Below are 72,089 nucleotides of genomic sequence, written 5' to 3'. Positions count from 1 at the left end.
GTAATTTACCAACATTCCCTGGATTCTGCAGAGGTCCCAGCAGATTGGAAAACTGCAAATGTAACACCCCTATTTAAAAAAGGAGGCAGACAAAAAGCAGGAAACTATAGACCAGTTAGCCTAACATCTGTGGTTGGGAAAATGCTGGAGTCCATTATTAAAGAAGCAGGACATTTGGAACAGCATAATTCGGTCAGGCAGAGTCAGCATGGATTTATGAAGGGGAAGACATGTTTGAAAAATTTGCTGGAATTCTTTGAAGATATAACAAACAGGGTGGATAAAGGGGAACCAGTGGATGTGGTATATTTGGACTTCCAGAAGGTATTTGACAAGGTGCCACATAAAAGGTTACTGCACAAGATAAAAGTTCACGGGGTTGGGAGTAATAATTAGCATGGATACAGGATTGGCTAACTAACAGAAAACAGAGAGTCGGGATAAATGATTCATTCTCGGGTTGGCAATCAGTAACTAGTAGGGTATCGCAGGGCTCAGTGCTGGGACCCCAACTATTTACAATCTATATTAACGACTTGGAAGAAGGGACCGAGTGTAACGAAGCCAAGTTTGCTGACGATACAAAGATGAGAGGAAAAGCAATGTGTGAGGAGGACACAGAAACTCTGCAAAAGGACATAGACAGGCTCAGTGAGTAGGCAAAAATTTGGCAGATGGAGTATAATCTTGGAAAGTATGAGGTTATGCACTTTGGCAGAAAAAAAATCAAAGAGCAAGTTATTATTTAAACAGAGAAAAATTGCAAAGTGCTGCAGTACAGCGGGACCTGGGGGTACTTGTGCATGAAAGTCTTGCTACAGTTATACAGGGTATTGGTGAGGCCACACCTGGAATACTGCGTACAGTTTTGGTTTGCATATTTACGAAAGGATATACTTGCATTGGAGGCAGTTCAGAGAAGATTCACTAGGTTGATTCTGGAGATGAGGGGGTTGACTTATGAGGAAAGCAGGTTGGGCCTCTACTCATTGGAATTCAGAAGAATCAGGGATGATCTGATCGAAACGTGTAGGATTATGAGGGGGCTTGACAGGGTGGATGCAGAGAGGATCTTTCCACTGATAGGGGAGACTTGAACTAGAGGACATAATCTTAGAATAAAGGGCTGCCCATTTAAAACTGAGATGAGGAGAAATTTCTTCTCTCAGAGGGTTGTAAATCTGTGGAATTCACTGCCTCAGAGAACTGTGGAAGCCGGAACATTGAATAAATTTAAGACAGAGACAGAGATAACCGATAAGGGGTTATGGGGAGCGGGCAGGGAAGTGGTCCTGAGTCCATGATTGGATCAGCCATGGTCGTATTAAATGGCGGCGAAGGCTCGAGGAGCCACATGGCCTACTCATGCTCCTATTTCTTATGTTCTTATCATAAATGTTATTCCTGGTCTATCTTTCTCCTTTTCCATAACTAACCTAAATCTAACTGAATTATGATTACTAGCACCAAAATGCTCTCCCACTGAAAACCCTTCCTTCTGCCCAGCTTCATTCCCTAAAACTAAGTCCAGAACCACCCCCTCCCTTGTTTGGGCCCCCAGGTCCCTCTGCACCGCAGCATGTTGTAATTTCTCCCCATTCAAATAATATTCCATTTTCCTGTTTTTTTTCCCCCAAGGTGGATGACCTCACATTTTCCGACATTGTATTCCATCTGCCAAACCTTAGCCCATTCGCTGAACCTATCTAAATCTCTTTGCAGCTCTCTGTGTCCTCTACACAACCCGCTTTCCCACTAATCTTTGTGTCATCTGCAAATTTTGTTACACTACACTCGGTCCCCTCTTCCAGGTCATCTATGTATATTGTAAACAGTTGTGGTCCCAGCACCGATCCCTGTGGCACAGCACTAACCACCGATTTCCAACCCGAAAAGGACCCATTTATCCCGACTCTCTGCTTTCTGTTAGCCAGACAATTCTCGATCCATGCTAATACATTTCCTCTGACTCTGCGTACCTTTATCTTCTGCAGTAACCTTTTGTGTGGCACCTTATCGAATGCCTTTTGGAAATCTAAATACACCACATCCATCGGTACACCTCTATCCACCAAGCTCGTTATATCCTCAAAGAATTCCAGTAAATTAGTTAAACATGATTTCCCCTTCATGAATCCATGTTGCGTCTGCTTGATTGCACTATTCCTATCTAGATGTCCCGGTATTTTTTCCTTAATGATAGCGTCAAGCATTTTCCCCACTACAGATATTAAACTAACCAGCCTACAGTTACCTGCCTTTTGTCTGCCCCCTTTTTTAAACAGAGGCATTACATTAGCTGCTTTTCAATCTGCTGGTACCTCCCCAGAGTCCAGAGAATTTTGGTAGATTATAACGAATGCATCTGCTGTAACTTCCGCCATCTCTTTTAATACCCTGGGATGCAGTTCATCAGGACATGGGGACTTGTCTACCTTGAGTCCCATTAGCCTGTCCAGCACTACCTCCCTAGTGATAGTGATTGTCTCAAGGTCCTCCCTTCCCACATTCCCGTGACCAGCAATTTTTGGCATAGTTTTTGTGTCTTCCACTGTGAAGACCGAAGCAAAATAATTGTTTAAGGTCTCAGTCATTTCCACATTTCCCATTATTAAATCCCCCTTCTCATCTTCTAAGGGACCAACATTTACTTTAGTCACTCTCTTCCATTTCATATATCGGGAAAAGCTTTTAATATCTGTTTTTATGTTTTGCGCAAGTTTACTTTCGTAATCTATCTTTCCTTTCTTTATTGCTTTCTTAGTCATTCTTTGCTGTCGTTTAAAATTTTCCCAATCTTCTAGTTTCCCACTAACCTTGGCCTCCTTATACGCATTGGTTTTTAATTTTATTTCCTTGGTTATTCACGGCTGGTTATCCCTTCTCTTACCGCCCTTCTTTTTCACTGGAATATATTTTTGTTGAGCACTATGAAAGAGCTCCTTAAAAGTCCTCCACTGTTCCTCAATTGTGCCACCGTTTAGTCTGTGTTCCCAGTCTACTTTAGCTAACTCTGCCCTCATCCCACTGTAGTCCCCTTTGTTGAAGCATAGTACGCTCGTTTGAGACACTACTTCCTCAGCCTCAATCTGTATTACAAATTCAACCATACTGTGATCACTCATTCCGAGAGGATCTTTTACTAGGAGATTGTTTATTATTCCTGTCTCATTACACAGGACCAGATCTAAGATAGCTTGCTCCCTTGTAGGTTCTGTAACATACTGTTCTAAGAAACAATCCCGTATGCATTCTATGAATTCCTCTTCCAGGCTACCCCGTGCGATTTGATTTGACCAATCAATATGTAGGTTAAAATCCCCCATGATTACTGCCGTTCCTTTTTCACATGCCTCTATTATTCCCTCGATTATTGTTCGCCCCACCGTGAAGTTATTATTTGGGGGGGCCTATAAACTACGCCCACCAGTGACTTTTTCCCCTTACTATCTCTAATCTCCACCCACAATGATTCAACATTTTGTTCATTAGAGCCAATATCATCTCTCACAACTGCCCTGATATCATCCTTTATTAACAGAGCTACCCCACCTCCTTTCCCTTCTTGTCTATCCTTCCGAATTGTCAGATACCCCTGTATGTTTAATTCCCAGACCTGTGCCGATTTCTTTAACTCTCCCCAAGGATTTTCTGAAGTGGCCACATACGCTGGAGTAACTATTAGCTGGCCAAAGTTGCCTAAATGGGCAGAACTGGCGTAGGTGGCTGGTAGCGCCCCCTTTTGGAAAAAAAACGAACCTAAAAGAATCGTAACTAACTGAGTTACACTGGTGCAAATTGATTGGGGAAATGGGGATTTTGAAGTTACGCCAGAAAAACCAAGTTACTCCCAAAAAAAAAACAGAGCAACTCCTGGCCAAAACTGAGCCCCGTGTGTACAGTTATGAAGCCAGATCACCTCACCAGTCGGTTGTTGCATTGTCACTCAAGCAGCTGCTGGAAAACGTTTTGGTTGCATCGCAGCCTCTGACAGTGACGTACGTGTGGATAGGCACAACCCTCTCCATCTGATTGCTGGAATACTGTCACTTTACATATCTATGAAGCAGTTTCACTGAAAAAGGGAAAAAGGCAACTTCTGTAAACTAATCTGTTCCAATTAGAAAATAACAGTGAAAGAGTCAACAGTTATATGTCTTTGGGCACAGTCAGTCTGACTCAATAAAGGGAGGGCAAACGGGAGCTGAGAACAGTTTGGGCCGCCGCGGCATCGCTTCTCGGCCTTTTGGCTAAGATCAAGTGTAGTATCTGTTCTTATCAGTTTAATATCTGATACGTCCCCTATCTGGGGACCATATATTAAATTGATTTTTGGAACAGGGAGATGGAATAGGGGCTTGCTCCGTCCACTCCACGCATCGACCCGGTATTGCAGTGTCTCTGGGAACGGTGCACCTCCCTTTTGGGAGAATTTCAAAATTAAAAGCAGATTCATTCAAAACATCTCCTTTTTTCTTTCTTTTTATGCAGTCGCCGCAAAGGCACGGTGGGGAAGGGCCACAGTTTAAAGCCCTTCTGCCGCGCAAAACCCGGGGGCAGGAATCAGTACATAATTTATTTTTTGTGTACATAGAGCACCAAATCTGTAAACACCAATGTCGTGCTATGTACAATGCAAGGTCTGTTGCGAAATGCATGTTTGAAAAGAAAAATGTAAATATACCTTCACCCATTCCGTGTACTGTATCGTAACACATGAAACGTCATTTGTGTCAATGTACCACAATGTATCCTGTTTATTGTACCGAATTGCACTTCAACTGGAAAACAAGGAATGAAATGAACAGAACTGCCGTCAGCACCCAAATATAGTGTATGGGATTTCTGACCGCAGCTAAATGTACTGAAGTGCCTAATGTACTGTACAGATTTTTTTATGAATAAAGTATATTTTGAAAAAAAAATCTGTTCTTATCAGTTTAATATCTGATACGTCCCCTATCTGGGGGCCATATATTAAATTGATTTTTGGAACAGGGAGATGGAATAGGGGCTTGCTCCGTCCACTCCACACATCGACCCGGTATTGCAGTGTCTCTGGGAACGGTGCACCTCCCTTTTGGGAGAATTTCAAAATTAAAAGCAGATTCATTCAAAACATCTCCTTTTTTCTTTCTTTTTATGCCACACTCATTTTACTTGCCATTATTGCTTGCTTGCACAGCTCCTCCACTTTATCATTTCTACATCACACACAATTCAACAAAAAAAACAAACACCATTTCCACAACTCACTCACCCGACTACACCCAAACACAGCCTGCTGCACATTCGCTCTCAAATTTCAAAGATTTTGCACACATCTCACGCTTGTATCTTGTCACACAGCACACGGCGTGTATATTGTCACACAACACATGACATTTATATAGTCACACACCACATGATGTGTACATTGTCACACATCACACACGTGTATATTATAAAATCACATGGCGCACACTGTCATGACTCAGACATGTGTATACTGTAACACATCACATGGCATGTATATTGCAACACATCACATGGCGTGTATATTGTAACACATCACACGCGTGTATGTTGCAACGCAGATGTGTATATTGTTACACAGCACACAGCGTACACATTGTCACATATCACACACCGTGCACATTTTCACACATCACACGGCGCGCTCATTGTCACACATCACATGCGTGTATATTGTAACACATCACACGCATGTACATTATCACATTTCACACGTCGCGCACATTGTCACACACCATACGCGTGTATATTGTCACACCTCACATGATGTGTATATTGTCACACATCACGTGTGTATATTGTAACATCACACACAGCACACACATTGGCTCACAGACAACATGTATTTGTCACACATCACACATGTATATCATCACACGGCGTGTATATTGTAACACAGCACACGTGTATACTGTAACACATCACACGTATGTATATTGTAACACATCATACGGCGTGTATATTGTAACACAGCACACGTGTGTATATTGTAACACAGCACATAGCGCAAACATTGTCACACATCACACGGTGCGCCCATTGTCACACATCATACGCATGTATATTGTCGCACGTCACGCGTGTATATTGTAACACATCACACGCATGTATATTGTAACACGTCACAAGCATGTATACTATCACACATGTATATTGTCACACAGCACACGTGTATATTGTAACATCACACGCCGTGTATATTGTAACACAGCACACGTGTATAATATAACATATCACACAGCGTGTATATTGTAACACATCACACGTGAGTGTATATTGTCACACATCGCACGTGTATATCGTAACAAATCACACGACGTGTATACTGTAACACAGCACACATGTATATACTGTAACACATCACACGGCATGTGTATATTGTAACACATCACACGGCATGTGTATATTGTAACACATCACACGACCTGTGTACATTGTAACACATCACATGCATAGGTATATTGTAACACATCACATGTATGTATATTGTAACACATCACACGCGTGTAAATTGTAACACATCACACGTGAATATCGTAACACATAACACGCCGTGCATATTGTAACACAGCACGTGTGTGTATACTGTAACACATCACACAGCATGTATATTATAACAAAACACATGTGTATATTGTAACACATCACACATGTATATTGTAACACAGCACACGTGTGTATACTGTAACACATCACACGGTGTGTATATTGTAACACAGCACGTGTGTATATTGTAACACCACACGTGTGTGTATATTGCAACACATCACAGACATGTATATTGTAGCACATCACACATCTGTGTATTTTGTAACACATCACACGTGTATATTGTAACACATCACACGCGTGTACATTCCCACACACCGCGCACAGTATCAGACATCACACCGCACACATTGTCACACGTCACACGGTGCGCACATTTTCACATATCATACGGTGCGCCCATTGTCACACATCATACGCATGTATATTGTCGCACGTCACGCGTGTATATTGTAACACATCACACGCATGTATATTGTAACACGTCACAAGCATGTATACTGTCACACATGTATATTGTCACACAGCACACGTGTATATTGTAACATCACACGCCGTGTATATTGTAACACAGCACACGTGTATAATATAACATATCACACAGCGTGTATATTGTAACACATCACACGTGAGTGTATATTGTCACACATCACACGTGTATATCGTAACAAATCACACGACGTGTATACTGTAACACAGCACACATGTATAGACTGTAACACATCACACGGCATGTGTATATTGTAACACATCACACGACCTGTGTACATTGTAACACATCACATGCGTAGGTATAGTGTAACACATCACATGTATGTATATTGTAACACATCACACGCGTGTAAATTGTAACACATCACACGTGAATATCGTAACACATAACACGCCGTGCATATTGTAACACAGCACGTGTGTGTATACTGTAACACATCACACAGCATGTATATTATAACAAAACACGTGTGTATATTGTAACACGTCACACATGTATATTGTAACACAGCACACGTGTGTATACTGTAACACATCACACGGTGTGTATATTATAACACAGCACGTGTGTATATTGTAACACCACACGTGTGTGTATATTGCAACACATCACAGACATGTATATTGTAGCACACCACACATCTGTGTATTTTGTAACACATCACACGTGTATATTGTAACACATCACACGCGTGTACATTCCCACACATCACACACCGCGCACATTATCAGACATCACACCGCACACATTGTCACACGTCACACGGTGCGCACATTGTCACACATCAGACCGCGCGTACGGTCACACATCACATAGTGCGCACAATGTCACCCATCACTCAATGCGCACACTGTCACACATCACATCGTGCACATTGTTACACATCACACACCGCGCATGTTGTCGCACATCACATCGCGCACATTGTCACACATCGCACGATGCAGCGCATTTGGAAAGTATTGACATAATAGGTACAAGTCAGAATGGATTTGTGAAAGGGAAAGCATGCTTTACAAATCTTCTGGAATTTTTTGAGGATGTTTCCAGTAGAGTGGACAAGGGAGAACCAGTTGATGTGGTGTATTTGGACTTTCAGAAGGCTTTCGACAAGGTCCCATACAAGAGATTAATGTGCAAAGTTAAAGCACATGGGATTGGGGGTAGTGTGCTGACGTGGATTGAGAACTGGTTGGTAGACAGGAAGCAAAGAGTAGAAGTAAATGGGTACTTTTCAGAATGGCAGGCAGTGACTAGTGGGGTACCGCATGGTTCTGTGCTGGGGCCCCAACTGTTTACATTGTACATTAATGATTTAGACGAGGGGATTAAGTGTAGTATCTCCAAATTTGCGGATGACACTAAATTGGGTGGCAGTGTGAGCTGCGAGGAGGATGCTATGAGGTTGCAGAGTGACTTGGATAGGTTAGGTGAGTGGGCAAATGCATGGCAGATGAAGTATAATGTGGATAAACGTGAGGTTATCCACTTTGGTGGTAAAAACAGAGAGACAGACTATTATCTGAATGGTGACAGATTAGGAAAAGGGGAGGTGCAGCGAGACCTGGGTGTCATGGTGCATCAGTCATTGAAGGTTGGCATGCAGGTACAGCAGGCGGTTAAGAAAGCAAATGGCATGTTGGCCTTCATAGCAAGGGGATTTGAGTACAGGGGCAGGGAGGTGTTACTATAGTTGCACAAGGCCCTGGTGAGGCCACACCTGGAGTATTGTGTACAGTTTTGGTCTCCTAACTTGAGGAAGGACATTCTTGCTATTGAGGGAGTGCAGCGAAGGTTCACCAGACTGATTCCCGGGATGGCGGTACTGACATATCAAGAAAGACTGGCTCAACTGGGCTTATATTCACTGGAGTTCAGAAGAATGAGAGGGGATCTCATAGAAACGTTTAAAATGTTGACGGGTTTAGACAGGTTAGATGCAGGAAGAATGTTCCCAATGTTGGGGAAGTCCAGAACCAGGGGTCACAGTCTAAGGATAAGGGGTAAGCCATTTAGGACCGAGATGAGGAGAAACTGCTTCGCCCAGAGAGTGGTGAACCTGTGGAATTCTCTACCACAGAAAGTTGTTGAGGCCAATTCACTAAATATATTCAAAAAGGAGTTGGATGTAGTCCTTACTACTAGGGGGATCAAGGGATATGGCGAGAAAGCAGGAATTGGGTACTGAAGTTACGTGTTCAGCATGAACTCATTGAATGGAGGTGCAGGCTCGAAGGGCCGAATGGCCCACTCCTGCACCTGTTTTCTATGTTTCTATGTTTACAAAGGAACAGGACCTGGCCAAAGCTATGGTAAACAAGGAGGTTGTCGGGATACTGGAGTAAATCTGGCCATGGTGAGGCCATCCCTGGCAGCAATGTGGTCGTGTGCTGATGCCCTCTGTCCTGTGCAGCATCAGGTGATTACGGAGAAGGTTGCTGGTGTTGTTGTTGGTGCTGCCGGTGTGCCTGGTGACGCGAGTGTCGGGGCTGATCGTGGTCAGATTCTGAGGAGCAAGGTGAGAGAGTATAAAATCATCATCATCATCATAGACAGTCCCTCGGAGTCGAGGAAGACTTGCTTCCACTCCTAAAATGAGTTCTTTGGTGGCTGAACAGTCCAACACGAGAGCCACAGACCCTGTCACAGGTGGGACAAATATTCATCAGAGGAAGGGGGGGTTGGTTCTGATTTACCACACGTTCCGTCCGCTGACTGTGCCTGACCTCTTCACGCTTGTAGCGTTGAGATTCAAAGAGCTCAATGCCCTCCCGGATGCATTTTCTCCATCTAGGGCGGTCTTCGGTCAGGGTCTCCCAGGTGCCAGTGGTGATGTTGCACTTCACCAGGGAGGCCTTGAGGGTGTCCTTGTAACGTCTGCGCTGCCCACCTTTGGCTCGTTTGCCATGAAGGAGCTCCGCGTAGAGCAATTGCTTGGGGAGTCTCTCATCTGGCATGCGAACTAAGTGGCCTGCCCAGCGAAGCTGAACGAGTGTGGTTAATGCTTCAATGTTGGGGTTGTTAGCCTGGGCGAGGACACTGATGTTGGTGCGCCTGTCCTCCCAGGGGATTTGCAGGATCTTGCGGAGACATCGTTGGGGATATATCTCCAGCGACTTGATGTATCTTCTGTACATCGTCCATGCCTCTGACCCATACAGGAGGGCGGGTATTATTACAGCCCTGTAGACCATGAGCTTGGTGGTCGGTCCTTGAACACTCTTTCCCTCAGGCGGCCGAAGGCTGCACTGGCGCACTGGAGGCAATGTTGAATCTCTGCATCAATGTCTGCCTTTGTTGACAAGAGGCTCCCGAGGTATGGGAAGTGGTCTACGTTGTCGAGGGCCATGCCGTGAATCTTGATGACTGTGGGGCAGTGCTGTGCGGCGAGGACAGGCTGGTGGAGGACCTTTGTCTTAAAGATGTTAAGCGTAAGGCCCATGCTTGCATATGCCTCGGTGAATACATCGACTATATCCTGCAGTTCAGCCTCAGAATGTGCGCAGACGCAGGCGTTGTCCGCGTACTGCAGTTCAACGACAGAGGTTTGGGTGATCTTGGACCTGGCCTGGAGGCAGCGTAGCTGAAACAGCTTCCCACTGGTTCTGTCGTTTAGTTCCACTCCAGCGGGGAGCTTGTTGACAGTGAGGTAGAGCATGGCAGCGAGGAAGATTGAGAAGAGGGTTGGAGCAATGACACAGCCCTGTTTGACCCTGGTCCGGACGTGGAATGGGTCTGTAGTGGATCCGCTGGTAAGGATCACGGCCTGCATGTCGTCGTGGAGGAGGCGAAGGATTTTGACAAACTTTTGGGGGCATGCAAAACGGAGGAGGACGCTCCATAAGCCGCACAGTCGACAGTGTCAAAGGCCTTTGTAAGATCGAAGAAGGCCATGTATAAGGGCTGGCGTTGCTCCCTGCATTTTTCCTGCAGTTGTGTTGCAAAGATCATGTCTGTTGTTCCCCATAGGGGACGAAATCCACACTGTGACTCCGGGAGGAACTCCTCGGCCACAGTGAGAAGACGGTTGAGGAGAACTCTAGTGACAACCTTCCCAGTGGTTGATACCAGGGAGATTCCCCTGTAGTTGCCGCAGTCGGATTTGTTCCCCTTTTTAAAAATGGACACCATCACTGCATCTCTGAGATCTCCCGGCATGCTCTCCTCCCTCCAGATGAGAGAGATGAGGCCATGTACCCGCGCCAATACGCCTCTCCGCCATATTTTAGCGCCTCAGCAGGAATTCCATCCGCACCTGTAGCCTTGTTGTTCTTGAGCTCTTTTGTGGCTTTGCCTACCTCGTGCAGTGTTGGGGTTTCACTGAAGTGGTGGCGGGATGGAGTTGAGAACACTCGAGTCAAAGGCACCCATGCTGATGAAATAGATGGCAGGTGAAGTAAAGATGACAGAAGCGATCTGTCAATGGTGGCAGAGGTAATGAGCTCAGACTGGATGGAGACTCGTGTAAAGACTTTCAGCATTTCTGAATCTCCCTACTGGAAATGCAGTTTAGAGAAGGGAACATTTCTCAATTGGCTGGGAGCTTTGACGTGACATTTGAAGCTGTCAACTCATTAACTGATTCAATGGCCAGTGACCTCCCGCCTCAGCTTCACAGACGAGCACTAAGCACAGCGGTGATACTGGTGGGCGACCTGTCCAATTCAAAAAGCGGGAGGAAAAGCATTGTGAAGTGGCTGTAAACAAGCCACTAATGATTTGAATTTGGTCCCCCGCCACTGCCGGTCAGGTCTGCTCAGCGCTGGCAGACCCGACATCGGGAAATGCAGGTGTGCGCGTTTGACAGCGGATTCCCGGCCCGCTGTCAATCATTTTAAAGTTCACAACTAACCCACCACCCATCCTGTCAACTAAACAATGGCAAAATTGCAGCCTATGATTCTATATAGAACAAGTTCCCACATTCAAAAACGGAAAGGAAACCACAAAGGCAGCTGCTGACCTTGCTGAGCAGAAGGCGGCAACATGGCGCACCGGCGGCAGGAGAAGTGACCTGTGGCGAGTAGCAACCTACGAAGGAAAGGAGAGCACGGTCAAGCAGCTGTAAACCCTTTTTCTTCTTTTCTCTTTTACAACTTCCCACCCCAGAGAGGCGAAGCTGCATGTTCCCAGAGGCACTGCAATACCAGGTCGATGTGTGGAATAGACAAAGCAAGCCACTGTTCCATCTCCCAGATCCAAAAAACAGTTTCATTTTTGTTCCCCAGATAAGAACATAAGAAAGAGCAGCAGGAGTAGGCCATTCGACCCCTCGAACCAGCTCCGACATTCAATTAAGATCATGGCTGATCTTTTACCTCAACTCCACTGAATGGTCCTTCCTCCCAGTTAGTGCCGCAAATTACTCTCCTTCCTCACAAGTTTACTGCCCTCCCTTAACCTCTCCTTCCATATAAACACACCTACCCATAATCATGGCCACTCCGTTGACCATGCCATCTCACAAGGTCTCGCTACCACTATCGTTTTGATTACCAATATGGCTATCCTTGTTTCCCTCTCCACTCACTTTCCCGTTCCCCCTCTCATCCGTACTTCCTTCTGTGTCCGTCGCCTGGATAAAGCTCGGACATGTCTATGTGCAGCACCAAAGTTCTGATTGGTTCTCTTGGAGGACAAGACACACCCAGCAGTTTCCCTGGAATGTGTAATTAGATCCTCCCTGTCAATGTAATCAGTGACTTTGCAAAGTTTAATTCGAGCTATTCTGACTGCCTGCTCCAGACAGAACAGAGCTCACTACCTTCAGGGATCTGCGGACATGCACTCCAAGGTCCCTTTGTTCCTCGACATTTCTCAGTGTCCTGCCATTTAATGTGTATTCCCTTGACGTGTTAGCCCTCCCCAAATGCATTACCACACACTGCTCTAGATTGAGTTCCATTTGCCACTGTTCTGCCCACCTGACCAGTTCATTGATATCTTCCTGCAGTCTACAGCTTTCTTCTTCATTATCAACCACACAGCCGATTTTAGTATCGTCTGCAAATTTCTTAATCATACCGCCTACATTCAAGTCTAAATCATTGATATATACTGTTATGTATGCAACATCTTGTAACCAACATTCTACCGCCACCAGAGGGCGCATCCTTTGGAGTCCCAAGGGATCACAGCATCCCTTGGGAGCACTGTGTATAAGCAGGTCTTCCATGCTGTGCGGGCACTCTGGAGTCAGTATAAAGAGGCTGAGGTCATACTTACACATGTCTACAGTACTCAGTCACGTTGCTTTATTTGAGACGTAACAACTGGCGCTGAGTAATAGATAACGAAGCATCACGCGAAAATGCAGAGAACTGTTGGTATCCTAGAGAAATTTTCAGAAGGTGACGATTGGGAAGCCTTCGTGGAGCGACTAGACCAATACTTCGTGGCCAACGAGCTGGAAGGGAATGTGAACGCTGCCAAACGAAGGGCGATCCTCCTCACCGCCTGCGGGGCAACAACCTATGGCCTCATGAAGAATCTTCTTGCTCCGGTGAAACCAACAACCAAATCGTATGAACAACTGTGTACGCTGGTCCGGGAGCAGCTAAATCCGAAGGAGAGCGTTCTGATGGCAAGGTATCGATTTTATACATGTCAACGGTCTGAAGGCCAGGAAGTGGCGAGCTACGTCGCCGAACTAAGGCGCCTTTGCAGGACATTGCGAATTCGATGGATTTCTGGAGCAAATGCTAAGAGACTTTTTTGTGCTCGGCATTGGCCATGAGGTTATCCTTCGCAAACTATTTACTGTTGAAACACCGAACCTGAGCAAAGCCATAATGATAGCCCAGGCATTCATGTCCACCAGCAATAAAACCAAACAAATTTTGCAGCATAAAGATGCATCGGCAAGTACTGTACACAAAGTAACGTCGTCTTCAGGCAGGAATGCATATGGCAGAACGTACGTGCCTCCAGCTGCACGACCTCAGATGACCCAGAGTCTGCCATCAAGCAATTAATACCTTGTTGGCGCTGCGGAGGTGATCATTGAGCCCATCAATGCCGCTTCAAACACTATGCGTGCAAAGGTTGTGGAACAATGGGACACCTCCAGCGAATGTGCAGACGAGCTGCAAACCACCAGGTTGCAGATGAAGACCGATCCATGGCGGATCAAACTGAACTAGAGACTCGAACCAAGGAGGCAGAAGTACGGGGTACACACCTTCACCATGAAATGTCCACCGATCATGTTAAAAGTTGAACTGAACGGAATTCCAGTATCCATGGAATTGGACATGGGTGCAAGTCAGTCTATCATGAGCAAAAAGGCCTTCGAGAGGCTGTGGTGCAACAAGGCACAAAGACCCAAGCTGAGCCCTATTCATACCAAGCTGAGAACTTACACGAAAGAGCTGATCCCTGTAATTGGCAGTGTAGCAGTAAAGGTATCCTATGATGGAGCGGTGCATGAACTCCCACTATGGATTATACGAGGAGATGGCCCCACACTGATGGCCGCCAAGACGGAGGCCATCAAAAACGCGCCGAGACCACAGAACGTGATGGAGCTGTGGTCGTTCCTGGGACTCCTCAATTATTTTGGTAATTTCCTACCCGGGTTAAGCACCTTGCTAGAACCCTTACACATGTTGCTGCACAAGGGAGATGACTGGGTATGGGGGAAATCACAAGAGACTGCTTTTGAGAAAGCCAGAAATCTGTTCTGTTCCAACAAACTGCTTGTTCTGTATGACCCATGTAAAGGTTTAGTGCTAGCTTGCGATGCGTCTTCGTACGGGGTCGGGTGTGTACAACAAGCAAACGAACCGGGAACATTGCAACCGGAAACTTATGCATCCAGGAGTTTGTCCAAGGCCAAAGGGGCCTACAGCATGATTGAAAAAGAAGCTCTGGCATGCGTTTACGGGGTGAAAAAAATGCACCAGTATGTGTTTGGGCTCAAGTTCGAGTTAGAAACTGACCATAAGCTGCTCATATCGCTATTCTCAGAGAGCAAAGGTATCAATACCAATGCCTCTGCTCGCATCCAAAGATGGGCGCTCACGCTGTCTGCATATATAATATGAAATTCACCACAGGCCAGGCACAGAGAACTGCGCTGATGCTCTCAGTCGGCCACCATTGCCCACCACCGGGGTGGAAATGGCACAGCATACAGACTTGCTTTGGTGATGGTGCATTTGAAAACGAAAACTCACCCGTTACGGCGTGCCAGATCAGGACCTGGACCAGCCAGGACCCTTTACTGTCCCTTGTAAAAAACTGTGTCCTCCATGGGAGCTGGTCCAGCGTCCCAGCGGAGATGCATGAAGAGATCAAGCCGTTCCAGCGGCGCAAAGACGAAATGTTCATACAGGCGGACTGTCTTTTGTGGGGTAATCGTGTGGTTTTGCCGAAGAAAGGCAGGGAAACGTTCATACGCGACCTACACAGTACCCACCCAGGCACAGTAATGATGAAAGCTATAGCCATGTGTGGTGGCCCGGCATCGACTCAGATTTTGAGTCTTGCGTGTGCCATTGCAACACTTGCTCTCAACTGAGCAATGCACCCAGGGAGGCACCGCTAAGTTTGTGGTCATGGCCCTCCAAACCGTGGTCTAGGATCCACGTTGACTTCGCTGGTCCGATTCTAGGCAAAATGTTTTTGGTTGTTGTGGATGCTTATTCAAAATGGAATGAGTGTATAATAATGTCTGTAAGCACGTCCATTGCCACCATCGAAAGCCTACGAGCCATGTTTGCCACGCACGGCCTGCCTGATGTCCTTGTCAGCGACAATGGGCCGTGCTTCACCAGCACTGAATTCAAGGAATTCATGACCCGCAATGGGATCAAGCATGTCACATCTGCCCCGTTCAAGCCCGCATCTAATGGCCAGGCAGAACAGGCAGTCCCAACCATCAAGCAAAGCTTGAAACGCGTGTCGGAAGGCTCCCTGCAGACCCCACTCACTCACCGGGGTTAACCCTGCCGAGCTGCTCATGAAAAGGGCACTCAAAACAAGGCTCTCTCCAGTCCATCCTGATCTCCATGATCATGTCGAGGGCAGGTGGCATCAACAAAGCATGTACCATGTTCGCGCAAATTTGTCACGCGACATTGAAGTCAATGACTCTGTATTTGTACTCAACTATGGACATGGTCTCAAATGGCTTGCTGGCACTGTCATAGCCAAAAAGGGGAGTAGGGTGTTTGAGGTCAAACTTACAAATGAACCAACTTGCAGAAAGCATTTGGACCAAACCAAACTGTGATTCACAGACATCCACGAGCAACCTGAAGAGGACACCGCCAACTTCGACCCTCCAATACACACACAAGTGGCAACCGACATCACGGTTGACCACGAAGCTGAACTCATCATCCCCAGCAGCCCAGCAAGGCCAGCTGCCGCAGCAACCAACTCATCTGCACCTGTGTTTGTACCAAAATGATCGACTAGGGAGCGGAAAGCCCCAGATCGTCTTACCATGTAAATAAGTGTAGTATTGACTTTGGCCGGGGGTGGGGGGGAGCGATGTTATGTATGGAACACCTTGGAACTAGAATTCTCCCACCACCAGAGGGTGCATCTGTTGGAGTCCCAAGGGATCCCAGCATCCCTTGGGAGCACTGTATAAGCAGGCCTTCCATGCTGTGCGGGCACTCTGGAGTCAGAATAAAGAGACTAAGGTCACACTTACACAAGTCTACAGTACTCAGTCATGTTGCTTCATTTGAGACAGAACATAGATCACAAAAAGCAAGTGACCCAGTACTGAGCCTCATGGAACCCCACTGGAAACAGCCTTCCAGTCACAAAAAACACCTATCAACCCATTACCCGTTGCTTTCTGCCTCTGAGCCAATTTTGAATCCAACTTGCCACTTTGCCCTGGATCGGATGGGCTTTTACTTTTGTGATCAGTCTGCCATGTGGAACCTTATCAAAAGCCTTGCGAAAATCCATATACACTACATCGAACACAGTACCCTCGTCGACCCTCCTTGTTACCTCCTCAAAAAATTCAATCAAGTTAGTCAGACACGGTCTGCCCTTAACAAATCCATGCTGACTGTCCTTGATTAATCTGTGTCTTTCTAAATGAAGATTTAAACTGTCCCTCAGAATTTTTTCCAATAACATTCCCACCACTGAGGTTAGGCTGACTGGCCTGTAATTACTCAGTCTATCCCTTTCTCCCTTTTTAAATAAAGGTACAACGTTAGCAGTCCTCCAGCACCACAGCTGTAGACAGAGAGGATTGGAAAATGCTTCTTTTGCTTCTCTTAACAGCCTGGGATGAAATTCATCTGGGCCTGAGGATCTATCCACTTTCAAAGCTGCTAAGCCCCTTAATACTTCCTCTCTCACTATGTTTATTTCATCTACTATTTCACACTCCTCCTCCCTGATTGCAATGCCTGCATTACCCCTCTCTTTTGTGAAAACAGACGCAAAGTATTCATTAAGAACCATACCCATTACATACTGCTCAAGGAACCCATCCCTTATGCACTCTATGAACTCTTCCTCAACGCTACCCTGACCAATTTGATTTGTCCAATCAATATGGAGGTTAAAATCACCCATGATTATTGTTGTTCCCTTTTTACAAGTCCCCACTATTTCCTGGTTTATACTCCAACCAACAGAGTTGTTACAGAACCAACCAGGGGGCAGGCTATCTTGGATGTGGTCAGGTGTAATGAGGCAGGATTAATAAACAATCTCCTAGTAAAGGATCTCCTTGGAATGAGTGATCATAGCATGGTTGAATTTCAAATTCAGATGGAGGGTGAGAAAGTTGGATCTCAAACCAGCGGACTATGAAGATATGAGGGCAGAGTTGACTAAAGTGGACTGGGAAAATAGATTAAAATGTAGGATGGTTGATGAACAGTGGTGTACATTTAAGAAGTTATTTCACAACTCTCAAGAAAAATATATTCCAGTGAGGAGAAAAGGGTGTAAAAGAAAAGGTAGCCATCCGTGGCTAACTAAAGAAATAAAGGACGTTATCCAATTAAAAACAAGGACATACAAAGTGGCCAAAACTAATGGGAGGACAGAAGATTGGAAAGCTTTGAAAAGCCAGCAAAGAATGACTAAAAAAATGATTAAGAAAGGGAAGATAGACTATGAAAGTAAACTAGCACGAAATATAAAAACAGATAGCAAGAGTTTCTATCGGTACATAAAAAGGAAAAGAGTGGCTAAATAAATGTCGGTCCCTTAGAGGGCGAGACCGGGGAATTAGTAATGGGGAACATGGAGATAGCAGAAACTCTGAACAAATATTTTGTATCAGTATTTACGGAGATGACACAAACAATATCCCAACAGTTGATAGTCAAGGGGCTATCGTGGGGTGGGGGGCGAGGAACACAATCACAATCACGAAGGAGGTGGTACTCAGTAAGATAATGGGACTAAAGGCGGATAAATCCACTGGACCTGATGGCTTGCATCCTAGGGTCTTAAGAGAAGTTGTGGCAGAGATAATGGATGCATTGTTTGTAATTTACCAACATTCCCTGGATTCTGCAGAGGTCCCAGCAGATTGGAAAACTGCAAATGTAACACCCCTATTTAAAAAAGGAGGCAGACAAAAAGCAGGAAACTATAGACCAGTTAGCCTAACATCTGTGGTTGGGAAAATGCTGGAGTCCATTATTAAAGAAGCAGGACATTTGGAACAGCATAATTCGGTCAGGCAGAGTCAGCATGGATTTATGAAGGGGAAGACATGTTTGAAAAATTTGCTGGAATTCTTTGAAGATATAACAAACAGGGTGGATAAAGGGGAACCAGTGGATGTGGTATATTTGGACTTCCAGAAGGTATTTGACAAGGTGCCACATAAAAGGTTACTGCACAAGATAAAAGTTCACGGGGTTGGGAGTAATAATTAGCATGGATACAGGATTGGCTAACTAACAGAAAACAGAGAGTCGGGATAAATGATTCATTCTCGGGTTGGCAATCAGTAACTAGTAGGGTATCGCAGGGCTCAGTGCTGGGACCCCAACTATTTACAATCTATATTAACGACTTGGAAGAAGGGACCGAGTGTAACGAAGCCAAGTTTGCTGACGATACAAAGATGAGAGGAAAAGCAATGTGTGAGGAGGACACAGAAACTCTGCAAAAGGACATAGACAGGCTCAGTGAGTAGGCAAAAATTTGGCAGATGGAGTATAATCTTGGAAAGTATGAGGTTATGCACTTTGGCAGAAAAAAAATCAAAGAGCAAGTTATTATTTAAACAGAGAAAAATTGCAAAGTGCTGCAGTACAGCGGGACCTGGGGGTACTTGTGCATGAAAGTCTTGCTACAGTTATACAGGGTATTGGTGAGGCCACACCTGGAATACTGCGTACAGTTTTGGTTTGCATATTTACGAAAGGATATACTTGCATTGGAGGCAGTTCAGAGAAGATTCACTAGGTTGATTCTGGAGATGAGGGGGTTGACTTATGAGGAAAGCAGGTTGGGCCTCTACTCATTGGAATTCAGAAGAATCAGGGATGATCTGATCGAAACGTGTAGGATTATGAGGGGGCTTGACAGGGTGGATGCAGAGAGGATCTTTCCACTGATAGGGGAGACTTGAACTAGAGGACATAATCTTAGAATAAAGGGCTGCCCATTTAAAACTGAGATGAGGAGAAATTTCTTCTCTCAGAGGGTTGTAAATCTGTGGAATTCACTGCCTCAGAGAACTGTGGAAGCCGGAACATTGAATAAATTTAAGACAGAGACAGAGATAACCGATAAGGGGTTATGGGGAGCGGGCAGGGAAGTGGTCCTGAGTCCATGATTGGATCAGCCATGGTCGTATTAAATGGCGGCGAAGGCTCGAGGAGCCACATGGCCTACTCATGCTCCTATTTCTTATGTTCTTATCATAAATGTTATTCCTGGTCTATCTTTCTCCTTTTCCATAACTAACCTAAATCTAACTGAATTATGATTACTAGCACCAAAATGCTCTCCCACTGAAAACCCTTCCTTCTGCCCAGCTTCATTCCCTAAAACTAAGTCCAGAACCACCCCCTCCCTTGTTTGGGCCCCCAGGTCCCTCTGCACCGCAGCATGTTGTAATTTCTCCCCATTCAAATAATATTCCATTTTCCTGTTTTTTTTCCCCCAAGGTGGATGACCTCACATTTTCCGACATTGTATTCCATCTGCCAAACCTTAGCCCATTCGCTGAACCTATCTAAATCTCTTTGCAGCTCTCTGTGTCCTCTACACAACCCGCTTTCCCACTAATCTTTGTGTCATCTGCAAATTTTGTTACACTACACTCGGTCCCCTCTTCCAGGTCATCTATGTATATTGTAAACAGTTGTGGTCCCAGCACCGATCCCTGTGGCACAGCACTAACCACCGATTTCCAACCCGAAAAGGACCCATTTATCCCGACTCTCTGCTTTCTGTTAGCCAGACAATTCTCGATCCATGCTAATACATTTCCTCTGACTCTGCGTACCTTTATCTTCTGCAGTAACCTTTTGTGTGGCACCTTATCGAATGCCTTTTGGAAATCTAAATACACCACATCCATCGGTACACCTCTATCCACCAAGCTCGTTATATCCTCAAAGAATTCCAGTAAATTAGTTAAACATGATTTCCCCTTCATGAATCCATGTTGCGTCTGCTTGATTGCACTATTCCTATCTAGATGTCCCGGTATTTTTTCCTTAATGATAGCGTCAAGCATTTTCCCCACTACAGATATTAAACTAACCAGCCTACAGTTACCTGCCTTTTGTCTGCCCCCTTTTTTAAACAGAGGCATTACATTAGCTGCTTTCCAATCTGCTGGTACCTCCCCAGAGTCCAGAGAATTTTGGTAGATTATAACGAATGCATCTGCTGTAACTTCCGCCATCTCTTTTAATACCCTGGGATGCAGTTCATCAGGACATGGGGACTTGTCTACCTTGAGTCCCATTAGCCTGTCCAGCACTACCTCCCTAGTGATAGTGATTGTCTCAAGGTCCTCCCTTCCCACATTCCCGTGACCAGCAATTTTTGGCATAGTTTTTGTGTCTTCCACTGTGAAGACCGAAGCAAAATAATTGTTTAAGGTCTCAGTCATTTCCACATTTCCCATTATTAAATCCCCCTTCTCATCTTCTAAGGGACCAACATTTACTTTAGTCACTCTCTTCCATTTCATATATCGGGAAAAGCTTTTAATATCTGTTTTTATGTTTTGCGCAAGTTTACTTTCGTAATCTATCTTTCCTTTCTTTATTGCTTTCTTAGTCATTCTTTGCTGTCGTTTAAAATTTTCCCAATCTTCTAGTTTCCCACTAACCTTGGCCTCCTTATACGCATTGGTTTTTAATTTTATTTCCTTGGTTATTCACGGCTGGTTATCCCTTCTCTTACCGCCCTTCTTTTTCACTGGAATATATTTTTGTTGAGCACTATGAAAGAGCTCCTTAAAAGTCCTCCACTGTTCCTCAATTGTGCCACCGTTTAGTCTGTGTTCCCAGTCTACTTTAGCTAACTCTGCCCTCATCCCACTGTAGTCCCCTTTGTTGAAGCATAGTACGCTCGTTTGAGACACTACTTCCTCAGCCTCAATCTGTATTACAAATTCAACCATACTGTGATCACTCATTCCGAGAGGATCTTTTACTAGGAGATTGTTTATTATTCCTGTCTCATTACACAGGACCAGATCTAAGATAGCTTGCTCCCTTGTAGGTTCTGTAACATACTGTTCTAAGAAACAATCCCGTATGCATTCTATGAATTCCTCTTCCAGGCTACCCCGTGCGATTTGATTTGACCAATCAATATGTAGGTTAAAATCCCCCATGATTACTGCCGTTCCTTTTTCACATGCCTCTATTATTCCCTCGATTATTGTTCGCCCCACCGTGAAGTTATTATTTGGGGGGGCCTATAAACTACGCCCACCAGTGACTTTTTCCCCTTACTATCTCTAATCTCCACCCACAATGATTCAACATTTTGTTCATTAGAGCCAATATCATCTCTCACAACTGCCCTGATATCATCCTTTATTAACAGAGCTACCCCACCTCCTTTCCCTTCTTGTCTATCCTTCCGAATTGTCAGATACCCCTGTATGTTTAATTCCCAGACCTGCGCCGATTTCTTTAACTCTCCCCAAGGATTTTCTGAAGTGGCCACATACGCTGGAGTAACTATTAGCTGGCCAAAGTTGCCTAAATGGGCAGAACTGGCGTAGGTGGCTGGTAGCGCCCCCTTTTGGAAAAAAAACGAACCTAAAAGAATCGTAACTAACTGAGTTACACTGGTGCAAATTGATTGGGGAAATGGGGATTTTGAAGTTACGCCAGAAAAACCAAGTTACTCCCAAAAAAAAAACAGAGCAACTCCTGGCCAAAACTGAGCCCCGTGTGTACAGTTATGAAGCCAGATCACCTCACCAGTCGGTTGTTGCATTGTCACTCAAGCAGCTGCTGGAAAACGTTTTGGTTGCATCGCAGCCTCTGACAGTGACGTACGTGTGGATAGGCACAACCCTCTCCATCTGATTGCTGGAATACTGTCACTTTACATATCTATGAAGCAGTTTCACTGAAAAAGGGAAAAAGGCAACTTCTGTAAACTAATCTGTTCCAATTAGAAAATAACAGTGAAAGAGTCAACAGTTATATGTCTTTGGGCACAGTCAGTCTGACTCAATAAAGGGAGGGCAAACGGGAGCTGAGAACAGTTTGGGCCGCCGCGGCATCGCTTCTCGGCCTTTTGGCTAAGATCAAGTGTAGTATCTGTTCTTATCAGTTTAATATCTGATACGTCCCCTATCTGGGGACCATATATTAAATTGATTTTTGGAACAGGGAGATGGAATAGGGGCTTGCTCCGTCCACTCCACGCATCGACCCGGTATTGCAGTGTCTCTGGGAACGGTGCACCTCCCTTTTGGGAGAATTTCAAAATTAAAAGCAGATTCATTCAAAACATCTCCTTTTTTCTTTCTTTTTATGCAGTCGCCGCAAAGGCACGGTGGGGAAGGGCCACAGTTTAAAGCCCTTCTGCCGCGCAAAACCCGGGGGCAGGAATCAGTACATAATTTATTTTTTGTGTACATAGAGCACCAAATCTGTAAACACCAATGTCGTGCTATGTACAATGCAAGGTCTGTTGCGAAATGCATGTTTGAAAAGAAAAATGTAAATATACCTTCACCCATTCCGTGTACTGTATCGTAACACATGAAACGTCATTTGTGTCAATGTACCACAATGTATCCTGTTTATTGTACCGAATTGCACTTCAACTGGAAAACAAGGAATGAAATGAACAGAACTGCCGTCAGCACCCAAATATAGTGTATGGGATTGCTGACCGCAGCTAAATGTACTGAAGTGCCTAATGTACTGTACAGATTTTTTTATGAATAAAGTATATTTTGAAAAAAAAATCTGTTCTTATCAGTTTAATATCTGATACGTCCCCTATCTGGGGGCCATATATTAAATTGATTTTTGGAACAGGGAGATGGAATAGGGGCTTGCTCCGTCCACTCCACACATCGACCCGGTATTGCAGTGTCTCTGGGAACGGTGCACCTCCCTTTTGGGAGAATTTCAAAATTAAAAGCAGATTCATTCAAAACATCTCCTTTTTTCTTTCTTTTTATGCCACACTCATTTTACTTGCCATTATTGCTTGCTTGCACAGCTCCTCCACTTTATCATTTCTACATCACACACAATTCAACAAAAAAAACAAACACCATTTCCACAACTCACTCACCCGACTACACCCAAACACAGCCTGCTGCACATTCGCTCTCAAATTTCAAAGATTTTGCACACATCTCACGCTTGTATCTTGTCACACAGCACACGGCGTGTATATTGTCACACAACACATGACATTTATATAGTCACACACCACATGATGTGTACATTGTCACACATCACACACGTGTATATTATAAAATCACATGGCGCACACTGTCATGACTCAGACATGTGTATACTGTAACACATCACATGGCATGTATATTGCAACACATCACATGGCGTGTATATTGTAACACATCACACGCGTGTATGTTGCAACGCAGATGTGTATATTGTTACACAGCACACAGCGTACACATTGTCACATATCACACACCGTGCACATTTTCACACATCACACGGCGCGCTCATTGTCACACATCACATGCGTGTATATTGTAACACATCACACGCATGTACATTATCACATTTCACACGTCGCGCACATTGTCACACACCATACGCGTGTATATTGTCACACCTCACATGATGTGTATATTGTCACACATCACGTGTGTATATTGTAACATCACACACAGCACACACATTGGCTCACAGACAACATGTATTTGTCACACATCACACATGTATATCATCACACGGCGTGTATATTGTAACACAGCACACGTGTATACTGTAACACATCACACGTATGTATATTGTAACACATCATACGGCGTGTATATTGTAACACAGCACACGTGTGTATATTGTAACACAGCACATAGCGCAAACATTGTCACACATCACACGGTGCGCCCATTGTCACACATCATACGCATGTATATTGTCGCACGTCACGCGTGTATATTGTAACACATCACACGCATGTATATTGTAACACGTCACAAGCATGTATACTATCACACATGTATATTGTCACACAGCACACGTGTATATTGTAACATCACACGCCGTGTATATTGTAACACAGCACACGTGTATAATATAACATATCACACAGCGTGTATATTGTAACACATCACACGTGAGTGTATATTGTCACACATCGCACGTGTATATCGTAACAAATCACACGACGTGTATACTGTAACACAGCACACATGTATATACTGTAACACATCACACGGCATGTGTATATTGTAACACATCACACGGCATGTGTATATTGTAACACATCACACGACCTGTGTACATTGTAACACATCACATGCATAGGTATATTGTAACACATCACATGTATGTATATTGTAACACATCACACGCGTGTAAATTGTAACACATCACACGTGAATATCGTAACACATAACACGCCGTGCATATTGTAACACAGCACGTGTGTGTATACTGTAACACATCACACAGCATGTATATTATAACAAAACACATGTGTATATTGTAACACATCACACATGTATATTGTAACACAGCACACGTGTGTATACTGTAACACATCACACGCTGTGTATATTGTAACACAGCACGTGTGTATATTGTAACACCACACGTGTGTGTATATTGCAGCACATCACAGACATGTATATTGTAGCACATCACACATCTGTGTATTTTGTAACACATCACACGTGTATATTGTAACACATCACACGCGTGTACATTCCCACACACCGCGCACAGTATCAGACATCACACCGCACACATTGTCACACGTCACACGGTGCGCACATTTTCACATATCATACGGTGCGCCCATTGTCACACATCATACGCATGTATATTGTCGCACGTCACGCGTGTATATTGTAACACATCACACGCATGTATATTGTAACACGTCACAAGCATGTATACTGTCACACATGTATATTGTCACACAGCACACGTGTATATTGTAACATCACACGCCGTGTATATTGTAACACAGCACACGTGTATAATATAACATATCACACAGCGTGTATATCGTAACAAATCACACGACGTGTATACTGTAACACAGCACACATGTATAGACTGTAACACATCACACGGCATGTGTATATTGTAACACATCACACGACCTGTGTACATTGTAACACATCACATGCGTAGGTATAGTGTAACACATCACATGTATGTATATTGTAACACATCACACGCGTGTAAATTGTAACACATCACACGTGAATATCGTAACACATAACACGCCGTGCATATTGTAACACAGCACGTGTGTGTATACTGTAACACATCACACAGCATGTATATTATAACAAAACACGTGTGTATATTGTAACACGTCACACATGTATATTGTAACACAGCACACGTGTGTATACTGTAACACATCACACGGTGTGTATATTATAACACAGCACGTGTGTATATTGTAACACCACACGTGTGTGTATATTGCAACACATCACAGACATGTATATTGTAGCACACCACACATCTGTGTATTTTGTAACACATCACACGTGTATATTGTAACACATCACACGCGTGTACATTCCCACACATCACACACCGCGCACATTATCAGACATCACACCGCACACATTGTCACACGTCACACGGTGCGCACATTGTCACACATCAGACCGCGCGTACGGTCACACATCACATAGTGCGCACAATGTCACCCATCACTCAATGCGCACACTGTCACACATCACATCGTGCACATTGTTACACATCACACACCGCGCATGTTGTCGCACATCACATCGCGCACATTGTCACACATCGCACGATGCAGCGCATTTGGAAAGTATTGACATAATAGGTACAAGTCAGAATGGATTTGTGAAAGGGAAAGCATGCTTTACAAATCTTCTGGAATTTTTTGAGGATGTTTCCAGTAGAGTGGACAAGGGAGAACCAGTTGATGTGGTGTATTTGGACTTTCAGAAGGCTTTCGACAAGGTCCCATACAAGAGATTAATGTGCAAAGTTAAAGCACATGGGATTGGGGGTAGTGTGCTGACGTGGATTGAGAACTGGTTGGTAGACAGGAAGCAAAGAGTAGAAGTAAATGGGTACTTTTCAGAATGGCAGGCAGTGACTAGTGGGGTACCGCATGGTTCTGTGCTGGGGCCCCAACTGTTTACATTGTACATTAATGATTTAGACGAGGGGATTAAGTGTAGTATCTCCAAATTTGCGGATGACACTAAATTGGGTGGCAGTGTGAGCTGCGAGGAGGATGCTATGAGGCTGCAGAGTGACTTGGATAGGTTAGGTGAGTGGGCAAATGCATGGCAGATGAAGTATAATGTGGATAAACGTGAGGTTATCCACTTTGGTGGTAAAAACAGAGAGACAGACTATTATCTGAATGGTGACAGATTAGGAAAAGGGGAGGTGCAGCGAGACCTGGGTGTCATGGTGCATCAGTCATTGAAGGTTGGCATGCAGGTACAGCAGGCGGTTAAGAAAGCAAATGGCATGTTGGCCTTCATAGCAAGGGGATTTGAGTACAGGGGCAGGGAGGTGTTACTATAGTTGCACAAGGCCCTGGTGAGGCCACACCTGGAGTATTGTGTACAGTTTTGGTCTCCTAACTTGAGGAAGGACATTCTTGCTATTGAGGGAGTGCAGCGAAGGTTCACCAGACTGATTCCCGGGATGGCGGTACTGACATATCAAGAAAGACTGGCTCAACTGGGCTTATATTCACTGGAGTTCAGAAGAATGAGAGGGGATCTCATAGAAACGTTTAAAATGTTGACGGGTTTAGACAGGTTAGATGCAGGAAGAATGTTCCCAATGTTGGGGAAGTCCAGAACCAGGGGTCACAGTCTAAGGATAAGGGGTAAGCCATTTAGGACCGAGATGAGGAGAAACTGCTTCGCCCAGAGAGTGGTGAACCTGTGGAATTCTCTACCACAGAAAGTTGTTGAGGCCAATTCACTAAATATATTCAAAAAGGAGTTGGATGTAGTCCTTACTACTAGGGGGATCAAGGGATATGGCGAGAAAGCAGGAATTGGGTACTGAAGTTACGTGTTCAGCATGAACTCATTGAATGGAGGTGCAGGCTCGAAGGGCCGAATGGCCCACTCCTGCACCTGTTTTCTATGTTTCTATGTTTACAAAGGAACAGGACCTGGCCAAAGCTATGGTAAACAAGGAGGTTGTCGGGATACTGGAGTAAATCTGGCCATGGTGAGGCCATCCCTGGCAGCAATGTGGTCGTGTGCTGATGCCCTCTGTCCTGTGCAGCATCAGGTGATTACGGAGAAGGTTGCTGGTGTTGTTGTTGGTGCTGCCGGTGTGCCTGGTGACGCGAGTGTCGGGGCTGATCGTGGTCAGATTCTGAGGAGCAAGGTGAGAGAGTATAAAATCATCATCATCATCATAGACAGTCCCTCGGAGTCGAGGAAGACTTGCTTCCACTCCTAAAATGAGTTCTTTGGTGGCTGAACAGTCCAACACGAGAGCCACAGACCCTGTCACAGGTGGGACAAATATTCATCAGAGGAAGGGGGGGTTGGTTCTGATTTACCACACGTTCCGTCCGCTGACTGTGCCTGACCTCTTCACGCTTGTAGCGTTGAGATTCAAAGAGCTCAATGCCCTCCCGGATGCATTTTCTCCATCTAGGGCGGTCTTCGGTCAGGGTCTCCCAGGTGCCAGTGGTGATGTTGCACTTCACCAGGGAGGCCTTGAGGGTGTCCTTGTAACGTCTGCGCTGCCCACCTTTGGCTCGTTTGCCATGAAGGAGCTCCGCGTAGAGCAATTGCTTGGGGAGTCTCTCATCTGGCATGCGAACTAAGTGGCCTGCCCAGCGAAGCTGAACGAGTGTGGTTAATGCTTCAATGTTGGGGTTGTTAGCCTGGGCGAGGACACTGATGTTGGTGCGCCTGTCCTCCCAGGGGATTTGCAGGATCTTGCGGAGACATCGTTGGGGATATATCTCCAGCGACTTGATGTATCTTCTGTACATCGTCCATGCCTCTGACCCATACAGGAGGGCGGGTATTATTACAGCCCTGTAGACCATGAGCTTGGTGGTCGGTCCTTGAACACTCTTTCCCTCAGGCGGCCGAAGGCTGCACTGGCGCACTGGAGGCAATGTTGAATCTCTGCATCAATGTCTGCCTTTGTTGACAAGAGGCTCCCGAGGTATGGGAAGTGGTCTACGTTGTCGAGGGCCATGCCGTGAATCTTGATGACTGTGGGGCAGTGCTGTGCGGCGAGGACAGGCTGGTGGAGGACCTTTGTCTTAAAGATGTTAAGCGTAAGGCCCATGCTTGCATATGCCTCGGTGAATACATCGACTATATCCTGCAGTTCAGCCTCAGAATGTGCGCAGACGCAGGCGTTGTCCGCGTACTGCAGTTCAACGACAGAGGTTTGGGTGATCTTGGACCTGGCCTGGAGGCAGCGTAGCTGAAACAGCTTCCCACTGGTTCTGTCGTTTAGTTCCACTCCAGCGGGGAGCTTGTTGACAGTGAGGTAGAGCATGGCAGCGAGGAAGATTGAGAAGAGGGTTGGAGCAATGACACAGCCCTGTTTGACCCTGGTCCGGACGTGGAATGGGTCTGTAGTGGATCCGCTGGTAAGGATCACGGCCTGCATGTCGTCGTGGAGGAGGCGAAGGATTTTGACAAACTTTTGGGGGCATGCAAAACGGAGGAGGACGCTCCATAAGCCGCACAGTCGACAGTGTCAAAGGCCTTTGTAAGATCGAAGAAGGCCATGTATAAGGGCTGGCGTTGCTCCCTGCATTTTTCCTGCAGTTGTGTTGCAAAGATCATGTCTGTTGTTCCCCATAGGGGACGAAATCCACACTGTGACTCCGGGAGGAACTCCTCGGCCACAGTGAGAAGACGGTTGAGGAGAACTCTAGTGACAACCTTCCCAGTGGTTGATACCAGGGAGATTCCCCTGTAGTTGCCGCAGTCGGATTTGTTCCCCTTTTTAAAAATGGACACCATCACTGCATCTCTGAGATCTCCCGGCATGCTCTCCTCCCTCCAGATGAGAGAGATGAGGCCATGTACCCGCGCCAATACGCCTCTCTGCCATATTTTAGCGCCTCAGCAGGAATTCCATCCGCACCTGTAGCCTTGTTGTTCTTGAGCTCTTTTGTGGCTTTGCCTACCTCGTGCAGTGTTGGGGTTTCACTGAAGTGGTGGCGGGATGGAGTTGAGAACACTCGAGTCAAAGGCACCCATGCTGATGAAATAGATGGCAGGTGAAGTAAAGATGACAGAAGCGATCTGTCAATGGTGGCAGAGGTAATGAGCTCAGACTGGATGGAGACTCGTGTAAAGACTTTCAGCATTTCTGAATCTCCCTACTAGAAATGCAGTTTAGAGAAGGGAACATTTCTCAATTGGCTGGGAGCTTTGACGTGACATTTGAAGCTGTCAACTCATTAACTGATTCAATGGCCAGTGACCTCCCGCCTCAGCTTCACAGACGAGCACTAAGCACAGCGGTGATACTGGTGGGCGACCTGTCCAATTCAAAAAGCGGGAGGAAAAGCATTGTGAAGTGGCTGTAAACAAGCCACTAATGATTTGAATTTGGTCCCCCGCCACTGCCGGTCAGGTCTGCTCAGCGCTGGCAGACCCGACATCGGGAAATGCAGGTGTGCGCGTTTGACAGCGGATTCCCGGCCCGCTGTCAATCATTTTAAAGTTCACAACTAACCCACCACCCATCCTGTCAACTAAACAATGGCAAAATTGCAGCCTATGATTCTATATAGAACAAGTTCCCACATTCAAAAACGGAAAGGAAACCACAAAGGCAGCTGCTGACCTTGCTGAGCAGAAGGCGGCAACATGGCGCACCGGCGGCAGGAGAAGTGACCTGTGGCGAGTAGCAACCTACGAAGGAAAGGAGAGCACGGTCAAGCAGCTGTAAACCCTTTTTCTTCTTTTCTCTTTTACAACTTCCCACCCCAGAGAGGCGAAGCTGCATGTTCCCAGAGGCACTGCAATACCAGGTCGATGTGTGGAATAGACAAAGCAAGCCACTGTTCCATCTCCCAGATCCAAAAAACAGTTTCATTTTTGTTCCCCAGATAAGAACATAAGAAAGAGCAGCAGGAGTAGGCCATTCGACCCCTCGAACCAGCTCCGACATTCAATTAAGATCATGGCTGATCTTTTACCTCAACTCCACTGAATGGTCCTTCCTCCCAGTTAGTGCCGCAAATTACTCTCCTTCCTCACAAGTTTACTGCCCTCCCTTAACCTCTCCTTCCATATAAACACACCTACCCATAATCATGGCCACTCCGTTGACCATGCCATCTCACAAGGTCTCGCTACCACTATCGTTTTGATTACCAATATGGCTATCCTTGTTTCCCTCTCCACTCACTTTCCCGTTCCCCCTCTCATCCGTACTTCCTTCTGTGTCCGTCGCCTGGATAAAGCTCGGACATGTCTATGTGCAGCACCAAAGTTCTGATTGGTTCTCTTGGAGGACAAGACACACCCAGCAGTTTCCCTGGAATGTGTAATTAGATCCTCCCTGTCAATGTAATCAGTGACTTTGCAAAGTTTAATTCGAGCTATTCTGACTGCCTGCTCCAGACAGAACAGAGCTCACTACCTTCAGGGATCTGCGGACATGCACTCCAAGGTCCCTTTGTTCCTCGACATTTCTCAGTGTCCTGCCATTTAATGTGTATTCCCTTGACGTGTTAGCCCTCCCCAAATGCATTACCACACACTGCTCTAGATTGAGTTCCATTTGCCACTGTTCTGCCCACCTGACCAGTTCATTGATATCTTCCTGCAGTCTACAGCTTTCTTCTTCATTATCAACCACACAGCCGATTTTAGTATCGTCTGCAAATTTCTTAATCATACCGCCTACATTCAAGTCTAAATCATTGATATATACTGTTATGTATGCAACATCTTGTAACCAACATTCTACCGCCACCAGAGGGCGCATCCTTTGGAGTCCCAAGGGATCACAGCATCCCTTGGGAGCACTGTGTATAAGCAGGTCTTCCATGCTGTGCGGGCACTCTGGAGTCAGTATAAAGAGGCTGAGGTCATACTTACACATGTCTACAGTACTCAGTCACGTTGCTTTATTTGAGACGTAACAACTGGCGCTGAGTAATAGATAACGAAGCATCACGCGAAAATGCAGAGAACTGTTGGTATCCTAGAGAAATTTTCAGAAGGTGACGATTGGGAAGCCTTCGTGGAGCGACTAGACCAATACTTCGTGGCCAACGAGCTGGAAGGGAATGTGAACGCTGCCAAACGAAGGGCGATCCTCCTCACCGCCTGCGGGGCAACAACCTATGGCCTCATGAAGAATCTTCTTGCTCCGGTGAAACCAACAACCAAATCGTATGAACAACTGTGTACGCTGGTCCGGGAGCAGCTAAATCCGAAGGAGAGCGTTCTGATGGCAAGGTATCGATTTTATACATGTCAACGGTCTGAAGGCCAGGAAGTGGCGAGCTACGTCGCCGAACTAAGGCGCCTTTGCAGGACATTGCGAATTCGATGGATTTCTGGAGCAAATGCTAAGAGACTTTTTTGTGCTCGGCATTGGCCATGAGGTTATCCTTCGCAAACTATTTACTGTTGAAACACCGAACCTGAGCAAAGCCATAATGATAGCCCAGGCATTCATGTCCACCAGCAATAAAACCAAACAAATTTTGCAGCATAAAGATGCATCGGCAAGTACTGTACACAAAGTAACGTCGTCTTCAGGCAGGAATGCATATGGCAGAACGTACGTGCCTCCAGCTGCACGACCTCAGATGACCCAGAGTCTGCCATCAAGCAATTAATACCTTGTTGGCGCTGCGGAGGTGATCATTGAGCCCATCAATGCCGCTTCAAACACTATGCGTGCAAAGGTTGTGGAACAATGGGACACCTCCAGCGAATGTGCAGACGAGCTGCAAACCACCAGGTTGCAGATGAAGACCGATCCATGGCGGATCAAACTGAACTAGAGACTCGAACCAAGGAGGCAGAAGTACGGGGTACACACCTTCACCATGAAATGTCCACCGATCATGTTAAAAGTTGAACTGAACGGAATTCCAGTATCCATGGAATTGGACATGGGTGCAAGTCAGTCTATCATGAGCAAAAAGGCCTTCGAGAGGCTGTGGTGCAACAAGGCACAAAGACCCAAGCTGAGCCCTATTCATACCAAGCTGAGAACTTACACGAAAGAGCTGATCCCTGTAATTGGCAGTGTAGCAGTAAAGGTATCCTATGATGGAGCGGTGCATGAACTCCCACTATGGATTATACGAGGAGATGGCCCCACACTGATGGCCGCCAAGACGGAGGCCATCAAAAACGCGCCGAGACCACAGAACGTGATGGAGCTGTGGTCGTTCCTGGGACTCCTCAATTATTTTGGTAATTTCCTACCCGGGTTAAGCACCTTGCTAGAACCCTTACACATGTTGCTGCACAAGGGAGATGACTGGGTATGGGGGAAATCACAAGAGACTGCTTTTGAGAAAGCCAGAAATCTGTTCTGTTCCAACAAACTGCTTGTTCTGTATGACCCATGTAAAGGTTTAGTGCTAGCTTGCGATGCGTCTTCGTACGGGGTCGGGTGTGTACAACAAGCAAACGAACCGGGAACATTGCAACCGGAAACTTATGCATCCAGGAGTTTGTCCAAGGCCAAAGGGGCCTACAGCATGATTGAAAAAGAAGCTCTGGCATGCGTTTACGGGGTGAAAAAAATGCACCAGTATGTGTTTGGGCTCAAGTTCGAGTTAGAAACTGACCATAAGCTGCTCATATCGCTATTCTCAGAGAGCAAAGGTATCAATACCAATGCCTCTGCTCGCATCCAAAGATGGGCGCTCACGCTGTCTGCATATATAATATGAAATTCACCACAGGCCAGGCACAGAGAACTGCGCTGATGCTCTCAGTCGGCCACCATTGCCCACCACCGGGGTGGAAATGGCACAGCATACAGACTTGCTTTGGTGATGGTGCATTTGAAAACGAAAACTCACCCGTTACGGCGTGCCAGATCAGGACCTGGACCAGCCAGGACCCTTTACTGTCCCTTGTAAAAAACTGTGTCCTCCATGGGAGCTGGTCCAGCGTCCCAGCGGAGATGCATGAAGAGATCAAGCCGTTCCAGCGGCGCAAAGACGAAATGTTCATACAGGCGGACTGTCTTTTGTGGGGTAATCGTGTGGTTTTGCCGAAGAAAGGCAGGGAAACGTTCATACGCGACCTACACAGTACCCACCCAGGCACAGTAATGATGAAAGCTATAGCCATGTGTGGTGGCCCGGCATCGACTCAGATTTTGAGTCTTGCGTGTGCCATTGCAACACTTGCTCTCAACTGAGCAATGCACCCAGGGAGGCACCGCTAAGTTTGTGGTCATGGCCCTCCAAACCGTGGTCTAGGATCCACGTTGACTTCGCTGGTCCGATTCTAGGCAAAATGTTTTTGGTTGTTGTGGATGCTTATTCAAAATGGAATGAGTGTATAATAATGTCTGTAAGCACGTCCATTGCCACCATCGAAAGCCTACGAGCCATGTTTGCCACGCACGGCCTGCCTGATGTCCTTGTCAGCGACAATGGGCCGTGCTTCACCAGCACTGAATTCAAGGAATTCATGACCCGCAATGGGATCAAGCATGTCACATCTGCCCCGTTCAACCCCGCATCTAATGGCCAGGCAAAACAGGCAGTCCCAACCATCAAGCAAAGCTTGAAACGTGTGTCGGAAGGCTCCCTGCAGACCCCACTCACTCACCGGGGTTAACCCTGCCGAGCTGCTCATGAAAAGGGCACTCAAAACAAGGCTCTCTCCAGTCCATCCTGATCTCCATGATCATGTCGAGGGCAGGTGGCATCAACAAAGCATGTACCATGTTCGCGCAAATTTGTCACGCGACATTGAAGTCAATGACTCTGTATTTGTACTCAACTATGGACATGGTCTCAAATGGCTTGCTGGCACTGTCATAGCCAAAAAGGGGAGTAGGGTGTTTGAGGTCAAACTTACAAATGAACCAACTTGCAGAAAGCATTTGGACCAAACCAAACTGTGATTCACAGACATCCACGAGCAACCTGAAGAGGACACCGCCAACTTCGACCCTCCAATACACACACAAGTGGCAACCGACATCACGGTTGACCACGAAGCTGAACTCATCATCTGCCCTTAACAAATCCATGCTGACTGTCCTTGATTAATCTGTGTCTTTCTAAATGAAGATTTAAACTGTCCCTCAGAATTTTTTCCAATAACATTCCCACCACTGAGGTTAGGCTGACTGGCCTGTAATTACTCAGTCTATCCCTTTCTCCCTTTTTAAATAAAGGTACAACGTTAGCAGTCCTCCAGCACCACAGCTGTAGACAGAGAGGATTGGAAAATGCTTCTTTTGCTTCTCTTAACAGCCTGGGATGAAATTCATCTGGGCCTGAGGATCTATCCACTTTCAAAGCTGCTAAGCCCCTTAATACTTCCTCTCTCACTATGTTTATTTCATCTACTATTTCACACTCCTCCTCCCTGATTGCAATGCCTGCATTACCCCTCTCTTTTGTGAAAACAGACGCAAAGTATTCATTAAGAACCATACCTATTACATACTGCTCAAGGAACCCATCCCTTATGCACTCTATGAACTCTTCCTCAACGCTACCCTGACCAATTTGATTTGTCCAATCAATATGGAGGTTAAAATCACCCATGATTATTGTTGTTCCCTTTTTACAAGTCCCCACTATTTCCTGGTTTATACTCCAACCAACAGAGTTGTTACAGAACCAACCAGGGGGCAGGCTATCTTGGATGTGGTCGGGTGTAATGAGGCAGGATTAATAAACAATCTCCTAGTAAAGGATCCCCTTGGAATGAGTGATCATAGCATGGTTGAATTTCAAATTCAGATGGAGGGTGAGAAAGTTGGATCTCAAACCAGCGGACTATGAAGATATGAGGGCAGAGTTGGCTAAAGTGGACTGGGAAAATAGATTAAAATGTAGGATGGTTGATGAACAGTGGTGTACATTTAAGAAGTTATTTCACAACTCTCAAGAAAAATATATTCCAGTGAGGAGAAAAGGGTGTAAAAGAAAAGGTAGCCATCCGTGGCTAACTAAAGAAATAAAGGACGTTATCCAATTAAAAACAAGGACATACAAAGTGGCCAAAACTAATGGGAGGACAGAAGATTGGAAAGCTTTGAAAAGCCAGCAAAGAATGACTAAAAAAATGATTAAGAAAGGGAAGATAGACTATGAAAGTAAACTAGCACGAAATATAAAAACAGATAGCAAGAGTTTCTATCGGTACATAAAAAGGAAAAGAGTGGCTAAATAAATGTCGGTCCCTTAGAGGGCGAGACCGGGGAATTAGTAATGGGGAACATGGAGATAGCAGAAACTCTGAACAAATATTTTGTATCAGTATTTACGGAGATGACACAAACAATATCCCAACAGTTGATAGTCAAGGGGCTATCGTGGGGTGGGGGGCGAGGAACACAATCACAATCACGAAGGAGGTGGTACTCAGTAAGATAATGGGACTAAAGGCGGATAAATCCACTGGACCTGATGGCTTGCCTCCTAGGGTCTTAAGAGAAGTTGTGGCAGAGATAATGGATGCATTGTTTGTAATTTACCAACATTCCCTAGATTCTGCGGAGGTCCCAGCAGATTGGAAAACTGCAATGTAACACCCCTATTTAAAAAAGGAGGCAGACAAAAAGCAGGAAACTATAGACCAGTTAGCCTAACATCTGTGGTTGGGAAAATGCTGGAGTCCATTATTAAAGAAGCAGGACATTTGGAACAGCATAATTCGGTCAGGCAGAGTCAGCATGGATTTATGAAGGGGAAGACATGTTTGAAAAATTTGCTGGAATTCTTTGAAGATATAACAAACAGGGTGGATAAAGGGGAATCAGTGGATGTGGTGTATTTGGACTTCCAGAAGGTATTTGACAAGGTGCCACATAAAAGGTTACTGCACAAGATAAAAGTTCACGGGGTTGGGAGTAATAATTAGCATGGATACAGGGTTGGCTAACTAACAGAAAACAGAGAGTCGGGATAAATGATTCATTCTCGGGTTGGCAATCAGTAACTAGTAGGGTATCGCAGGGCTCAGTGCTGGGACCCCAACTATTTACAATCTATATTAACGACTTGGAAGAAGGGACCGAGTGTAACGAAGCCAAGTTTGCTGACGATACAAAGATGAGAGGAAAAGCAATGTGTGAGAAGGACACAGAAACTCTGCAAAAGGACATCGACAGGCTCAGTGAGTAGGCAAAAATTTGGCAGATGGAGTATAATCTTGGAAAGTATGAGGTTATGCACTTTGGCAGAAAAAAAATCAAAGAGCAAGTTATTATTTAAACAGAGAAAAATTGCAAAGTGCTGCAGTACAGCGGGACCTGGGGGTACTTGTGCATGAAAGTCTTGCTACAGTTATACAGGGTATTGGTGAGGCCACACCTGGAATACTGCGTACAGTTTTGGTTTGCATATTTACGAAAGGATATACTTGCATTGGAGGCAGTTCAGAGAAGATTCACTAGGTTGATTCTGGAGATGAGGGGGTTGACTTATGAGGAAAGCAGGTTGGGCCTCTACTCATTGGAATTCAGAAGAATCAGGGATGATCTGATCGAAACGTGTTGGATTATGAGGGGGCTTGACAGGGTGGATGCAGAGAGGATCTTTCCACTGATAGGGGAGACTTGAACTAGAGGACATAATCTTAGAATAAAGGGCTGCCCATTTAAAACTGAGATGAGGAGAAATTTCTTCTCTCAGAGGGTTGTAAATCTGTGGAATTCACTGCCTCAGAGAACTGTGGAAGCCGGAACATTGAATAAATTTAAGACAGAGACAGAGATAACCGATAAGGGGTTATGGGGAGCGGGCAGGAAAGTGGTCCTGAGTCCATGATTGGATCAGCCATGGTCGTATTAAATGGCGGCGAAGGCTCGAGGAGCCACATGGCCTACTCATGCTCCTATTTCTTATGTTCTTATCATAAATGTTATTCCTGGTCTATCTTTCTCCTTTTCCATAACTAACCTAAATCTAACTGAATTATGATTACTAGCACCAAAACGCTCTCCCACTGAAAACCCTTCCTTCTGCCCAGCTTCATTCCCTAAAACTAAGTCCAGAACCACCCCCTCCCTTGTTTGGGCCCCCAGGTCCCTCTGCACCGCAGCATGTTGTAATTTCTCCCCATTCAAATAATATTCCATTTTCCTGTTTTTTTTCCCCCAAGGTGGATGACCTCACATTTTCCGACATTGTATTCCATCTGCCAAACCTTAGCCCATTCGCTGAACCTATCTAAATCTCTTTGCAGCTCTCTGTGTCCTCTACACAACCCGCTTTCCCACTAATCTTTGTGTCATCTGCAAATTTTGTTACACTACACTCGGTCCCCTCTTCCAGGTCATCTATGTATATTGTAAACAGTTGTGGTCCCAGCACCGATCCCTGTGGCACAGCACTAACCACCGATTTCCAACCCGAAAAGGACCCATTTATCCCGACTCTCTGCTTTCTGTTAGCCAGACAATTCTCGATCCATGCTAATACATTTCCTCTGACTCTGCGTACCTTTATCTTCTGCAGTAACCTTTTGTGTGGCACCTTATCGAATGCCTTTTGGAAATCTAAATACACCACATCCATCGGTACACCTCTATCCACCAAGCTCGTTATATCCTCAAAGAATTCCAGTAAATTAGTTAAACATGATTTCCCCTTCATGAATCCATGTTGCGTCTGCTTGATTGCACTATTCCTATCTAGATGTCCCGGTATTTTTTCCTTAATGATAGCGTCAAGCATTTTCCCCACTACAGATATTAAACTAACCAGCCTACAGTTACCTGCCTTTTGTCTGCCCCCTTTTTTAAACAGAGGCATTACATTAGCTGCTTTCCAATCTGCTGGTACCTCCCCAGAGTCCAGAGAATTTTGGTAGATTATAACGAATGCATCTGCTGTAACTTCCGCCATCTCTTTTAATACCCTGGGATGCAGTTCATCAGGACATGGGGACTTGTCTACCTTGAGTCCCATTAGCCTGTCCAGCACTACCTCCCTAGTGATAGTGATTGTCTCAAGGTCCTCCCTTCCCACATTCCCGTGACCAGCAATTTTTGGCATAGTTTTTGTGTCTTCCACTGTGAAGACCGAAGCAAAATAATTGTTTAAGGTCTCAGTCATTTCCACATTTCCCATTATTAAATCCCCCTTCTCATCTTCTAAGGGACCAACATTTACTTTAGTCACTCTCTTCCATTTCATATATCGGGAAAAGCTTTTAATATCTGTTTTTATGTTTTGCGCAAGTTTACTTTCGTAATCTATCTTTCCTTTCTTTATTGCTTTCTTAGTCATTCTTTGCTGTCGTTTAAAATTTTCCCAATCTTCTAGTTTCCCACTAACCTTGGCCTCCTTATACGCATTGGTTTTTAATTTTATTTCCTTGGTTATTCACGGCTGGTTATCCCTTCTCTTACCGCCCTTCTTTTTCACTGGAATATATTTTTGTTGAGCACTATGAAAGAGCTCCTTAAAAGTCCTCCACTGTTCCTCAATTGTGCCACCGTTTAGTCTGTGTTCCCAGTCTACTTTAGCTAACTCTGCCCTCATCCCACTGTAGTCCCCTTTGTTGAAGCATAGTACGCTCGTTTGAGACACTACTTCCTCAGCCTCAATCTGTATTACAAATTCAACCATACTGTGATCACTCATTCCGAGAGGATCTTTTACTAGGAGATTGTTTATTATTCCTGTCTCATTACACAGGACCAGATCTAAGATAGCTTGCTCCCTTGTAGGTTCTGTAACATACTGTTCTAAGAAACAATCCCGTATGCATTCTATGAATTCCTCTTCCAGGCTACCCCGTGCGATTTGATTTGACCAATCAATATGTAGGTTAAAATCCCCCATGATTACTGCCGTTCCTTTTTCACATGCCTCTATTATTCCCTCGATTATTGTTCGCCCCACCGTGAAGTTATTATTTGGGGGGGCCTATAAACTACGCCCACCAGTGACTTTTTCCCCTTACTATCTCTAATCTCCACCCACAATGATTCAACATTTTGTTCATTAGAGCCAATATCATCTCTCACAACTGCCCTGATATCATCCTTTATTAACAGAGCTACCCCACCTCCTTTCCCTTCTTGTCTATCCTTCCGAATTGTCAGATACCCCTGTATGTTTAATTCCCAGACCTGCGCCGATTTCTTTAACTCTCCCCAAGGATTTTCTGAAGTGGCCACATACGCTGGAGTAACTATTAGCTGGCCAAAGTTGCCTAAATGGGCAGAACTGGCGTAGGTGGCTGGTAGCGCCCCCTTTTGGAAAAAAAACGAACCTAAAAGAATCGTAACTAACTGAGTTACACTGGTGCAAATTGATTGGGGAAATGGGGATTTTGAAGTTACGCCAGAAAAACCAAGTTACTCCCAAAAAAAAAACAGAGCAACTCCTGGCCAAAACTGAGCCCCGTGTGTACAGTTATGAAGCCAGATCACCTCACCAGTCGGTTGTTGCATTGTCACTCAAGCAGCTGCTGGAAAACGTTTTGGTTGCATCGCAGCCTCTGACAGTGACGTACGTGTGGATAGGCACAACCCTCTCCATCTGATTGCTGGAATACTGTCACTTTACATATCTATGAAGCAGTTTCACTGAAAAAGGGAAAAAGGCAACTTCTGTAAACTAATCTGTTCCAATTAGAAAATAACAGTGAAAGAGTCAACAGTTATATGTCTTTGGGCACAGTCAGTCTGACTCAATAAAGGGAGGGCAAACGGGAGCTGAGAACAGTTTGGGCCGCCGCGGCATCGCTTCTCGGCCTTTTGGCTAAGATCAAGTGTAGTATCTGTTCTTATCAGTTTAATATCTGATACGTCCCCTATCTGGGGACCATATATTAAATTGATTTTTGGAACAGGGAGATGGAATAGGGGCTTGCTCCGTCCACTCCACGCATCGACCCGGTATTGCAGTGTCTCTGGGAACGGTGCACCTCCCTTTTGGGAGAATTTCAAAATTAAAAGCAGATTCATTCAAAACATCTCCTTTTTTCTTTCTTTTTATGCAGTCGCCGCAAAGGCACGGTGGGGAAGGGCCACAGTTTAAAGCCCTTCTGCCGCGCAAAACCCGGGGGCAGGAATCAGTACATAATTTATTTTTTGTGTACATAGAGCACCAAATCTGTAAACACCAATGTCGTGCTATGTACAATGCAAGGTCTGTTGCGAAATGCATGTTTGAAAAGAAAAATGTAAATATACCTTCACCCATTCCGTGTACTGTATCGTAGCACATGAAACGTCATTTGTGTCAATGTACCACAATGTATCCTGTTTATTGTACCGAATTGCACTTCAACTGGAAAACAAGGAATGAAATGAACAGAACTGCCGTCAGCACCCAAATATAGTGTATGGGATTGCTGACCGCAGCTAAATGTACTGAAGTGCCTAATGTACTGTACAGATTTTTTTATGAATAAAGTATATTTTGAAAAAAAAATCTGTTCTTATCAGTTTAATATCTGATACGTCCCCTATCTGGGGGCCATATATTAAATTGATTTTTGGAACAGGGAGATGGAATAGGGGCTTGCTCCGTCCACTCCACGCATCGACCCGGTATTGCAGTGTCTCTGGGAACGGTGCACCTCCCTTTTGGGAGAATTTCAAAATTAAAAGCAGATTCATTCAAAACATCTCCTTTTTTCTTTCTTTTTATGCCACACTCATTTTACTTGCCATTATTGCTTGCATGCACAGCTCCTCCACTTTATCATTTCTACATCACACACAATTCAACAAAAAAAACAAACACCATTTCCACAACTCACTCACCCGACTACACCCAAACACAGCCTGCTGCACATTCGCTCTCAAATTTCAAAGATTTTGCACACATCTCACGCTTGTATCTTGTCACACAGCACACGGCGTGTATATTGTCACACAACACATGACATTTATATAGTCACACACCACATGATGTGTACATTGTCACACATCACACACGTGTATATTATAAAATCACATGGCGCACACTGTCATGACTCAGACATGTGTATACTGTAACACATCACATGGCATGTATATTGCAACACATCACATGGCGTGTATATTGTAACACATCACACGCGTGTATGTTGCAACGCAGATGTGTATATTGTTACACAGCACACAGCGTACACATTGTCACATATCACACACCGTGCACATTTTCACACATCACACGGCGCGCTCATTGTCACACATCACATGCGTGTATATTGTAACACATCACACGCATGTACATTATCACATTTCACACGTCGCGCACATTGTCACACACCATACGCGTGTATATTGTCACACCTCACATGATGTGTATATTGTCACACATCACGTGTGTATATTGTAACATCACACACAGCACACACATTGGCTCACAGACAACATGTATTTGTCACACATCACACATGTATATCATCACACGGCGTGTATATTGTAACACAGCACACGTGTATACTGTAACACATCACACGTATGTATATTGTAACACATCATACGGCGTGTATATTGTAACACAGCACGTGTGTATATTGTAACACATCACACACGTATATATTGTAATACAGCACACGTGTGTATATTGTAACACAGCACATAGCGCAAACATTGTCACACATCACACGGTGCGCCCATTGTCACACATCATACGCATGTATATTGTCGCACGTCACGCGTGTATATTGTAACACATCACACGCATGTATATTGTAACACGTCACAAGCATGTATACTATCACACATGTATATTGTCACACAGCACACGTGTATATTGTAACATCACACGCCGTGTATATTGTAACACAGCACACGTGTATAATATAACATATCACACAGCGTGTATATTGTAACACATCACACGTGAGTGTATATTGTCACACATCGCACGTGTATATCGTAACAAATCACACGACGTGTATACTGTAACACAGCACACATGTATATACTGTAACACATCACACGGCATGTGTATATTGTAACACATCACACGGCATGTGTATATTGTAACACATCACACGACCTGTGTACATTGTAACACATCACATGCATAGGTATATTGTAACACATCACATGTATGTATATTGTAACACATCACACGCGTGTAAATTGTAACACATCACACGTGAATATCGTAACACATAACACGCCGTGCATATTGTAACACAGCACGTGTGTGTATACTGTAACACATCACACAGCATGTATATTATAACAAAACACATGTGTATATTGTAACACATCACACATGTATATTGTAACACAGCACACGTGTGTATACTGTAACACATCACACGGTGTGTATATTGTAACACAGCACGTGTGTATATTGTAACACCACACGTGTGTGTATATTGCAACACATCACAGACATGTATATTGTAGCACATCACACATCTGTGTATTTTGTAACACATCACACGTGTATATTGTAACACATCACACGCGTGTACATTCCCACACACCGCGCACAGTATCAGACATCACACCGCACACATTGCCACACGTCACACGGTGCGCACATTTTCACATATCATACGGTGCGCCCATTGTCACACATCATACGCATGTATATTGTCGCACGTCACGCGTGTATATTGTAACACATCACACGCATGTATATTGTAACACGTCACAAGCATGTATACTGTCACACATGTATATTGTCACACAGCACACGTGTATATTGTAACATCACACGCCGTGTATATTGTAACACAGCACACGTGTATAATATAACATATCACACAGCGTGTATATTGTAACACATCACACGTGAGTGTATATTGTCACACATCACACGTGTATATCGTAACAAATCACACGACGTGTATACTGTAACACAGCACACATGTATAGACTGTAACACATCACACGGCATGTGTATATTGTAACACATCACACGACCTGTGTACATTGTAACACATCACACGACCTGTGTACATTGTAACACATCACATGCGTAGGTATAGTGTAACACATCACATGTATGTATATTGTAACACATCACACGCGTGTAAATTGTAACACATCACACGTGAATATCGTAACACATAACACGCCGTGCATATTGTAACACAGCACGTGTGTGTATACTGTAACACATCACACAGCATGTATATTATAACAAAACACGTGTGTATATTGTAACACGTCACACATGTATATTGTAACACAGCACACGTGTGTATACTGTAACACATCACACGGTGTGTATATTGTAACACAGCACGTGTGTATATTGTAACACCACACGTGTGTGTATATTGCAACACATCACAGACATGTATATTGTAGCACATCACACATCTGTGTATTTTGTAACACATCACACGTGTATATTGTAACACATCACACGCGTGTACATTCCCACACATCACACACCGCGCACATTATCAGACATCACACCGCACACATTGTCACACGTCACACGGTGCGCACATTGTCACACATCAGACCGCGCGTACGGTCACACATCACATAGTGCGCACAATGTCACCCATCACTCAATGCGCACACTGTCACACATCACATCGTGCACATTGTTACACATCACACACCGCGCATGTTGTCGCACATCACATCGCGCACATTGTCACACATCGCACGATGCAGCGCATTTGGAAAGTATTGACATAATAGGTACAAGTCAGAATGGATTTGTGAAAGGGAAAGCATGCTTTACAAATCTTCTGGAATTTTTTGAGGATGTTTCCAGTAGAGTGGACAAGGGAGAACCAGTTGATGTGGTGTATTTGGACTTTCAGAAGGCTTTCGACAAGGTCCCATACAAGAGATTAATGTGCAAAGTTAAAGCACATGGGATTGGGGGTAGTGTGCTGACGTGGATTGAGAACTGGTTGGTAGACAGGAAGCAAAGAGTAGAAGTAAATGGGTACTTTTCAGAATGGCAGGCAGTGACTAGTGGGGTACCGCATGGTTCTGTGCTGGGGCCCCAACTGTTTACATTGTACATTAATGATTTAGACGAGGGGATTAAGTGTAGTATCTCCAAATTTGCGGATGACACTAAATTGGGTGGCAGTGTGAGCTGCGAGGAGGATGCTATGAGGCTGCAGAGTGACTTGGATAGGTTAGGTGAGTGGGCAAATGCATGGCAGATGAAGTATAATGTGGATAAACGTGAGGTTATCCACTTTGGTGGTAAAAACAGAGAGACAGACTATTATCTGAATGGTGACAGATTAGGAAAAGGGGAGGTGCAGCGAGACCTGGGTGTCATGGTGCATCAGTCATTGAAGGTTGGCATGCAGGTACAGCAGGCGGTTAAGAAAGCAAATGGCATGTTGGCCTTCATAGCAAGGGGATTTGAGTACAGGGGCAGGGAGGTGTTACTATAGTTGCACAAGGCCCTGGTGAGGCCACACCTGGAGTATTGTGTACAGTTTTGGTCTCCTAACTTGAGGAAGGACATTCTTGCTATTGAGGGAGTGCAGCGAAGGTTCACCAGACTGATTCCCGGGATGGCGGTACTGACATATCAAGAAAGACTGGCTCAACTGGGCTTATATTCACTGGAGTTCAGAAGAATGAGAGGGGATCTCATAGAAACGTTTAAAATGTTGACGGGTTTAGACAGGTTAGATGCAGGAAGAATGTTCCCAATGTTGGGGAAGTCCAGAACCAGGGGTCACAGTCTAAGGATAAGGGGTAAGCCATTTAGGACCGAGATGAGGAGAAACTGCTTCGCCCAGAGAGTGGTGAACCTGTGGAATTCTCTACCACAGAAAGTTGTTGAGGCCAATTCACTAAATATATTCAAAAAGGAGTTGGATGTAGTCCTTACTACTAGGGGGATCAAGGGATATGGCGAGAAAGCAGGAATTGGGTACTGAAGTTACGTGTTCAGCATGAACTCATTGAATGGAGGTGCAGGCTCGAAGGGCCGAATGGCCCACTCCTGCACCTGTTTTCTATGTTTCTATGTTTACAAAGGAACAGGACCTGGCCAAAGCTATGGTAAACAAGGAGGTTGTCGGGATACTGGAGTAAATCTGGCCATGGTGAGGCCATCCCTGGCAGCAATGTGGTCGTGTGCTGATGCCCTCTGTCCTGTGCAGCATCAGGTGATTACGGAGAAGGTTGCTGGGGTTGTTGTTGGTGCTGCCGGTGTGCCTGGTGACGCGAGTGTCGGGGCTGATCGTGGTCAGATTCTGAGGAGCAAGGTGAGAGAGTATAAAATCATCATCATCATCATAGACAGTCCCTCGGAGTCGAGGAAGACTTGCTTCCACTCCTAAAATGAGTTCTTTGGTAGCTGAACAGTCCAACACGAGAGCCACAGACCCTGTCACAGGTGGGACAAATATTCATCAGAGGAAGGGGGGGTTGGTTCTGATTTACCACACGTTCCGTCCGCTGACTGTGCCTGACCTCTTCACGCTTGTAGCGTTGAGATTCAAAGAGCTCAATGCCCTCCCGGATGCATTTTCTCCATCTAGGGCGGTCTTCGGTCAGGGTCTCCCAGGTGCCAGTGGTGATGTTGCACTTCACCAGGGAGGCCTTGAGGGTGTCCTTGTAACGTCTGCGCTGCCCACCTTTGGCTCGTTTGCCATGAAGGAGCTCCGCGTAGAGCAATTGCTTGGGGAGTCTCTCATCTGGCATGCGAACTAAGTGGCCTGCCCAGCTAAGCTGAACGAGTGTGGTTAATGCTTCAATGTTGGGGTTGTTAGCCTGGGCGAGGACACTGATGTTGGTGCGCCTGTCCTCCCAGGGGATTTGCAGGATCTTGCGGAGACATCGTTGGGGATATATCTCCAGCGACTTGATGTATCTTCTGTACATCGTCCATGCCTCTGACCCATACAGGAGGGCGGGTATTATTACAGCCCTGTAGACCATGAGCTTGGTGGTCGGTCCTTGAACACTCTTTCCCTCAGGCGGCCGAAGGCTGCACTGGCGCACTGGAGGCAATGTTGAATCTCTGCATCAATGTCTGCCTTTGTTGACAAGAGGCTCCCGAGGTATGGGAAGTGGTCTACGTTGTCGAGGGCCATGCCGTGAATCTTGATGACTGTGGGGCAGTGCTGTGCGGCGAGGACAGGCTGGTGGAGGACCTTTGTCTTAAAGATGTTAAGCGTAAGGCCCATGCTTGCATATGCCTCGGTGAATACATCGACTATATCCTGCAGTTCAGCCTCAGAATGTGCGCAGACGCAGGCGTTGTCCGCGTACTGCAGTTCAACGACAGAGGTTTGGGTGATCTTGGACCTGGCCTGGAGGCAGCGTAGCTGAAACAGCTTCCCACTGGTTCTGTCGTTTAGTTCCACTCCAGCGGGGAGCTTGTTGACAGTGAGGTAGAGCATGGCAGCGAGGAAGATTGAGAAGAGGGTTGGAGCAATGACACAGCCCTGTTTGACCCTGGTCCGGACGTGGAATGGGTCTGTAGTGGATCCGCTGGTAAGGATCACGGCCTGCATGTCGTCGTGGAGGAGGCGAAGGATTTTGACAAACTTTTGGGGGCATGCAAAACGGAGGAGGACGCTCCATAAGCCGCACAGTCGACAGTGTCAAAGGCCTTTGTAAGATCGAAGAAGGCCATGTATAAGGGCTGGCGTTGCTCCCTGCATTTTTCCTGCAGTTGTGTTGCAAAGATCATGTCTGTTGTTCCCCATAGGGGACGAAATCCACACTGTGACTCCGGGAGGAACTCCTCGGCCACAGTGAGAAGACGGTTGAGGAGAACTCTAGTGACAACCTTCCCAGTGGTTGATACCAGGGAGATTCCCCTGTAGTTGCCGCAGTCGGATTTGTTCCCCTTTTTAAAAATGGACACCATCACTGCATCTCTGAGATCTCCCGGCATGCTCTCCTCCCTCCAGATGAGAGAGATGAGGCCATGTACCCGCGCCAATACGCCTCTCCGCCATATTTTAGCGCCTCAGCAGGAATTCCATCCGCACCTGTAGCCTTGTTGTTCTTGAGCTCTTTTGTGGCTTTGCCTACCTCGTGCAGTGTTGGGGTTTCACTGAAGTGGTGGCGGGATGGAGTTGAGAACACTCGAGTCAAAGGCACCCATGCTGATGAAATAGATGGCAGGTGAAGTAAAGATGACAGAAGCGATCTGTCAATGGTGGCAGAGGTAATGAGCTCAGACTGGATGGAGACTCGTGTAAAGACTTTCAGCATTTCTGAATCTCCCTACTGGAAATGCAGTTTAGAGAAGGGAACATTTCTCAATTGGCTGGGAGCTTTGACGTGACATTTGAAGCTGTCAACTCATCAACTGATTCAATGGCCAGTGACCTCCCGCCTCAGCTTCACAGACGAGCACTAAGCACAGCGGTGATACTGGTGGGCGACCTGTCCAATTCAAAAAGCGGGAGGAAAAGCATTGTGAAGTGGCTGTAAACAAGCCACCAATGATTTGAATTTGGTCCCCCGCCACTGCCGGTCAGGTCTGCTCAGCACTGGCAGACCCGACATCGGGAAATGCAGGTGTGCGCGTTTGACAGCGGATTCCCGGCCCGCTGTCAATCATTTTAAAGTTCACAACTAACCCACCACCCATCCTGTCCACTAAACAACGGCAAAATTGCAGCCTATGATTCTATATAGGACAAGTTCCCACATTCAAAAACGGAAAGGAAACCACAAAGGCAGCTGCTGACCTTGCTGAGCAGAAGGCGGCAACATGGCGCACCGGCGGCAGGAGAAGTGACCTGTGGCGAGTAGCAACCTACGAAGGAAAGGAGAGCACGGTCAAGCAGCTGTAAACCCTTTTTCTTCTTTTCTCTTTTACAACTTCCCACCCCAGAGAGGCGAAGCTGCATGTTCCCAGAGGCACTGCAATACCAGGTCGATGTGTGGAGTAGACAGAGCAAGCCACTGTTCCATCTCCCAGATCCAAAAAACAGTTTCATTTTTGTTCCCCGATAAGAACATAAGAAAGAGCAGCAGGAGTAGGCCATTCGACCCCTCGAACCAGCTCCGACATTCAATTAAGATCATGGCTGATCTTTTACCTCAACTCCACTGAATGGTCCTTCCTCCCAGTTAGTGCCACAAATTACTCTCCTTCCTCACAAGTTTACTGCCCTCCCTTAACCTCTCCTTCCATATAAACACACCTACCCATAATCATGGCCACTCCGTTGACCATGCCATCTCACAAGGTCTCGCTACCACTATCGTTTTGATTATCAATATGGCTATCCTTGTTTCCCTCTCCACTCACTTTCCCGTTCCCCCTCTCATCCGTACATCCTTCTGTGTCCGTCGCCTGGATAAAGCTCGGACATGTCTATGTGCAGCACCAAAGTTCTGATTGGTTCTCTTGGAGGACAAGACACACCCAGCAGTTTCCCTGGAATGTGTAATTAGATCCTCCCTGTCAATGTAATCAGTGACTTTGCAAAGTTTAATTCGAGCTATTCTGACTGCCTGCTCCAGACAGAACAGAGCTCACTACCTTCAGGGATCTGCGGACATGCACTCCAAGGTCCCTTTGTTCCTCGACATTTCTCAGTGTCCTGCCATTTAATGTGTATTCCCTTGACGTGTTAGCCCTCCCCAAATGCATTACCACACACTGCTCTAGATTGAGTTCCATTTGCCACTGTTCTGCCCACCTGACCAGTTCATTGATATCTTCCTGCAGTCTACAGCTTTCTTCTTCATTATCAACCACACAGCCGATTTTAGTATCGTCTGCAAATTTCTTAATCATACCGCCTACATTCAAGTCTAAATCATTGATGTATACTGTTATGTATGCAACATCTTGTAACCAACATTCTACCGCCACCAGAGGGCGCATCCTTTGGAGTCCCAAGGGATCACAGCATCCCTTGGGAGCACTGTGTATAAGCAGGTCTTCCATGCTGTGCGGGCACTCTGGAGTCAGTATAAAGAGGCTGAGGTCATACTTACACATGTCTACAGTACTCAGTCACGTTGCTTTATTTGAGACGTAACAACTGGCGCTGAGTAATAGATAACGAAGCATCACGCGAAAATGCAGAGAACTGTTGGTATCCTAGAGAAATTTTCAGAAGGTGACGATTGGGAAGCCTTCGTGGAGCGACTAGACCAATACTTCGTGGCCAACGAGCTGGAAGGGAATGTGAACGCTGCCAAACGAAGGGCGATCCTCCTCACCGCCTGCGGGGCAACAATCTATGGCCTCATGAAGAATCTTCTTGCTCCGGTGAAACCAACAACCAAATCGTATGAACAACTGTGTACGCTGGTGCGGGAGCAGCTAAATCCGAAGGAGAGCGTTCTGATGGCAAGGTATCGATTTTATACATGTCAACGGTCTGAAGGCCAGGAAGTGGCGAGCTACGTCGCCGAACTAAGGCGCCTTTGCAGGACATTGCGAATTCGATGGATTTCTGGAGCAAATGCTAAGAGACTTTTTTGTGCTCGGCATTGGCCATGAGGTTATCCTTCGCAAACTATTTACTGTTGAAACACCGAACCTGAGCAAAGCCATAATGATAGCCCAGGCATTCATGTCCACCAGCAATAAAACCAAACAAATTTTGCAGCATAAAGTTGCATCGGCAAGTACTGTACACAAAGTAACGTCGTCTTCAGGCAGGAATGCATATGGCAGAACGTACGTGCCTCCAGCTGCATGACCTCAGATGACCCAGAGTCTGCCATCAAGCAATTAATACCTTGTTGGCGCTGCGGAGGTGATCATTGAGCCCATCAATGCCGCTTCAAACACTATGCGTGCAAAGGTTGTGGAACAATGGGACACCTCCAGCGAATGTGCAGACGAGCTGCAAACCACCAGGTTGCAGATGAAGACCGATCCATGGCGGATCAAACTGAACTAGAGACTCGAACCAAGGAGGCAGAAGTACGGGGTACACACCTTCACCATGAAATGTCCACCGATCATGTTAAAAGTTGAACTGAACGGAATTCCAGTATCCATGGAATTGGACATGGGTGCAAGTCAGTCTATCATGAGCAAAAAGGCCTTCGAGAGGCTGTGGTGCAACAAGGCACAAAGACCCAAGCTGAGCCCTATTCATACCAAGCTGAGAACTTACACGAAAGAGCTGATCCCTGTAATTGGCAGTGTAGCAGTAAAGGTATCCTATGATGGAGCGGTGCATGAACTCCCACTATGGATTATACGAGGAGATGGCCCCACACTGATGGCTGCCAAGACGGAGGCCATCAAAAACGCGCCGAGACCACAGAACGTGATGGAGCTGTGGTCGTTCCTGGGACTCCTCAATTATTTTGGTAATTTCCTACCCGGGTTAAGCACCCTGCTAGAACCCTTACACATGTTGCTGCACAAGGGAGATGACTGGGTATGGGGGAAATCACAAGAGACTGCTTTTGAGAAAGCCAGAAATCTGTTCTGTTCCAACAAACTGCTTGTTCTGTATGACCCATGTAAATGTTTAGTGCTAGCTTGCGATGCGTCTTCTTACGGGGTCGGGTGTGTACAACAAGCAAACGAACCGGGAACATTGCAACCGGTCGCTTATGCATCCAGGAGTTTGTCCAAGGCCAAAGGGGCCTACAGCATGATTGAAAAAGAAGCTCTGGCATGCGTTTACGGGGTGAAAAAAATGCACCAGTATGTGTTTGGGCTCAAGTTCGAGTTAGAAACTGACCATAAGCTGCTCATATCGCTATTCTCAGAGAGCAAAGGTATCAATACCAATGCCTCTGCTCGCATCCAAAGATGGGCGCTCACGCTGTCTGCATATATAATATGAAATTCACCACAGGCCAGGCACAGAGAACTGCGCTGATGCTCTCAGTCGGCCACCATTGCCCACCACCACCATTGCACAGCATACAGACTTGCTTTGGTGATGGTGCATTTGAAAACGAAAACTCACCCGTTACGGCGTGCCAGATCAGGACCTGGACCAGCCAGGACCCTTTACTGTCCCTTGTAAAAAACTGTGTCCTCCATGGGAGCTGGTCCAGCGTCCCAGCGGAGATGCATGAAGAGATCAAGCCGTTCCAGCGGCGCAAAGACGAAATGTTCATACAGGCGGACTGTCTTTTGTGGGGTAATCGTGTGGTTTTGCCGAAGAAAGGCAGGGAAACGTTCATACGCGACCTACACAGTACCCACCCAGGCACAGTAATGATGAAAGCTATAGCCATGTGTGGTGGCCCGGCATCGACTCAGATTTTGAGTCTTGCGTGTGCCATTGCAACACTTGCTCTCAACTGAGCAATGCACCCAGGGAGGCACCGCTAAGTTTGTGGTCATGGCCCTCCAAACCGTGGTCTAGGATCCACGTTGACTTCGCTGGTCCGATTCTAGGCAAAATGTTTTTGGTTGTTGTGGATGCTTATTCAAAATGGAATGAGTGTATAATAATGTCTGTAAGCACGTCCATTGCCACCATCGAAAGCCTACGAGCCATGTTTGCCACGCACGGCCTGCCTGATGTCCTTGTCAGCGACAATGGGCCGTGCTTCACCAGCACTGAATTCAAGGAATTCATGACCCGCAATGGGATCAAGCATGTCACATCTGCCCCGTTCAAGCCCGCATCTAATGGCCAGGCAGAACAGGCAGTCCCAACCATCAAGCAAAGCTTGAAACGCGTGTCGGAAGGCTCCCTGCAGACCCCACTCACTCACCGGGGTTAACCCTGCCGAGCTGCTCATGAAAAGGGCACTCAAAACAAGGCTCTCTCCAGTCCATCCTGATCTCCATGATCATGTCGAGGGCAGGTGGCATCAACAAAGCATGTACCATGTTCGCGCAAATTTGTCACGCGACATTGAAGTCAATGACTCTGTATTTGTACTCAACTATGGACATGGTCTCAAATGGCTTGCTGGCACTGTCATAGCCAAAAAGGGGAGTAGGGTGTTTGAGGTCAAACTTACAAATGAACCAACTTGCAGAAAGCATTTGGACCAAACCAAACTGTGATTCACAGACATCCACGAGCAACCTGAAGAGGACACCGCCAACTTCGACCCTCCAATACACACACAAGTGGCAACCGACATCACGGTTGACCACGAAGCTGAACTCATCATCCCCAGCAGCCCAGCAAGGCCAGCTGCCGCAGCAACCAACTCATCTGCACCTGTGTTTGTACCAAAATGATCGACTAGGGAGCGGAAAGCCCCAGATCGTCTTACCATGTAAATAAGTGTAGTATTGACTTTGGCCGGGGGTGGGGGGGAGCGATGTTATGTATGGAACACCTTGGAACTAGAATTCTCCCACCACCAGAGGGTGCATCTGTTGGAGTCCCAAGGGATCCCAGCATCCCTTGGGAGCACTGTATAAGCAGGCCTTCCATGCTGTGCGGGCACTCTGGAGTCAGAATAAAGAGACTAAGGTCACACTTACACAAGTCTACAGTACTCAGTCATGTTGCTTCATTTGAGACAGAACATAGATCACAAAAAGCAAGTGACCCAGTACTGAGCCTCATGGAACCCCACTGGAAACAGCCTTCCAGTCACAAAAAACACCTATCAACCCATTACCCGTTGCTTTCTGCCTCTGAGCCAATTTTGAATCCAACTTGCCACTTTGCCCTGGATCGGATGGGCTTTTACTTTTGTGATCAGTCTGCCATGTGGAACCTTATCAAAAGCCTTGCGAAAATCCATATACACTACATCGAACACAGTACCCTCGTCGACCCTCCTTGTTACCTCCTCAAAAAATTCAATCAAGTTAGTCAGACACGGTCTGCCCTTAACAAATCCATGCTGACTGTCCTTGATTAATCTGTGTCTTTCTAAATGAAGATTTAAACTGTCCCTCAGAATTTTTTCCAATAACATTCCCACCACTGAGGTTAGGCTGACTGGCCTGTAATTACTCAGTCTATCCCTTTCTCCCTTTTTAAATAAAGGTACAACGTTAGCAGTCCTCCAGCACCACAGCTGTAGACAGAGAGGATTGGAAAATGCTTCTTTTGCTTCTCTTAACAGCCTGGGATGAAATTCATCTGGGCCTGAGGATCTATCCACTTTCAAAGCTGCTAAGCCCCTTAATACTTCCTCTCTCACTATGTTTATTTCATCTACTATTTCACACTCCTCCTCCCTGATTGCAATGCCTGCATTACCCCTCTCTTTTGTGAAAACAGACGCAAAGTATTCATTAAGAACCATACCTATTACATACTGCTCAAGGAACCCATCCCTTATGCACTCTATGAACTCTTCCTCAACGCTACCCTGACCAATTTGATTTGTCCAATCAATATGGAAGTTAAAATCACCCATGATTATTGTTGTTCCCTTTTTACAAGTCCCCACTATTTCCTGGTTTATACTCCAACCAACAGAGTTGTTACAGAACCAACCAGGGGGCAGGCTATCTTGGATGTGGTCGGGTGTAATGAGGCAGGATTAATAAACAATCTCCTAGTAAAGGATCCCCTTGGAATGAGTGATCATAGCATGGTTGAATTTCAAATTCAGATGGAGGGTGAGAAAGTTGGATCTCAAACCAGCGGACTATGAAGATATGAGGGCAGAGTTGGCTAAAGTGGACTGGGAAAATAGATTAAAATGTAGGATGGTTGATGAACAGTGGTGTACATTTAAGAAGTTATTTCACAACTCTCAAGAAAAATATATTCCAGTGAGGAGAAAAGGGTGTAAAAGAAAAGGTAGCCATCCGTGGCTAACTAAAGAAATAAAGGACGTTATCCAATTAAAAACAAGGACATACAAAGTGGCCAAAACTAATGGGAGGACAGAAGATTGGAAAGCTTTGAAAAGCCAGCAAAGAATGACTAAAAAAATGATTAAGAAAGGGAAGATAGACTATGAAAGTAAACTAGCACGAAATATAAAAACAGATAGCAAGAGTTTCTATCGGTACATAAAAAGGAAAAGAGTGGCTAAATAAATGTCGGTCCCTTAGAGGGCGAGACCGGGGAATTAGTAATGGGGAACATGGAGATAGCAGAAACTCTGAACAAATATTTTGTATCAGTATTTACGGAGATGACACAAACAATATCCCAACAGTTGATAGTCAAGGGGCTATCGTGGGGTGGGGGGCGAGGAACACAATCACAATCACGAAGGAGGTGGTACTCAGTAAGATAATGGGACTAAAGGCGGATAAATCCACTGGACCTGATGGCTTGCCTCCTAGGGTCTTAAGAGAAGTTGTGGCAGAGATAATGGATGCATTGTTTGTAATTTACCAACATTCCCTAGATTCTGCGGAGGTCCCAGCAGATTGGAAAACTGCAATGTAACACCCCTATTTAAAAAAGGAGGCAGACAAAAAGCAGGAAACTATAGACCAGTTAGCCTAACATCTGTGGTTGGGAAAATGCTGGAGTCCATTATTAAAGAAGCAGGACATTTGGAACAGCATAATTCGGTCAGGCAGAGTCAGCATGGATTTATGAAGGGGAAGACATGTTTGAAAAATTTGCTGGAATTCTTTGAAGATATAACAAACAGGGTGGATAAAGGGGAATCAGTGGATGTGGTGTATTTGGACTTCCAGAAGGTATTTGACAAGGTGCCACATAAAAGGTTACTGCACAAGATAAAAGTTCACGGGGTTGGGAGTAATAATTAGCATGGATACAGGGTTGGCTAACTAACAGAAAACAGAGAGTCGGGATAAATGATTCATTCTCGGGTTGGCAATCAGTAACTAGTAGGGTATCGCAGGGCTCAGTGCTGGGACCCCAACTATTTACAATCTATATTAACGACTTGGAAGAAGGGACCGAGTGTAACGAAGCCAAGTTTGCTGACGATACAAAGATGAGAGGAAAAGCAATGTGTGAGAAGGACACAGAAACTCTGCAAAAGGACATCGACAGGCTCAGTGAGTAGGCAAAAATTTGGCAGATGGAGTATAATCTTGGAAAGTATGAGGTTATGCACTTTGGCAGAAAAAAAATCAAAGAGCAAGTTATTATTTAAACAGAGAAAAATTGCAAAGTGCTGCAGTACAGCGGGACCTGGGGGTACTTGTGCATGAAAGTCTTGCTACAGTTATACAGGGTATTGGTGAGGCCACACCTGGAATACTGCGTACAGTTTTGGTTTGCATATTTACGAAAGGATATACTTGCATTGGAGGCAGTTCAGAGAAGATTCACTAGGTTGATTCTGGAGATGAGGGGGTTGACTTATGAGGAAAGCAGGTTGGGCCTCTACTCATTGGAATTCAGAAGAATCAGGGATGATCTGATCGAAACGTGTTGGATTATGAGGGGGCTTGACAGGGTGGATGCAGAGAGGATCTTTCCACTGATAGGGGAGACTTGAACTAGAGGACATAATCTTAGAATAAAGGGCTGCCCATTTAAAACTGAGATGAGGAGAAATTTCTTCTCTCAGAGGGTTGTAAATCTGTGGAATTCACTGCCTCAGAGAACTGTGGAAGCCGGAACATTGAATAAATTTAAGACAGAGACAGAGATAACCGATAAGGGGTTATGGGGAGCGGGCAGGAAAGTGGTCCTGAGTCCATGATTGGATCAGCCATGGTCGTATTAAATGGCGGCGAAGGCTCGAGGAGCCACATGGCCTACTCATGCTCCTATTTCTTATGTTCTTATCATAAATGTTATTCCTGGTCTATCTTTCTCCTTTTCCATAACTAACCTAAATCTAACTGAATTATGATTACTAGCACCAAAACGCTCTCCCACTGAAAACCCTTCCTTCTGCCCAGCTTCATTCCCTAAAACTAAGTCCAGAACCACCCCCTCCCTTGTTTGGGCCCCCAGGTCCCTCTGCACCGCAGCATGTTGTAATTTCTCCCCATTCAAATAATATTCCATTTTCCTGTTTTTTTTCCCCCAAGGTGGATGACCTCACATTTTCCGACATTGTATTCCATCTGCCAAACCTTAGCCCATTCGCTGAACCTATCTAAATCTCTTTGCAGCTCTCTGTGTCCTCTACACAACCCGCTTTCCCACTAATCTTTGTGTCATCTGCAAATTTTGTTACACTACACTCGGTCCCCTCTTCCAGGTCATCTATGTATATTGTAAACAGTTGTGGTCCCAGCACCGATCCCTGTGGCACAGCACTAACCACCGATTTCCAACCCGAAAAGGACCCATTTATCCCGACTCTCTGCTTTCTGTTAGCCAGACAATTCTCGATCCATGCTAATACATTTCCTCTGACTCTGCGTACCTTTATCTTCTGCAGTAACCTTTTGTGTGGCACCTTATCGAATGCCTTTTGGAAATCTAAATACACCACATCCATCGGTACACCTCTATCCACCAAGCTCGTTATATCCTCAAAGAATTCCAGTAAATTAGTTAAACATGATTTCCCCTTCATGAATCCATGTTGCGTCTGCTTGATTGCACTATTCCTATCTAGATGTCCCGATATTTTTTCCTTAATGATAGCGTCAAGCATTTTCCCCACTACAGATATTAAACTAACCAGCCTACAGTTACCTGCCTTTTGTCTGCCCCCTTTTTTAAACAGAGGCATTACATTAGCTGCTTTCCAATCTGCTGGTACCTCCCCAGAGTCCAGAGAATTTTGGTAGATTATAACGAATGCATCTGCTGTAACTTCCGCCATCTCTTTTAATACCCTGGGATGCAGTTCATCAGGACATGGGGACTTGTCTACCTTGAGTCCCATTAGCCTGTCCAGCACTACCTCCCTAGTGATAGTGATTGTCTCAAGGTCCTCCCTTCCCACATTCCCGTGACCAGCAATTTTTGGCATAGTTTTTGTGTCTTCCACTGTGAAGACCGAAGCAAAATAATTGTTTAAGGTCTCAGTCATTTCCACATTTCCCATTATTAAATCCCCCTTCTCATCTTCTAAGGGACCAACATTTACTTTAGTCACTCTCTTCCATTTCATATATCGGGAAAAGCTTTTAATATCTGTTTTTATGTTTTGCGCAAGTTTACTTTCGTAATCTATCTTTCCTTTCTTTATTGCTTTCTTAGTCATTCTTTGCTGTCGTTTAAAATTTTCCCAATCTTCTAGTTTCCCACTAACCTTGGCCTCCTTATACGCATTGGTTTTTAATTTTATTTCCTTGGTTATTCACGGCTGGTTATCCCTTCTCTTACCGCCCTTCTTTTTCACTGGAATATATTTTTGTTGAGCACTATGAAAGAGCTCCTTAAAAGTCCTCCACTGTTCCTCAATTGTGCCACCGTTTAGTCTGTGTTCCCAGTCTACTTTAGCTAACTCTGCCCTCATCCCACTGTAGTCCCCTTTGTTGAAGCATAGTACGCTCGTTTGAGACACTACTTCCTCAGCCTCAATCTGTATTACAAATTCAACCATACTGTGATCACTCATTCCGAGAGGATCTTTTACTAGGAGATTGTTTATTATTCCTGTCTCATTACACAGGACCAGATCTAAGATAGCTTGCTCCCTTGTAGGTTCTGTAACATACTGTTCTAAGAAACAATCCCGTATGCATTCTATGAATTCCTCTTCCAGGCTACCCCGTGCGATTTGATTTGACCAATCAATATGTAGGTTAAAATCCCCCATGATTACTGCCGTTCCTTTTTCACATGCCTCTATTATTCCCTCGATTATTGTTCGCCCCACCGTGAAGTTATTATTTGGGGGGGCCTATAAACTACGCCCACCAGTGACTTTTTCCCCTTACTATCTCTAATCTCCACCCACAATGATTCAACATTTTGTTCATTAGAGCCAATATCATCTCTCACAACTGCCCTGATATCATCCTTTATTAACAGAGCTACCCCACCTCCTTTCCCTTCTTGTCTATCCTTCCGAATTGTCAGATACCCCTGTATGTTTAATTCCCAGACCTGCGCCGATTTCTTTAACTCTCCCCAAGGATTTTCTGAAGTGGCCACATACGCTGGAGTAACTATTAGCTGGCCAAAGTTGCCTAAATGGGCAGAACTGGCGTAGGTGGCTGGTAGCGCCCCCTTTTGGAAAAAAAACGAACCTAAAAGAATCGTAACTAACTGAGTTACACTGGTGCAAATTGATTGGGGAAATGGGGATTTTGAAGTTACGCCAGAAAAACCAAGTTACTCCCAAAAAAAAACAGAGCAACTCCTGGCCAAAACTGAGCCCCGTGTGTACAGTTATGAAGCCAGATCACCTCACCAGTCGGTTGTTGCATTGTCACTCAAGCAGCTGCTGGAAAACGTTTTGGTTGCATCGCAGCCTCTGACAGTGACGTACGTGTGGATAGGCACAACCCTCTCCATCTGATTGCTGGAATACTGTCACTTTACATATCTATGAAGCAGTTTCACTGAAAAAGGGAAAAAGGCAACTTCTGTAAACTAATCTGTTCCAATTAGAAAATAACAGTGAAAGAGTCAACAGTTATATGTCTTTGGGCACAGTCAGTCTGACTCAATAAAGGGAGGGCAAACGGGAGCTGAGAACAGTTTGGGCCGCCGCGGCATCGCTTCTCGGCCTTTTGGCTAAGATCAAGTGTAGTATCTGTTCTTATCAGTTTAATATCTGATACGTCCCCTATCTGGGGACCATATATTAAATTGATTTTTGGAACAGGGAGATGGAATAGGGGCTTGCTCCGTCCACTCCACGCATCGACCCGGTATTGCAGTGTCTCTGGGAACGGTGCACCTCCCTTTTGGGAGAATTTCAAAATTAAAAGCAGATTCATTCAAAACATCTCCTTTTTTCTTTCTTTTTATGCCACACTCATTTTACTTGCCATTATTGCTTGCATGCACAGCTCCTCCACTTTATCATTTCTACATCACACACAATTCAACAAAAAAAACAAACACCATTTCCACAACTCACTCACCCGACTACACCCAAACACAGCCTGCTGCACATTCGCTCTCAAATTTCAAAGATTTTGCACACATCTCACGCTTGTATCTTGTCACACAGCACACGGCGTGTATATTGTCACACAACACATGACATTTATATAGTCACACACCACATGATGTGTACATTGTCACACATCACACACGTGTATATTATAAAATCACATGGCGCACACTGTCATGACTCAGACATGTGTATACTGTAACACATCACATGGCATGTATATTGCAACACATCACATGGCGTGTATATTGTAACACATCACACGCGTGTATGTTGCAACGCAGATGTGTATATTGTTACACAGCACACAGCGTACACATTGTCACATATCACACACCGTGCACATTTTCACACATCACACGGCGCGCTCATTGTCACACATCACATGCGTGTATATTGTAACACATCACACGCATGTACATTATCACATTTCACACGTCGCGCACATTGTCACACACCATACGCGTGTATATTGTCACACCTCACATGATGTGTATATTGTCACACATCACGTGTGTATATTGTAACATCACACACAGCACACACATTGGCTCACAGACAACATGTATTTGTCACACATCACACATGTATATCATCACACGGCGTGTATATTGTAACACAGCACACGTGTATACTGTAACACATCACACGTATGTATATTGTAACACATCATACGGCGTGTATATTGTAACACAGCACGTGTGTATATTGTAACACATCACACACGTATATATTGTAATACAGCACACGTGTGTATATTGTAACACAGCACATAGCGCAAACATTGTCACACATCACACGGTGCGCCCATTGTCACACATCATACGCATGTATATTGTCGCACGTCACGCGTGTATATTGTAACACATCACATGCATGTATATTGTAACACGTCACAAGCATGTATACTATCACACATGTATATTGTCACACAGCACACGTGTATATTGTAACATCACACGCCGTGTATATTGTAACACAGCACACGTGTATAATATAACATATCACACAGCGTGTATATTGTAACACATCACACGTGAGTGTATATTGTCACACATCGCACGTGTATATCGTAACAAATCACACGACGTGTATACTGTAACACAGCACACATGTATATACTGTAACACATCACACGGCATGTGTATATTGTAACACATCACACGGCATGTGTATATTGTAACACATCACACGACCTGTGTACATTGTAACACATCACATGCATAGGTATATTGTAACACATCACATGTATGTATATTGTAACACATCACACGCGTGTAAATTGTAACACATCACACGTGAATATCGTAACACATAACACGCCGTGCATATTGTAACACAGCACGTGTGTGTATACTGTAACACATCACACAGCATGTATATTATAACAAAACACATGTGTATATTGTAACACATCACACATGTATATTGTAACACAGCACACGTGTGTATACTGTAACACATCACACGGTGTGTATATTGTAACACAGCACGTGTGTATATTGTAACACCACACGTGTGTGTATATTGCAACACATCACAGACATGTATATTGTAGCACATCACACATCTGTGTATTTTGTAACACATCACACGTGTATATTGTAACACATCACACGCGTGTACATTCCCACACACCGCGCACAGTATCAGACATCACACCGCACACATTGTCACACGTCACACGGTGCGCACATTTTCACATATCATACGGTGTGCCCATTGTCACACATCATACGCATGTATATTGTCGCACGTCACGCGTGTATATTGCAACACATCACACGCATGTATATTGTAACACGTCACAAGCATGTATACTGTCACACATGTATATTGTCACACAGCACACGTGTATATTGTAACATCACACGCCGTGTATATTGTAACACAGCACACGTGTATAATATAACATATCACACAGCGTGTATATTGTAACACATCACACGTGAGTGTATATTGTCACACATCACACGTGTATATCGGAACAAATCACACGACGTGTATACTGTAACACAGCACACATGTATAGACTGTAACACATCACACGGCATGTGTATATTGTAACACATCACACGACCTGTGTACATTGTAACACATCACATGCGTAGGTATAGTGTAACACATCACATGTATGTATATTGTAACACATCACACGCGTGTAAATTGTAACACATCACACGTGAATATCGTAACACATAACACGCCGTGCATATTGTAACACAGCACGTGTGTGTATACTGTAACACATCACACAGCATGTATATTATAACAAAACACGTGTGTATATTGTAACACGTCACACATGTATATTGTAACACAGCACATGTGTGTATACTGTAACACATCACACGGTGTGTATATTATAACACAGCACGTGTGTATATTGTAACACCACACGTGTGTGTATATTGCAACACATCACAGACATGTATATTGTAGCACACCACACATCTGTGTATTTTGTAACACATCACACGTGTATATTGTAACACATCACACGCGTGTACATTCCCACACATCACACACCGCGCACATTATCAGACATCACACCGCACACATTGTCACACGTCACACGGTGCGCACATTGTCACACATCAGACCGCGCGTACGGTCACACATCACATAGTGCGCACAATGTCACCCATCACTCAATGCGCACACTGTCACACATCACATCGTGCACATTGTTACACATCACACACCGCGCATGTTGTCGCACATCACATCGCGCACATTGTCACACATCGCACGATGCAGCGCATTTGGAAAGTATTGACATAATAGGTACAAGTCAGAATGGATTTGTGAAAGGGAAAGCATGCTTTACAAATCTTCTGGAATTTTTTGAGGATGTTTCCAGTAGAGTGGACAAGGGAGAACCAGTTGATGTGGTGTATTTGGACTTTCAGAAGGCTTTCGACAAGGTCCCATACAAGAGATTAATGTGCAAAGTTAAAGCACATGGGATTGGGGATAGTGTGCTGACGTGGATTGAGAACTGGTTGGTAGACAGGAAGCAAAGAGTAGAAGTAAATGGGTACTTTTCAGAATGGCAGGCAGTGACTAGTGGGGTACCGCATGGTTCTGTGCTGGGGCCCCAACTGTTTACATTGTACATTAATGATTTAGACGAGGGGATTAAGTGTAGTATCTCCAAATTTGCGGATGACACTAAATTGGGTGGCAGTGTGAGCTGCGAGGAGGATGCTATGAGGCTGCAGAGTGACTTGGATAGGTTAGGTGAGTGGGCAAATGCATGGCAGATGAAGTATAATGTGGATAAACGTGAGGTTATCCACTTTGGTGGTAAAAACAGAGAGACAGACTATTATCTGAATGGTGACAGATTAGGAAAAGGGGAGGTGCAGCGAGACCTGGGTGTCATGGTGCATCAGTCATTGAAGGTTGGCATGCAGGTACAGCAGGCGGTTAAGAAAGCAAATGGCATGTTGGCCTTCATAGCAAGGGGATTTGAGTACAGGGGCAGGGAGGTGTTACTATAGTTGCACAAGGCCCTGGTGAGGCCACACCTGGAGTATTGTGTACAGTTTTGGTCTCCTAACTTGAGGAAGGACATTCTTGCTATTGAGGGAGTGCAGCGAAGGTTCACCAGACTGATTCCCGGGATGGCGGTACTGACATATCAAGAAAGACTGGCTCAACTGGGCTTATATTCACTGGAGTTCAGAAGAATGAGAGGGGATCTCATAGAAACGTTTAAAATGTTGACGGGTTTAGACAGGTTAGATGCAGGAAGAATGTTCCCAATGTTGGGGAAGTCCAGAACCAGGGGTCACAGTCTAAGGATAAGGGGTAAGCCATTTAGGACCGAGATGAGGAGAAACTGCTTCGCCCAGAGAGTGGTGAACCTGTGGAATTCTCTACCACAGAAAGTTGTTGAGGCCAATTCACTAAATATATTCAAAAAGGAGTTGGATGTAGTCCTTACTACTAGGGGGATCAAGGGATATGGCGAGAAAGCAGGAATTGGGTACTGAAGTTACGTGTTCAGCATGAACTCATTGAATGGAGGTGCAGGCTCGAAGGGCCGAATGGCCCACTCCTGCACCTGTTTTCTATGTTTCTATGTTTACAAAGGAACAGGACCTGGCCAAAGCTATGGTAAACAAGGAGGTTGTCGGGATACTGGAGTAAATCTGGCCATGGTGAGGCCATCCCTGGCAGCAATGTGGTCGTGTGCTGATGCCCTCTGTCCTGTGCAGCATCAGGTGATTACGGAGAAGGTTGCTGGTGTTGTTGTTGGTGCTGCCGGTGTGCCTGGTGACGCGAGTGTCGGGGCTGATCGTGGTCAGATTCTGAGGAGCAAGGTGAGAGAGTATAAAATCATCATCATCATCATAGACAGTCCCTCGGAGTCGAGGAAGACTTGCTTCCACTCCTAAAATGAGTTCTTTGGTGGCTGAACAGTCCAACACGAGAGCCACAGACCCTGTCACAGGTGGGACAAATATTCATCAGAGGAAGGGGGGGTTGGTTCTGATTTACCACACGTTCCGTCCGCTGACTGTGCCTGACCTCTTCACGCTTGTAGCGTTGAGATTCAAAGAGCTCAATGCCCTCCCGGATGCATTTTCTCCATCTAGGGCGGTCTTCGGTCAGGGTCTCCCAGGTGCCAGTGGTGATGTTGCACTTCACCAGGGAGGCCTTGAGGGTGTCCTTGTAACGTCTGCGCTGCCCACCTTTGGCTCGTTTGCCATGAAGGAGCTCCGCGTAGAGCAATTGCTTGGGGAGTCTCTCATCTGGCATGCGAACTAAGTGGCCTGCCCAGCTAAGCTGAACGAGTGTGGTTAATGCTTCAATGTTGGGGTTGTTAGCCTGGGCGAGGACACTGATGTTGGTGCGCCTGTCCTCCCAGGGGATTTGCAGGATCTTGCGGAGACATCGTTGGGGATATATCTCCAGCGACTTGATGTATCTTCTGTACATCGTCCATGCCTCTGACCCATACAGGAGGGCGGGTATTATTACAGCCCTGTAGACCATGAGCTTGGTGGTCGGTCCTTGAACACTCTTTCCCTCAGGCGGCCGAAGGCTGCACTGGCGCACTGGAGGCAATGTTGAATCTCTGCATCAATGTCTGCCTTTGTTGACAAGAGGCTCCCGAGGTATGGGAAGTGGTCTACGTTGTCGAGGGCCATGCCGTGAATCTTGATGACTGTGGGGCAGTGCTGTGCGGCGAGGACAGGCTGGTGGAGGACCTTTGTCTTAAAGATGTTAAGCGTAAGGCCCATGCTTGCATATGCCTCGGTGAATACATCGACTATATCCTGCAGTTCAGCCTCAGAATGTGCGCAGACGCAGGCGTTGTCCGCGTACTGCAGTTCAATGACAGAGGTTTGGGTGATCTTGGACCTGGCCTGGAGGCAGCGTAGCTGAAACAGCTTCCCACTGGTTCTGTCGTTTAGTTCCACTCCAGCGGGGAGCTTGTTGACAGTGAGGTAGAGCATGGCAGCGAGGAAGATTGAGAAGAGGGTTGGAGCAATGACACAGCCCTGTTTGACCCTGGTCCGGACGTGGAATGGGTCTGTAGTGGATCCGCTGGTAAGGATCACGGCCTGCATGTCGTCGTGGAGGAGGCGAAGGATTTTGACAAACTTTTGGGGGCATGCAAAACGGAGGAGGACGCTCCATAAGCCGCACAGTCGACAGTGTCAAAGGCCTTTGTAAGATCGAAGAAGGCCATGTATAAGGGCTGGCGTTGCTCCCTGCATTTTTCCTGCAGTTGTGTTGCAAAGATCATGTCTGTTGTTCCCCATAGGGGACGAAATCCACACTGTGACTCCGGGAGGAACTCCTCGGCCACAGTGAGAAGACGGTTGAGGAGAACTCTAGTGACAACCTTCCCAGTGGTTGATACCAGGGAGATTCCCCTGTAGTTGCCGCAGTCGGATTTGTTCCCCTTTTTAAAAATGGACACCATCACTGCATCTCTGAGATCTCCCGGCATGCTCTCCTCCCTCCAGATGAGAGAGATGAGGCCATGTACCCGCGCCAATACGCCTCTCCGCCATATTTTAGCGCCTCAGCAGGAATTCCATCCGCACCTGTAGCCTTGTTGTTCTTGAGCTCTTTTGTGGCTTTGCCTACCTCGTGCAGTGTTGGGGTTTCACTGAAGTGGTGGCGGGATGGAGTTGAGAACACTCGAGTCAAAGGCACCCATGCTGATGAAATAGATGGCAGGTGAAGTAAAGATGACAGAAGCGATCTGTCAATGGTGGCAGAGGTAATGAGCTCAGACTGGATGGAGACTCGTGTAAAGACTTTCAGCATTTCTGAATCTCCCTACTGGAAATGCAGTTTAGAGAAGGGAACATTTCTCAATTGGCTGGGAGCTTTGACGTGACATTTGAAGCTGTCAACTCATTAACTGATTCAATGGCCAGTGACCTCCCGCCTCAGCTTCACAGACGAGCACTAAGCACAGCGGTGATACTGGTGGGCGACCTGTCCAATTCAAAAAGCGGGAGGAAAAGCATTGTGAAGTGGCTGTAAACAAGCCACTAATGATTTGAATTTGGTCCCCCGCCACTGCCGGTCAGGTCTGCTCAGCGCTGGCAGACCCGACATCGGGAAATGCAGGTGTGCGCGTTTGACAGCGGATTCCCGGCCCGCTGTCAATCATTTTAAAGTTCACAACTAACCCACCACCCATCCTGTCAACTAAACAATGGCAAAATTGCAGCCTATGATTCTATATAGAACAAGTTCCCACATTCAAAAACGGAAAGGAAACCACAAAGGCAGCTGCTGACCTTGCTGAGCAGAAGGCGGCAACATGGCGCACCGGCGGCAGGAGAAGTGACCTGTGGCGAGTAGCAACCTACGAAGGAAAGGAGAGCACGGTCAAGCAGCTGTAAACCCTTTTTCTTCTTTTCTCTTTTACAACTTCCCACCCCAGAGAGGCGAAGCTGCATGTTCCCAGAGGCACTGCAATACCAGGTCGATGTGTGGAATAGACAAAGCAAGCCACTGTTCCATCTCCCAGATCCAAAAAACAGTTTCATTTTTGTTCCCCAGATAAGAACATAAGAAAGAGCAGCAGGAGTAGGCCATTCGACCCCTCGAACCAGCTCCGACATTCAATTAAGATCATGGCTGATCTTTTACCTCAACTCCACTGAATGGTCCTTCCTCCCAGTTAGTGCCGCAAATTACTCTCCTTCCTCACAAGTTTACTGCCCTCCCTTAACCTCTCCTTCCATATAAACACACCTACCCATAATCATGGCCACTCCGTTGACCATGCCATCTCACAAGGTCTCGCTACCACTATCGTTTTGATTATCAATATGGCTATCCTTGTTTCCCTCTCCACTCACTTTCCCGTTCCCCCTCTCATCCGTACATCCTTCTGTGTCCGTCGCCTGGATAAAGCTCGGACATGTCTATGTGCAGCACCAAAGTTCTGATTGGTTCTCTTGGAGGACAAGACACACCCAGCAGTTTCCCTGGAATGTGTAATTAGATCCTCCCTGTCAATGTAATCAGTGACTTTGCAAAGTTTAATTCGAGCTATTCTGACTGCCTGCTCCAGACAGAACAGAGCTCACTACCTTCAGGGATCTGCGGACATGCACTCCAAGGTCCCTTTGTTCCTCGACATTTCTCAGTGTCCTGCCATTTAATGTGTATTCCCTTGACGTGTTAGCCCTCCCCAAATGCATTACCACACACTGCTCTAGATTGAGTTCCATTTGCCACTGTTCTGCCCACCTGACCAGTTCATTGATATCTTCCTGCAGTCTACAGCTTTCTTCTTCATTATCAACCACACAGCCGATTTTAGTATCGTCTGCAAATTTCTTAATCATACCGCCTACATTCAAGTCTAAATCATTGATGTATACTGTTATGTATGCAACATCTTGTAACCAACATTCTACCGCCACCAGAGGGCGCATCCTTTGGAGTCCCAAGGGATCACAGCATCCCTTGGGAGCACTGTGTATAAGCAGGTCTTCCATGCTGTGCGGGCACTCTGGAGTCAGTATAAAGAGGCTGAGGTCATACTTACACATGTCTACAGTACTCAGTCACGTTGCTTTATTTGAGACGTAACAACTGGCGCTGAGTAATAGATAACGAAGCATCACGCGAAAATGCAGAGAACTGTTGGTATCCTAGAGAAATTTTCAGAAGGTGACGATTGGGAAGCCTTCGTGGAGCGACTAGACCAATACTTCGTGGCCAACGAGCTGGAAGGGAATGTGAACGCTGCCAAACGAAGGGCGATCCTCCTCACCGCCTGCGGGGCAACAACCTATGGCCTCATGAAGAATCTTCTTGCTCCGGTGAAACCAACAACCAAATCGTATGAACAACTGTGTACGCTGGTCCGGGAGCAGCTAAATCCGAAGGAGAGCGTTCTGATGGCAAGGTATCGATTTTATACATGTCAACGGTCTGAAGGCCAGGAAGTGGCGAGCTACGTCGCCGAACTAAGGCGCCTTTGCAGGACATTGCGAATTCGATGGATTTCTGGAGCAAATGCTAAGAGACTTTTTTGTGCTCGGCATTGGCCATGAGGTTATCCTTCGCAAACTATTTACTGTTGAAACACCGAACCTGAGCAAAGCCATAATGATAGCCCAGGCATTCATGTCCACCAGCAATAAAACCAAACAAATTTTGCAGCATAAAGATGCATCGGCAAGTACTGTACACAAAGTAACGTCGTCTTCAGGCAGGAATGCATATGGCAGAACGTACGTGCCTCCAGCTGCACGACCTCAGATGACCCAGAGTCTGCCATCAAGCAATTAATACCTTGTTGGCGCTGCGGAGGTGATCATTGAGCCCATCAATGCCGCTTCAAACACTATGCGTGCAAAGGTTGTGGAACAATGGGACACCTCCAGCGAATGTGCAGACGAGCTGCAAACCACCAGGTTGCAGATGAAGACCGATCCATGGCGGATCAAACTGAACTAGAGACTCGAACCAAGGAGGCAGAAGTACGGGGTACACACCTTCACCATGAAATGTCCACCGATCATGTTAAAAGTTGAACTGAACGGAATTCCAGTATCCATGGAATTGGACATGGGTGCGAGTCAGTCTATCATGAGCAAAAAGGCCTTCGAGAGGCTGTGGTGCAACAAGGCACAAAGACCCAAGCTGAGCCCTATTCATACCAAGCTGAGAACTTACACGAAAGAGCTGATCCCTGTAATTGGCAGTGTAGCAGTAAAGGTATCCTATGATGGAGCGGTGCATGAACTCCCACTATGGATTATACGAGGAGATGGCCCCACACTGATGGCCGCCAAGACGGAGGCCATCAAAAACGCGCCGAGACCACAGAACGTGATGGAGCTGTGGTCGTTCCTGGGACTCCTCAATTATTTTGGTAATTTCCTACCCGGGTTAAGCACCTTGCTAGAACCCTTACACATGTTGCTGCACAAGGGAGATGACTGGGTATGGGGGAAATCACAAGAGACTGCTTTTGAGAAAGCCAGAAATCTGTTCTGTTCCAACAAACTGCTTGTTCTGTATGACCCATGTAAAGGTTTAGTGCTAGCTTGCGATGCGTCTTCTTACGGGGTCGGGTGTGTACAACAAGCAAACGAACCGGGAACATTGCAACCGGTCGCTTATGCATCCAGGAGTTTGTCCAAGGCCAAAGGGGCCTACAGCATGATTGAAAAAGAAGCTCTGGCATCCGTTTACGGGGTGAAAAAAATGCACCAGTATGTGTTTGGGCTCAAGTTCGAGTTAGAAACTGACCATAAGCTGCTCATATCGCTATTCTCAGAGAGCAAAGGTATCAATACCAATGCCTCTGCTCGCATCCAAAGATGGGCGCTCACGCTGTCTGCATATATAATATGAAATTCACCACAGGCCAGGCACAGAGAACTGCGCTGATGCTCTCAGTCGGCCACCATTGCCCACCACCGGGGTGGAAATGGCACAGCATACAGACTTGCTTTGGTGATGGTGCATTTGAAAACGAAAACTCACCCGTTACGGCGTGCCAGATCAGGACCTGGACCAGCCAGGACCCTTTACTGTCCCTTGTAAAAAACTGTGTCCTCCATGGGAGCTGGTCCAGCGTCCCAGCGGAGATGCATGAAGAGATCAAGCCGTTCCAGCGGCGCAAAGACGAAATGTTCATACAGGCGGACTGTCTTTTGTGGGGTAATCGTGTGGTTTTGCCGAAGAAAGGCAGGGAAACGTTCATACGCGACCTACACAGTACCCACCCAGGCACAGTAATGATGAAAGCTATAGCCATGTGTGGTGGCCCGGCATCGACTCAGATTTTGAGTCTTGCGTGTGCCATTGCAACACTTGCTCTCAACTGAGCAATGCACCCAGGGAGGCACCGCTAAGTTTGTGGTCATGGCCCTCCAAACCGTGGTCTAGGATCCACGTTGACTTCGCTGGTCCGATTCTAGGCAAAATGTTTTTGGTTGTTGTGGATGCTTATTCAAAATGGAATGAGTGTATAATAATGTCTGTAAGCACGTCCATTGCCACCATCGAAAGCCTACGAGCCATGTTTGCCACGCACGGCCTGCCTGATGTCCTTGTCAGCGACAATGGGCCGTGCTTCACCAGCACTGAATTCAAGGAATTCATGACCCGCAATGGGATCAAGCATGTCACATCTGCCCCGTTCAACCCCGCATCTAATGGCCAGGCAAAACAGGCAGTCCCAACCATCAAGCAAAGCTTGAAACGTGTGTCGGAAGGCTCCCTGCAGACCCCACTCACTCACCGGGGTTAACCCTGCCGAGCTGCTCATGAAAAGGGCACTCAAAACAAGGCTCTCTCCAGTCCATCCTGATCTCCATGATCATGTCGAGGGCAGGTGGCATCAACAAAGCATGTACCATGTTCGCGCAAATTTGTCACGCGACATTGAAGTCAATGACTCTGTATTTGTACTCAACTATGGACATGGTCTCAAATGGCTTGCTGGCACTGTCATAGCCAAAAAGGGGAGTAGGGTGTTTGAGGTCAAACTTACAAATGAACCAACTTGCAGAAAGCATTTGGACCAAACCAAACTGTGATTCACAGACATCCACGAGCAACCTGAAGAGGACACCGCCAACTTCGACCCTCCAATACACACACAAGTGGCAACCGACATCACGGTTGACCACGAAGCTGAACTCATCATCTGCCCTTAACAAATCCATGCTGACTGTCCTTGATTAATCTGTGTCTTTCTAAATGAAGATTTAAACTGTCCCTCAGAATTTTTTCCAATAACATTCCCACCACTGAGGTTAGGCTGACTGGCCTGTAATTACTCAGTCTATCCCTTTCTCCCTTTTTAAATAAAGGTACAACGTTAGCAGTCCTCCAGCACCACAGCTGTAGACAGAGAGGATTGGAAAATGCTTCTTTTGCTTCTCTTAACAGCCTGGGATGAAATTCATCTGGGCCTGAGGATCTATCCACTTTCAAAGCTGCTAAGCCCCTTAATACTTCCTCTCTCACTATGTTTATCTCATCTACTATTTCACACTCCTCCTCCCTGATTGCAATGCCTGCATTACCCCTCTCTTTTGTGAAAACAGACGCAAAGTATTCATTAAGAACCATACCCATTACATACTGCTCAAGGAACCCATCCCTTATGCACTCTATGAACTCTTCCTCAACGCTACCCTGACCAATTTGATTTGTCCAATCAATATGGAGGTTAAAATCACCCATGATTATTGTTGTTCCCTTTTTACAAGTCCCCACTATTTCCTGGTTTATACTCCAACCAACAGAGTTGTTACAGAACCAACCAGGGGGCAGGCTATCTTGGATGTGGTCAGGTGTAATGAGGCAGGATTAATAAACAATCTCCTAGTAAAGGATCTCCTTGGAATGAGTGATCATAGCATGGTTGAATTTCAAATTCAGATGGAGGGTGAGAAAGTTGGATCTCAAACCAGCGGACTATGAAGATATGAGGGCAGAGTTGACTAAAGTGGACTGGGAAAATAGATGTTGGGGTTTCACTGAAGTGGTGGCGGGATGGAGTTGAGAACACTCGAGTCAAAGGCACCCATGCTGATGAAATAGATGGCAGGTGAAGTAGAGATGACAGAAGCGATCTGTCAATAGTGGCAGAGGTAATGAGGTCAGACTGGATGGAAACTCGTGTAAAGACTTTCAGCATTTCTGAATCTCCCTACTGGAAATGCAGTTTAGAGAAGGGAACATTTCTCAATTGGCTGGGAGCTTTGACGTGACATTTGAAGCTGTCAACTCATCAACTGATTCAATGGCCAGTGACCTCCCGCCTCAGCTTCACAGACGAGCACTAAGCACAGCGGTGATACCGGTGGGCGACCTGTCCAATTCAAAAAGCGGGGGGAAAAGCATTGTGAAGTGGCTGTAAACAAGCCACTAATGATTTGAATTGGGTCCCCCGCCACTGCCGGTCAGGTCTGCTCAGCGCTGGCAGACCCGACATCGGGAAATGCAGGTGTGCGCGTTTTGACAACGGGTTCCCG

At 45.7% G+C, this 72,089-nt stretch overlaps 7 non-coding genes across 7 annotated transcripts; all 7 read left to right on the top strand.

Moving 5' to 3' along the window:
* Positions 1-4,230: 4,230 nt before the first annotated feature.
* Positions 4,231-4,421, top strand: LOC139274506 (U2 spliceosomal RNA). The gene has a single exon (XR_011595558.1). It is a non-coding gene; the product is annotated as a U2 spliceosomal RNA (small nuclear RNA).
* Positions 4,422-4,889: 468 nt separating this feature from the next.
* On the top strand, positions 4,890-5,078 carry LOC139274223 (U2 spliceosomal RNA). Its single transcript, XR_011595425.1, has one exon. It is a non-coding gene; the product is annotated as a U2 spliceosomal RNA (small nuclear RNA).
* A 17,689-nt stretch (positions 5,079-22,767) lies between these two features.
* On the top strand, positions 22,768-22,958 carry LOC139274505 (U2 spliceosomal RNA). Its single transcript, XR_011595557.1, has one exon. It is a non-coding gene; the product is annotated as a U2 spliceosomal RNA (small nuclear RNA).
* Positions 22,959-23,426: 468 nt separating this feature from the next.
* LOC139274222 (U2 spliceosomal RNA) lies at positions 23,427-23,615 on the top strand. Its single transcript, XR_011595424.1, has one exon. It is a non-coding gene; the product is annotated as a U2 spliceosomal RNA (small nuclear RNA).
* Positions 23,616-40,586: 16,971 nt separating this feature from the next.
* LOC139274504 (U2 spliceosomal RNA) lies at positions 40,587-40,777 on the top strand. The gene has a single exon (XR_011595556.1). It is a non-coding gene; the product is annotated as a U2 spliceosomal RNA (small nuclear RNA).
* Positions 40,778-41,245: 468 nt separating this feature from the next.
* On the top strand, positions 41,246-41,434 carry LOC139274209 (U2 spliceosomal RNA). Its single transcript, XR_011595421.1, has one exon. It is a non-coding gene; the product is annotated as a U2 spliceosomal RNA (small nuclear RNA).
* Positions 41,435-59,190: 17,756 nt separating this feature from the next.
* Positions 59,191-59,381, top strand: LOC139274503 (U2 spliceosomal RNA). The gene has a single exon (XR_011595555.1). It is a non-coding gene; the product is annotated as a U2 spliceosomal RNA (small nuclear RNA).
* The last annotated feature ends 12,708 nt before the right edge of the window (positions 59,382-72,089 follow it).

The sequence above is a fragment of the Pristiophorus japonicus genome, chromosome 9 (assembly GCF_044704955.1).
Source record: "Pristiophorus japonicus isolate sPriJap1 chromosome 9, sPriJap1.hap1, whole genome shotgun sequence".
NCBI classification, from domain to species: Eukaryota; Metazoa; Chordata; class Chondrichthyes; family Pristiophoridae; genus Pristiophorus; species Pristiophorus japonicus.
The sequence above is the reverse complement of the archived record's forward strand: the minus strand, read 5'-3'. Positions and strand labels throughout refer to the sequence as shown.